Genomic DNA, 72,089 nt, shown 5'->3' with positions numbered 1-72,089 from the left:
ACCCACCATGAACAGTAAATTAGTTTCATTCCGAAGCGACAGCAATAAAAAAAAAAAACGCTGGAACAGTGGGCTCAGCAATACAACTGGGACATAAACTGTGCATCTGTCAATGTCTTCTCTGGAGGCGCGGAATGACATCGAAGCCTTGCGAGACCTAATTCGATCAGTAATCAAGGAAGAACTCAGGAACTTGCAAGCAGCTCAGACCACAACTACACTGTCCGACGTCGACGTACTGCGAGACGAACTGAGGCACCTCATACGAGAGCCGGAGCGTGAGCGACAGCCAACTCGATGCATACCAACGTACTCCGAGGTACTCAGGCAACCCGTGGTGCACAGCAATGCAGCAGTTGCGAAGGTGGCGCCTTGCCCGCCTTTAGCAGGCAGTGTGGCTCATCCGCTGGAACCAACGGCTTGTGTTTCCATTGCGGAGAAGCGGGTCACCTGCATAGGTTCTGCCCTTGCCGACAGGCTGGATTACGGAGCTGTCCCTGCTATGCACCGTACCCTCGAAATGGTGAACGACCCACAGCGATTGAAGAATACACACCAGAGCCTACTCGCTTCTCGCCAGCATCAGCAAAGGTCACCGTCAGCCAAGCGCTACCAATCAGCCAGCTCACGTGCATCTCCAAGACTGCCAGGACGTCGTTCCCCACAACCACCCGGGAAACTGAAGCAAGCGACCTGTGGAGGTGAGGCCGCTGAACACCACAGTTACGAAGATCTTCCATCATGGTTTTAGGGTGACGACGCTATATTTCTAGTAAATCGGTGCAGCAGCGAAAAGATTACTTCAGATTTGTGATTGAAGATAGACGGATACGACCTGAATGCTTTAGTCGACACCGGCGCTGTCTCTTCCGTAATAAGCTACTAGATGGCGAAAAAAGTGAAAAAATTGTAACGCAACAGCGTGGATTGCAGATACGCACGACAGGTGGTCACATTATTACGCCCTTAGTAGATGCAGTTCAAGGCTCGAAATAAGAAGGTTTACTTACGTTGCCGACTTCATTATACAACCCGAATGTTCAAGACAACTCATATTAGGAATGGATTTTCTAGAAGCTAACGGCGCCATAATCTACCTGCGTAGGTCCAGTGTAAACACTCGACCGAAGAAACTCTGCCTGTGGATGAATCGGAGGAGCGACGCCTTACTGCTGTGCGCGTTGTTGAGAATAACGTAACTGTGCCGCCACGTTGCAGTTGCAGTATAATAGTGCTTGTAGAGAATGAGGCATTTTTATGACTGTGAAGGTATAGCAGATGGAATCGTAGGACTGTTTTTGCACAAAGGAATTTCATTGCTCGAGGTCTTGTTCACTTAGCCAATGGCCGTGCAGATGTCCTACGGACAAATTTCGGGAATGAATTTCAACACATCGCCCATGGTACGGCTATCACCTATTTCCACGAGTTCTGTATGGCGACTGAACTGTGAAGCATAACGACAACGTCAACTTCTCTACGAGGGGCCTGCAACGTCTACACATCAATAACCGCCAAGCAGAACTTTCCGGATAGTCAAAATAACAGATATATACCCTTGTAAAGGAATTTTTTTACTGCTTCTCCACGGCCTCAAAGGTGCGGTGCACGTCTATTGCAAAGCATAGACTTATTGCAGAAGACGCCACGAGACCTATATGCCAGCACCCATATCGAGTGTCACAAAAGGAAAGAGAAATTATCAATAAGCAAGTGGAGGAGTTGCTGTCACAAGGTCATCCAGCCTTCCAACACTCCATCGACGTCCCCCGTAGTGCTCGTTGAGAAGAAAGATAACAGGCTTTGATTCTGTGCCGACTACCGGAAATTGAACAGTGTGACTAAACGAGATGTATACCATCTGCCACGTATCGACGATACACTAGATCTGCTGCGATGTGGAAAGTTTTTCTCCTCCTTGGATCTAAAGAGTGGATATTGGCAAAAAGAGGTGGCTGATTGGAACCGTGAAAAGACAGTAGTCGTAACACCAGATGGCCTCTACGAATTTCAATCGCTTCCATTCCGCCTGTGTTCTCCATCAGCGACGTTCCAGCGAATGATGGACACTGTCCTCGTGGCATTGAAATTGCAGTCACGCTTAGCGTATTTGGATGATGTGGTCGTACTCTCCGCAACATTTGACCAACATCTAGAGCGACTGCGCATATTATTGGAAGCCATCCGCTCCGCAGACTCCACAATTAAACCAGGAAAATGCCACTTCGGCTTTGAAGAGCTGTGATTCCTTGGACATGTCATTAGTTGTGAAGGCGTTCGCCCAGATCCCGCAAAGACAGCCGCTGTTGCGAGGTTCCCGGCACCCAGACACATAGAGTCAGTGCGTCGGTTTTTGGGTTTATGTGCATACCATAGGCGATTTGTGGAAAGCTTTTCAATGATTGCTGAACCCCTTACAAAACTAACAAGAGACCACGCGCCCTTCATATGGGAAAGCGAACAACAGGACGCCTTTGACTAATTAAGAAAACGCCCCTTTTGATGCCCTTTTGATGAGACAGTCGACACTAAAGTTCATACGGATGCCAGCAATAACGGCCTCGGTGCCATCCTAGTCCAGGGGAAAATGGTCAAGAGAAAGTGTTAGGCTATGCCAGCCGCAAACTCTCGAAAGTTGAGGCTAACTCCACATCTATATCCACATGTGGATATGGATATATACCATGTATATATATATATATATATATATATATATATATATATATATATATATATAAGTATGAGAGGTGGCACTTCGAGGAAACTTCATTTATTACGTCGACGTTTCGGTCAGAGCCTGACCTTTCTCAAGACGAAATGTTTGTGCATATTTCCGTGTTTATATTGACATCAAATGAGAGGGGAAGGAGGTGAGAGAGAGAAGGAGCAGGAGGGAAAGGTTTGCTTAGGGCCTATCAGGAGCGAGGAGTAACACGCCGCCGCCGACAGCGGAGTGCTTCGCGACAGAGCTTATACTTATGCGTCGGCTATTACTCATTGGTAATACTCGTCGCTCTATTCTGTCCCGGAGACCAAGAGCCGGCTCAAGTTGAAAACAGCCGGTGTGCGATTCAAACCGGCTGATTGAAAAAAAAGGTGGGGGGGGGGTTTAAAGTGGGTGTCGGTGAGCACTGTTGACGCGGCGTATTGTCCTTTTGGGCCACGCCGAAAGAGTCTTCTTGCCGAGCCTGCTCGTTTGTCTAATAAACGACGCCCGCTTCCAGAGCGAGAACGAACACGTTGAGTTACATTAACGACTTCCGTCAAGGAACCACTGAAGGAGGGAAAAAAAGGGTAGGGGCAACAAGGAAGGAAGAGGGAGGGCGGGGTTTCCGCTTAGAGTGATCGATTGCTGCTCTCTCTAAGAGCTGCAAATACAAAGCAGGGGAAGGTAAAAGACGGCACACATGAAAGGGTGAAAAACACTGCAGGCACGATCCCCGAAGGCATTGGCTTACGCATGCATCTTTGCTGCGTATTATTGTTGGGTTGATGTTAGTTTCATTTAAAGTACTATTTGCACTTTAAAGATTTCAAAACAGGAGAAAGTGCCTCAGATCAGACTGGCCGACGTTTCGATAAGGGACCTATTTTTGTCAAAGGCGCCTTGTCATCCCTGGCGTGCTAGTTTTATGGGGTTAGTGATGACGTCATGTCCAGCGGCGGCGCGTCTGTTGCTGTTGGTAATTTCTGCCTGGAAAGAGAGAAACTCGAAAGCAGAGGAGTGTAGCCCTTGCGACATTTTAATAGAGTTTGTAAACACGTTCGGGTCTGCCATGTCAGAGTTAAAGGTAGCTGCAAAGAAAGAAAGAAAAAAAAAGGGAGGGGGGTACAACCAAGCGAGAGGGCGAGTGCAGCCATCACAAAGAGCTGCAGAAGGTGGTGAGGAAGGTAACTACAGGCGGGGAGAAAAACCGGGCGGCTTACGTTTAAATTTCCGCCAAGGAGCTGCAGAAGGTGGTGGGGAAGGCAGCTACAGACGACAAAAAAAAAGTACTCGGGCGGCGTACGTTTAAAATGCCGCCTGCCTACATTAAGTGATATTGAAAGGGTTGCCTGAAAAGCAAGCTCCTGCTTAATGGGTGAAGTAATTGGCTGGCATATGCATCCAGTGTCGTCGGTGGCTTCCAAAATTGGGCGCCCGTCAACTAAGAGGGCAAAAAAAGAAGAAAAAAAAAGTTGAAAGGAACGAGGGGCGGCCGGGGGGGAACAATCGGAATAAGACTCGTAGAACTTCCTGAGAAAGCGAGGGCTGTGACAATGCTGGCCAGAAGCGGCCTTTGGAGCGCGGAAAGGGGGAAGGAAACCGTGGTTCGGATTCACTAGAAAATGAAAACATCTTAAGAGAATAATATCTACACGTATGTGCACATTTATACATGCAAGGTTAAGAGATATTAAAAAAGAATATTGATAGTGTATTATGGGAGCTGGTCGGGATTTTATTTTGCGAATAGGTTAAGGTTTTTGAAAGCTGAGCGTACTTCATGTCTCTTAATATTATAGGAATCATGCTATGGCTTTTAACGATTCCAAATTACCACGAGCTAGATTTATTCCTGATGGGTGTAGGGATTGAAATTTGTGTATCAAATACGATTCCATGTATTTCCTCTCACGTGGTGACCGGAAGTTTGTTTGTAGAATGTAAAGTTTGGCTTGATCGAAATTGTGGTGTTGTTGATTGAAGTGGCTGGCTACTGCTTTTGGTAAGTTGTGCTTTGTGCCTGCGCGGTGGCCGTTCAGTCTTACATGAATTGGTTGTCCAGTTTCGCCTATGTACTGTTTTTTACAGGTGGCACACTCAATGCAGTAGATCAGGTTGTTTGAGGTGCACGTGAAGTTCGATGTTACCTTGTGAAGGTAATCGGATGCTGTGCTTTTTACGTTGGTGGCTGGCTGTATATGTTTGCACGTAGAACATCTTGGACGCCCACAGGGTCCAGACGTTGGTGTAGTTTTTGTTGCGAGTTTTGCATGTACGAGCATATCTCTAAAATTGGCGTTGCGTCTGTAGGCAACCTTAGGCGGTTCGGGGAAGATTTTTTTGTTTCTGGTTGGTTGTTAGAATCGGATAGCATTTTGCGAGGATGTTGTTTATGTTCGGAAGTGCGTTGGAAAATTTTGTAGTGAGAAGGGGACATTCCGAAGACATTCCCGTCATTTGTACAGGACACCCCACACGTACTGCGAATAATAGAAGAGATTAATAGTAAAGGCACACTACCACAAAACGCCATCCTCGTCACACTAGACGTTACCGCTTAATACACGAATATCCCGATCCCAGAGGGCCTAACCTCAATAAAGCAAACTTTAAATCAACATAATGTACAGCATTCTACTGAAGTATATTTATCATTACTCGAACTAGTACTATCACACAACTATTTTGAATTTGAAGAAAATTACTACCTTCAAATACAAGGAACAAGCATGGGCACCCCATTCGCACCCACCTATGCAAACATATTCATGGGAATTCTGGAAACAGACTTCCTGGCTCGCTGCGCAGACAAACCCCACACATACCTTCGGTACATTGATGACATACTTATAATATGGGGTCACGGCAGGGACAATCTAGCTAAATTTACATCATTCCTAAACTCCTTTCATCCAACGATAAAGTTCACGTCCGAGACTTCAGCTGAGAGCATCAACTTTCTTGACACAACCATATATCTTGAGAATGGTATATTAAAGACTATGCTGTATAAGAAACCATTTGACAAGCAACAATACCAAGATTATACTAGCCATCACAAAAAAACATTGTAAACAGGGTATTTTCAGGAGCCAAGCAACAAGGTTACGTCGCATATGCGTAGAGGATCAGGATTACGTAAACAGACTTACTACCCTAAAAGAAACACTAGCAAACAGAAGCCATCCAAACGCGTTCCTTCATAAGGCTTACACGGACGCACTAAAACTAGATCGCACTGAGACACTCAAACCACGCCCTAAAACCACAACAACAACAACAACAACGCCTCTTCTCACTACAAAATTTTCCAACGCACTTCCGAACATAAACAACATCCTCGCAAAATACTATCCGATTCTAACAACCAACCAGAAACTTAAAAAAATCTTCCCCGAACCGCCTAAGGTTGCCTACAGACGCAACGCCAATTTTAAAGATATGCTCGTACATGCAAAACTCGCAACAAAAACTACACCAACGTCTGGACCCTGTGGGCGTCCAAGATGTTCTACGTGCAAACATATACAGCCAGCCACCAACGTAAAAAGCACAGCATCCGATTACCTTCACAAGGTAACATTGAACTTCACGTGCACCTCAAACAACCTGATCTACTGCATTGAGTGTGCCACCTGTAAAAAACAGTACATAGGCGAAACTGGACAACCAATTCATGTAAGACTGAACGGCCACCGCGCAGACACAAAGCACAACTTACCAAAAGCAGTAGCCAGCCACTTCAATCAACAAGGCCACAATTTCGATCAAGCCAAACTTTACATTCTACAAACAAACTTCCGGTCACCACGTGAGAGGAAATACATGGAATCGTATTTGATACACAAATTTCAATCCCTACACCCATCAGGAATAAATCTAGCTCGTGGTAATTTGGAATCGTTAAAAGCCATAGCATGATTCCTATACTATTAAGAGACATGAAGTACGCTCAGCTTTCAAAAACCTTAACCTATTCGCAAAATAAAATGCCGACGAGCTCCCATAATACACTATCAATATTCTTTTTTAATATCTCTTAACCTTGCATGTATAAATGTGCACATACGTGTAGATATTATTCTCTTAAGATGTTTTCATTTTCTAGTGAATCCGAACCACGGTTTCCTTCCCCCTTTCCGCGCTCCAAAGGCCGCTTCTGGCCAGCATTGTCACAGCCCTCGCTTTCTCAGGAAGTTCTACGAGTCTTATTCCGATTGTTCCCCCCCGGCCGCCCCTCGTTCCTTTCAACTTTTTTTTTCTTCTTTTTTTCCCCTCTTAGTTGACGGGCGCCCAATTTTTGGAAGCCACCGACGACACTGGATGCATATGCCAGCCAATTACTTCACCCATTAAGCAGGAGCTTGCTTTTCAGGCAACCCTTTCAATATCACCTAAAGTAGGCAGGCGGCATTTTAAACGTACGCCGCCCGAGTGCTTTTTTTTTGTCGTCTGTAGCTGCCGTCCCAACCACCTTCTGCAGCTCCTTGGCGGACATTTAAACGTAAGCCGCCCGGTTTTTCTCCCCGCCTGTAGTTTCCTTCCTCACCACCTTCTGCAGCTCTTTGTGATGGCTGCACTCGCCCTCTCGCTTGGTTGTACCCCCCCCCCCTCTTTTTTTTGTTTCTTTGCAGCTACCTTTAACTCTGACATGGCAGACCCGAACGTGTTTGCAAACTCTCTTGAAATGTCGCAAGGGCTACACTCCTCTGCTTTCGAGTTTGTCTCTTTCGAGGCAGAAATTGCCAACAGCAACAGACGCGCCGCCGCTGGACATGACGTCATCACTAACCCCATAAAACTAACACGCCAGGGATGACAAGGCGCCTTTGACAAAGATACGTCCCCTATCGAAACGTCGGCCAGCCTGATCTCAGGCACTTTCTCCTGTTTTGAAATCTATAACGTGTATCCATCCTTCGGCTCCTTTCTTGATCTTGGACTATTTGCACTTTAAGGCACGTAAGACAGGAAGAGCACCCGGATGTTCTTTTATTCCAGGTTCAACGGCGTTGAATTTGTGTATTAAGTACGCTTCACGCTGTTCACGTTCTCTCTGAGAACGGAAAGTTCCTTGGAGTAGTGTTACTTTAATGGAATCGAAACTGTGACCTTCTGACTTAATATGTTTAAAAAGGGGAAGGTTCGGTAGTGTGTTCACGTGCGAGCGGTGGTTGTTGAATCTGATTCGAAAAGGTGTATCAGTTTGTCCAACGTATTGTTTAGCGCAGATTCCGTTCTTTTTGTTTTAGAGTGTACTACATTGTCGCTAACATTTTTTCGGGCGTCTGTATACCACCCGCGGAGGGATAGTGAAGAGCTTCTTGCGGCGGTCGCTTTGTTCAATAATATTGAAATGCTTTTTTAGAATTTTGTTAACATTCGGCGCGTTACTAGTGAATGTAAGAATTAGGTTGCTCCGTGCCCCTTTACTTTCTTTGTTCTGACTGTGTAGGATTTGGTGGCGGTGCCACCAAATCCTACACAGTGCCACCTCTCATACTTGTACGGCAGCCAAAGGCAACCACTCCTTCAACTATATATATATATATATATATATATATATATATATATATATATATATATATATATATATATATGCCCCACCACGATTCCCCACGTCCGATTGTGTACAGCGCCTTCTATTACACTGTTCGGGAGATACTGCCGGTCACGCCTGACGCAGGACAAGGCTAGACTAAGAGGAGCTTCGCCCCTGAAAAGTCCAGGCCTGCGCTGAAACCGCAGCACAGTCACAGCGAAAGCTGGAAGAGCGGCGTTTCTAGAGCCCGCTGTAAGCTCTCTTGAGGCAACTAATATAAGTACACTAGCAAGGTACCCACTACGCCATAAATCACATTTTTTGTGAACCTGGGAAGCACCTACTAAGCCAATAATCGTCATTCTTCGGGGAAGCGAGGCACCAGCTACACATTTGTAAGGCATTATGTGCACTTTGTTGAAGCGATGACTGATGACGATGAAAAATTATGGCTCAGCACTTTGTAATGCGTTGAAAGCTTTAAACGGCCCACCAGTTATGTAATTTGCCTTGGGTGACGCCCGGTCGCTATTGCCCTCTCCCGTCATGCTGTATAACATACGTTGACGTGGGAGAGAGAGAGGGGGGGAAGAACTTTACTGAGACCCCGAGGAAATGGACCGTGCGCTTATGGGCTTCCTTGGCAACCAATACAAGTGCACTTGCTATGAACCCCCTACGCTAGAAAACATTGTATTTTTTGAAAAGTAGGTAAGCAGGCACTGCGCCATTTTTGGTCATTATACGGAGAGGCGTGGCACCTGCTAAACGCATGTAAGGCGTTATGCGCACTTGTTGATGATGTGCCTGATGACGATGAAGAATTATGGCGGAGCCCTTTGTAATGGGTTGGAAGCATTCAACAGTCTACTCGTTGCGCAATTCGCATTCTGTGACACCTGGTTACCGAGTTCACGTTGTGTGACGCTTGGTGCTTATATTACTCTTCTACCACGCTATATTGCATATGTTATTGTGGTTCCTTCCCGACATGAAGCCCGTACAGGACATTTTTGCAAAGCAGTTTCAAGCACCGGCATGCCTCAGTGATGCATTCACAATAATCGCATAAGCACTGCACAAACATTCAAAGGCTTCCATGCATATATACTGTGCAAGTCCAGAGAAACAGGAAAAGTTCTTCAAAACTTGTCACACGTGGAGGCTGGTAAGGATGAACACCTCATCAAGATGGGGTGCCAGTCTGGTCTGTTGTCAAGTTCTTCGTAAATGTCCTTTAGATGGAGGGCCATACGCATGGAATGCAATGCATCACTACGTCATAGCGTTTGTGATAATCTCAAATACGCATTATAATAAATACCATGAAAGAAAAAGGAAAAAAAAGCACCGGCATGGCTCAGAGGTTGAATACTGGGCTCCCACGCACAAGGCCCAGGATCGAACCTCGTTCCATTCGGTTTTTTTTCTTATTTCGTTTTGTTTTCTTATTTCCAGCGATAGTGGTTACGGACACCGGCGGCGGCGGACAATACGGAACCAAAAACGGCCGCTCAAATGATCTCATAACAGCTTTCGCTATTAAAGGGTATCTCGCAGTCATCTGGGAAATAAGCAAGTTTCGACCCTACCTTTATGATAGACAGTTCGCAGCAGTCAGTGACCACCATGCGCTATGCTGATTGGCAAATCTCAAGGAACGATCAGGAAGACTACCAAAATGGAGCCTAAAACTGCAGGAGTATGACATTACTGTAGTATGCAAATTCCGGAGAAAACAGAGATGCAGACTGCCTGTCACGCGCACCAGTCGATCCAAGTGTGTCTGAAAAGATGAGTTCTCATTCCTAGGGGTTGTCAACGCATCAGGAATTGCCCAACAACAACGATAGAAACCGGATTTGCTACCGCTTGTACAACGCCTGCAAGGAATCGGCACTCAAGTGCCGCACATATTTTCCAGAGGGCTCCCTTCGTTCTGTCTTCGAGGAAGTGTCCTTTACAAGAGGAACTTAGAGCACAACGGCGAAAAGTTCCCACTAGTCGTACCTACATGTATGGGAGAAGAAATTCTGCACGCATGCCACGACGAGCCGACATCTGGACATATGGGTGCGAGCCGTACATTCGCCAGGATTCGTCTGAAGTACTACAGGTCTAAGTTGTTCGCATTAGTGCAGTGCAACATCTAAACCTATCGCGAATCTGAAAGGCGCAAAACTCCTTTCGTAAAGCCAGCAGGCCTCTTCAGCCAATAGACCCTCCGGATGCCACATTCCAACAAGTCGGTATGAACCTTCTAGGACCTTTAGATGCTCCTACAAACATCCGGTGATGTCGAACTCAACCCAGGCCCCCACTCAGACTCAGACTCCGATACGCAATCCAGCAGCAAACATTTGAGAAAGATCGTTAAAGAGCAGGCCAAAACAAACAAAACAATAAAAGATGTGGTCGAAAACGTTAGGAGGTAGAACCAATTGTTGATAGTATGGAGAACAGACTAACTGCAATTGGAAACGAAATGTCACTGTTAAAAAACTCGAGGAAAAGATAGCTGTGCTGGAACACATTCGCGTCGACACGGCAAAAGAAATTCATGAACTAACTATGAAGCTTGATGACCTAGAGAAAAGGAATCGACGCAATAACTTTGTCATTTACGGTGTCCCGGAGGAGCTCGAGGAGGACGTGAAATCACTTGAACACACCGTGACACATAATATATTTAAGGATATATTTGGCGTTGAACTAACATCCCTTGAACGCATACACAGAGTAGGCATCCGAAACGTTGACCGAAATCGTCCAGTAATTATCCGGCTCTTTGATTTCTCTGAAAAATCTAGTGCTTTCTTGCTGCTCCAAACACAAAGGCACTTGTTTTGCTATTTCCGAGGATTTTTCGAAAAGAGTGAGAGAAATGAGGGCTCGGTTATGGCAGTCTTCCGCAAGCGACAGAGCAAAAGGTGCGAATGTTAAGTTGACATTCGACAAACTAAAGGTTACCGGAAAAATATTTACTTGGGACCCGATAAAAACCCAAGGATAGAACTAAAGCAAAACGCCCGTTCCTTTCGGATGGTCCGCACCACTTCATTCACGCGCGGAGGGCACAATAAAAATAACACGAACTGACAGCACACGGAAAATCAGAGTTCTTTTTCTGAATGTTCGGAGCGTTGTCAATAAATTCAATCAACTAGAACAGTTATTCATGTTGCATCAACCTCACATTTTAGTAATAACTGAAGCGTGGCTGCATGCGGGAGTGCAGGATTCTGAAATAGTTCCCCCTTCGTACAGACAGCTTCGTAGAGGCAGGTAATCAAGAGGAGGAGGGGTGCAGTAATAAATAAAAATAATATGCCATGCTTTGGGTTAGACGAAATTCCGGACCACGAAAGTTTATGGTGCAGAATCACGTACTGTGACAAGAACATAATTTTAGGGGGCGTGCACAGAGCCCCGAATGCCGAGCCAGAATATCTTGAAAAGATGCACGAATAACTTTCGAGGCACGCAAATGCAAGATCTAAAATTATCGTAGTGGGGGATTTCAAATTACCTGGAATAAACTGGAATAATCTTTCGCATGACGGACGAGAAGCACGAAGCTCGGATTTACTATTCTGTACAGCGTTGAGTTTTTCATTGGATCAAGTGATTACTGAAGATACCCGAATAACAGCATCTGCATCGTCGCTTCTTGACTTAATGTTTGTGAGTAGTTCGCTACACGGATGCACAGTGTTCATAGAAAACGGTATTTCTAATCACAAAGCGATCATCCTAGCCTGTCGCCTATCAACAGCCAGAAAATACAAAAAACCATTGACCATATATGTAACAAACTACGCGCACGCAGATCATCCTGCCGTGTTCAGCTTCCTGAAGACAAATTTTGCGGCCTTCAACGAAATGAAAGACGGGAACGAACTATGGTCATTTTTAAGCGCATTGTTTGCTTTTGCGAAGGTAACTTTATTCCGCGAAACGAAAATGCGTATAAACCGAGAATATCCTTGGGTTATTCGAGAAATAATACACTTGCAAAGAAAAATAAACCATCGAGGCGAAAAAAGGTGGAAGCGCTGACACCTACAACCTTATCTCAACTTTGCAACAGCAGGTTACGGATGTTAAATCGCGCTTCCACGATGTAACTTTACCTTTCTTAAGACGCAGAGCCTTCTGAAGTTTTGGCGACACTTGGCTGATAAACGCGAAAATATTTCACAAATAAAAACGCCCGATCACATTATTTCCGAACCAGAAGGTATTGCGCAGGAACTAAACTTGTTTTTTCGATCTGTTTTCACCAAATCCGCTTCCAATGCCCAGCTGGAATCATATGATCTGAGACTGCCCATGCCGCAATTGACCATATAAGAAGAAGGTATCTTTTCTCTTCTAGAAAAACTGAATTTGAAGAAATCCTCAGGTCCCGACAATAGCACTAATTCATTTCTAAACCGATATGCCCTATGCGTAGCTAAATACCTACATAAAATATTTGTCACGTATCTTTGTTCAGCAACATTACCAGACGATTGGCGCAGCGATAATATAATTCATATCCACAAATCAGGTGCAAAATTTGAACTTAATAATTATCGTCCAGTCTCACTAACGAGCACTTGTTGCAAATTAATGAAACATATAATCTTTAAAGCCACAATACTTCACTTAGAAAACAACAAACTACTTTACAGCCGATGACATGGATTTAGATAACGCCTTTCAACTGTAACAAAACTCGCCGAACTAACAGATGAAATTGCTAGTGCAATTAATGATGGAGGCCAAATAAATTCTATTTTTTAGGCCTTTCGAAGTCGTTCGGCATTGCTCCGCCTGAAGATTTACTTCCAAACTACTCGCATTTGGAATAGACAGGGAAATAGTTTCCTGGATCTCCAGTCTTCTAACAAATCGAACACAAAGAGTGAACTTTGCGAACATTTTTCACAGCAACTTGAAGTTTACTCAGGGGTTCCCGAAGAGTCCGTCCTTGCTCTCATTTTATTTCTCATGTACATCAGTGATATCCAATTCAAGGTTCATCGAACGGTCCCAATGCGGCTGTTCGCCGCTGACTGTGTAGTATATACAGTAGCCCGACATCAAAATGATCGAATCCAACTGAACAATTCACTACAGTCAATCTGTTTATGGTGTAATACATGGGACATGAGACGTAATGCGTCAAAATCCAAGGGCATCACATTCACCAACAAGAAAGTTCCCATGGATTTCACATACACTCTTGGTGACACTGGACACGAAAAATACCATCAGGTATAATACTTGGGCCTTATCCTCATGTCAAATCTTAACTGGGAACCTCATATCTCCTCCACCACCAAATGTGAAATTAAAGGCCTATTAAACGCTCGTCAGTACATCATTAGAGTATGCTGACTTAATCTGGAGCTCTTACCAAAAACAACTAACCGATAAAATTGAGCTCATACAAAAACTAGCGGCTAGATTCATATATTCTGTTCATTCTAGACAATCCAGCGTCTCTGAACTCTTACCGAAAGCAAAACTTGAACCACTTTCAAAACGAAGAACAGTTTCAAAGCCTAAATTGATTTATCTTCTGTGCAATGAACATTTCAAAATTCCAAAGTCACGTTATTTGCGTCATCCTTTCCCTCATACATGAAGAACTAACCACAGTAAAACAATTCGTCAACCTACACAAACATTCACTCTTTCTCTCAGGCATTTCTTGGTGGAATAGACTGCCTGATAGTGTTCTGCTTTGTAATACTGTGGAAGCCTTTGCTTCTAAAGTACAAGCCATCGATTTCTGTTTATGATTGTTTTTGTTGGATGTTGCATTCTGTAACCACTCCTGCAAGGGCCGAGTGAGCCTGAAATATTTTCAAATGAAAAAAAAAGATATCTAAAAGGTTTCGGTGCGTAGGAATCGCCAACAGAGGATTTGAAGACCGTGTTGTTGATGCAGTGTCACCTCCGGGAGCTTCGTGGACTAGTTTCTTGAGGTCGAGGGTCCAGGCCATGTAGAGGATGTTGATCGACCAACAAGCGGCGATATAGATCGACGGCCTTGGGTGATGGTGATCGGCTGAACCTTCTGCTTGGAACGTTGACGCCAGTAGCCTGAAGATTAGAGCTAGCTTTCAGTTGGGCGATAAATGTTTGTTTTGAGTCTAAATGGTGCCAAGAAAGTTATGCTCAGAGCTCAATGATAGACGTTCGCGCTTCATCTCAATACTGGGGTCTGGTAATATTGCTCTCTTCCTTGACACAGGTACTTCGTGATGATTTACCTTCAATCAACTCAAGACGGACTACATTACTTGATTTACAACCATGTTGAAATCCAAAGTTTGACGGTAACCCGTCTGGCCGGGGAAGTACATAGTGTAAACGGGAAACGATACACCGACCAAAAAAACAACGCAGTTTACTTGACGTTTCGGCCCCCCATACTGGAGCCTTGTTCACAATAAAAGCAATAAGGATGGCACAGCGTATTTCAGTACGGCTAAGTACGTGACGCAAGCAGCGATAGTACATTGTCGTAAGCGTCCTATCACTGCTGTTCAGCGCGTGCACAGTCTGTATATGCACTGATGCCAGGTGTAGGTGTGATGCAAGCTCCTTTTCTTTGGCCAGGACACGCGAACTTTACCAGTCAGTTTGGTGACCTCTAGATTCCACGTGCTCAGCGAGGGCAGTCGAGGCAACGTGCCGTTTTCTGGCGTCATATTTGTGCTGTTTGACTCTTCTCTTGAAGTCACCGCTTTCACCGATGTACTGCTTCTGAAAAGCATGACAGCCTATGGCATAAACAACACCCGGGAAATTTTCGCTCGGCAACTTGTCATCGAGAGACATCGAGCGTCGGGCGTTCGCTTCGTTCACCCCTTCTCCAAAGATCTTTATGCGATATGTTTATGATTGTTTCTGCCTAATTCCCAAAGATGCCCTCACTGCTTTCCCTGCTCCCCTGAACAGCGTTGAAAAGGCGATTCAGTTTACTGTCGAGCAAGAAGTCCCCAGCTGCCTGCCATTTATTCATGTTCTCGTGGAACGGGCTAGTACTAGTCTGACCTTCAACGTGTACAGAAAGTCGACACATGGAAGACACTATTTACATTTCGACTCAGTGCATCCGCATTCACACAAACGTTCTGTTTCCGCTATCCTGTTCCAGCGAGCCCAAACCATTTGTACAATTCAAGAGGACCACAAGCGTGACAGTCAGAACATCATCCGAGAATAAAAAATGTGCGGATATCCCCCCGCTCTTCTTGTCCACTGTGGAGAAGCAACTATCACGACCACGCAGGCAGTGTTCAACGCCATTTCTTAAAAAGCGAATGGCCATCGCGTATGTACCCAGAACAAGTGAGACCATCGCCCGCATCATGCGCAGGTACGACGTCGAAATAGCTCGTGTTCCAGCTCGGAAGGTAAGGAACACCCTAGTCAATGTAAAAGACAAGTTGGTGAGCGAAAAGGTCCCGTGTGTTGTTCACGCCATAGGCTGCCATGATTGTGAGAAGCAGTACGCCGGTGAGAGCGGTGACGTCAAGAAGAGAGTCAAACAACATGAATATGACGTAAAAAACGGCACGTTGCCACGAATGCCCTCGCTGAGCACGTGGACTCTACATGCCACCAAATTTAATTGACTGGTCAAGTGCACGTGTTCTGGCCAAAGAAACGAAGCTTGCATCACGTCTACATCTGTATTATCTGGATATACAGATTACTGCTCACACGCTCAACAGAAGTGATGGGATGCAACCGACAATGAACAATCGCTGCTAACGTCACGTACTTAGTCGTACTTAAATACGCTGTGCCATCCTTATGGTTTTTATAGTGAACAAGGCTCCAGTATGGGGGGCCGAAACGTCAAGTAAACTGTGTTCCTTTTGAGATGTGAAGCATCTTATAGCGGAGTTCAATCCGGTGGCGATGGTGTGCGGCATGACCACCCTTACTGCGCATGCGCAATCCCTCTCCACACACCTTCTCTCTACTACCCTCTCCCATCCCCCTTTCCCCTCTATCCTTCCATCTCTCCCACCCCCTCCTCTCTTCCCTCTCTAATTTCTCCCTCTCCCTTCCCTTCTCCCCTTTCCATCTCCACTTCACCCTCTCACATCCCCCTCTCCACTTCCCCTCCACTCCCCCTCTGAAACGCGGGCTCGACATGCCAAAACGCGGCTTCGCATCACCTTATGGTCCCCTTTAGCGGGAGATGGCGTGATATTGGTCGGTATATCTTTTCGTGTTTACATTAAAGCCAAGTTGCACATCATCCAAGTAGATAGAGTAAAACAGTGCGTGGGGTATCACAGTGCGGGAGATGTTCATTGCTGTGATAAAGAGAGTACAGATCAGCACACCTTCATGTGGCACACCTGCCTCCTCCGTGAATGACCGTGGCAGCGCATCACCAACTCTTGCGCGAAATGTCGTGTCGGACTGACAACTTTCAATCATGTTTAGCAAGTTGCCGTGAACACCGATGCCGGAAAGATCATGAATAATGCCGAAACATCACGTGGTGCCGTATGCCTTCTCCGTGTTTAAGAACACTGGCAAGTATGATTGTGTATAAACGCATTCCATATGATCGCCTCTATGCGAACAAAGTGATCTGTGTTGGATTTACCTTCCGTGAAACCTCATTGAAAGTGATATAAAAAGAGTGTTGCTTTCTGGGTATTCAATAAAGCGCCGGTTTAGATTTTTTAGAGTTTGCAGAGACAACTCATCAATACTATGGGCCTGCAAACATTTGCCAAGGAAGGGTTGTTTCCTTCATTGAGGATAGGGATAACAATAGCTGATATCCAAGCAGGCGGGATAAGGCCAGAAGACCATATCACGTTGTAAAGAGAAAGCCGTTTTTTTCCGGATGTCTGGGTGCAAATGTTTCTACATTTCATACACTATGACGTCAGAGCCGGGGCAGGTGTTTTACAACAGTTAAGGAATGTCTCAAGCTCTGCAAAGGACGAATAGTCGCTTGTAGGCTTCGGTATTTGAACATTTGCTTTCTATTGGCAGTTGTTCTAATCGTATTTTATGTTCGAAATGTTTTGAAGTAGCTCGACAAACTAGATATGTGTTCAAAATGTGCGCCCAGGAAATTTTCCTGGTCTTCTAATCTCTCCTCTTCAGTGTTTACCAATGGTAGCCTGTATGGTTGGCGGCCTCGTGTTCTGTTAACTCTATTCCGCACATCTGCCACATCTGTATAGCAATTGATGCTTGGTATAAAGGTTTCCTGCTCTCTCCTCTAGCCGGTCGGTGTGTCCTCTTTCCTTGGGACTTGGGATATGTTTAAAGTTGATTTAGTTTTCTGCAGTAGGAAAATCGCGAAGCAAACCCCATGCTTTGTATTGCTTCTTACGAGCGTTCCGGCGCTCGTTTTTCCATCTCGATACACGGCGCTTGCAGGATGATCCATTCGCTTCAGGGATACACCTAGATGCGGCGGCAGTAAGAATGGCGTTGAATTATTCAACAGCACCGTCTATACTTAAAGCACGTATGTCAGCTCATTTTACAGAGCTTCATTTTGGAACTGCTCTCGGTTGGCTGAGTCAACCTTCCATCGAGGAGCCCGAGGAGGACGTTCATTTGATTGCTGTGATCTTTGACAAGCTATATTTTTGACCATATAATCGCTACTACACCAGAACATTCCATCGCGGACTTTAGGGAAGGCACTATATTTTCGAAGCAAGTTTGCGTGTTTATAATTTAGGCGGGTTTCTTCTACACACAGCACTTTTTGAGCGTGCTTATTGATAAGTTCCTGAATGTCATCGAGGTTTCTCGGAAGACCTCTCATGTTTCACTCCATGTTTTGTGTTTTCATGTTGGAAATAAGACAGTGCTGTGTGTACGGATAGGAAAAGCTAGGTACTCATGTAGCAGGACCATCTTCCGGCCCGTTACTGCTTTTTTGGCTTTCTTGGCGCGATCCTGAGAGTCGCACCAGTCCTTCAGCCCAGGAGGTGCCGGACTTGTATCCATTACCTCATGGGAGGCACTGGATGCCCGCAGGCGCGGGCCTTTCGTTCGTGTTGGAGACCTCACCTGGCGAGGCGAAATCTTGAGGCCCGATGACGCGGAGTTCCGAGGCTCTGTGGCTGAGTGGGTGGAGCAGCCTTAGCTACTGCCACCACAGGGATGGCTGCCACAGCCAGCGGCTCACCCGGCACGGTGGTCTAGTGGTTATGGTACTCAACTGCTGGCCCGCAGGTCACGGGATCAAATCGCGGCGGCGGCGGCATTTTCTATAGACGTGAATATGCTTGAGGCCGGTGCACTTGGATTTAGAAGCACTTAAAGAACACCAGACGGTCTAAATTTGCGGAGCCCTTCACTATGGTGTATCTTATTATCAAAGTGTGGTGTTGGGATGTTAAACCCCAACAATTATCATAATCAGACGGTCTAAACTTCCGGAGCCCTTCGCTATGGCGTCTCTTATAAACAAATTGTGGTGTTGGGATGTTCAACCCCAACAATTATAAAATTATAAATTATTACAGTCAATGGCTTCCTGCTAGCGGTTTGTTTACGTGGCAGAGGCTGGTGCTGTGCTGCCCCCTTGCGCGCATCATGAGCATATGTATTAGCGTGGAATGGCGAGTGCACCTTTTGCGAGCTTCTTTGAAAGATATATTCTTGCGGACTTTCGGACTGATCATTTCTTTTTTTTACTTTTCCAGTTAGGACATGATCGGGAGTTTGCAGGGTGTGCACCGTCACAGTTCACAGCAACGTGCAGCATCGCATTTATCAGAAGTGTGGTCTTCAGCTCCACATTTGGCGCACGTAGGTGGGCCATGGTAACTCCGAGAGCCTAGCCAAATTTCTGACATTGAAAAGATCAGCGAGAGTTTGGGATGTAAGGTCTGAAAGGTGTCTTTGTGTGCCCAGTTTTTATGGTTCCTTGCAAGTCGCTAGAAAAGATGGTTAGTATTAGGAGTTTTGCTGGAATTTTTTTTATATTCTCGTCGAATGCCGATGCGCTGTACATTGGCCACATTGTGGTAAATAAGGCGTAATTCAGACACTACTCCGCGTTCTGTGTTCACAGAGCGATGTGGCGAAGCAGTGGCGGGCGTTTGTCCGAATGCTACAAGCTTGTTCAGTCTGATGCACTAATCACTATCACGGATCTCTCGGAGGAGGTCCCCACTCACCATGTTTGTTACTTTACAGCCCGGGACAAGGGCGTCAGTTAAGCCTTTTGCGACAATAAAGGGAGAGGAGTTCTGGCTGATTTGTCGGGTGTTTAACGGTGAACTAATTGAAATCAATGGAGAGTCTTTTTTGGTTTGGATAAATGCTCAGGATTTCATCTGTACACACCCTCTTCTCAGGGCGCTGATCAAGGAGTCGGGGAAACGCAGGATTTCCCATAGCAGCTTAATGTACTTCGGCAGCAATAGCGGCCACCCACCGCGGAGCCCAATTAGGGGATGCTGCAGTTCTTGCGATGAAAGTGCTGCAGGCTTCAGCCATACATAACCACTATAAAAAATATGTTATGCCTAAGGTAGGGCACATACACATGGTAATCCTTGCCGCCATGAAAAACAAGTAAACTGAAGAGAGGAAAAGACAAGGATTAAAATTGAGACAGAAGGACGAATATGAGGGAAACGAGAGACAGGAAGAGCCGAGTGCCAATTTATCCTGGGTGGGTCAGCCAAGAGGTTCCGTCTACGTTAAGCCGGGGCCAAAGGTTTGTGTTGCCTCTACCAGGTGGTCTTAAAGGTCCAAGCACCCTGTGTCGACTCGACCCCCAGGATCACCTTTTCCACGGACGCGGCTAAGCGGCACACGGCGAAGCGTGAGAGGCGGTCTACACTCCTCTCCCCCCCGTAGGCTCGGGTCCATGTGACGCCCCTCACCGAATGGCTTTCGAACGCGTTAGCGATGTCAATTCAATCGCCGAAACAGCTCGAAATTCTTGATGCTTCTATTTCGCCATCGATTCCTGTTTCCTTCGGATATTCCTAAAGTTCTCACAACCTTGAACCTTAAGTTTGATATCTGCAGTAGAACTTTCTTTAGACTATGGTAGTCTAGCGAATCAGCAGCAGTTATCATATTGATAATAGTAAAACCGTGCCCTGTTATACACATGCTTACGGCAAGACCCCATACTTACGGAGAGAACCTCAAATCCCTGTAGACCCGCGTGCAAATCACGTTTCTTCAACAAAGGAAGGCGCTCCTGTAGATTGAGGGCTGAGGAAGTGCTAAGCACAGGCAAAACATCAGTCGTTGCTTCTGTCACTGAGCTCTTTCTTGAAGTTCTAGCTTTAGCTGCACTCTCACACTTTTGTCGTTGGCTTCTTTGGTAGCATCTCGTTCTGCAGCTCTGTCATCCCTTAGCTTTCCCTGTCGGGCCTCTTGACGCTCTGCGCCTGACAACTCTAAGTGGAGACCCGAGCGGTGATTTTTCATAAGTACCATGGTGCAGCCGGAACGTGTGTCTGCACACGAGCAAAACTTCCTTCTTTCGCTGGTTTAACGAGTGGATCTTGGCAGGCTCGTTAGCCTATGGTGGTATTGGGTTCAATATAGCTCCAGAGTGACTCAAGCCGAACGTCAATGCACAAATACACGTCGCCCTTGTATTGAACACTCCATCCATGGGCAAAACACAGACACGCTACGGAATTACCATCAAATACTAGGCTAAATGAACAGAGCGAACGCTCGGCCTACAGTTCAGTCATCGATGTCGTCGCCTGCCGCATTGTCGTTGTTGCTGGGTCTGAACCTTGCAGTGATGAAGTCGGTGTGGTAGCAGCGTTCTCAGACTGCAAAAGCAGCAGGGTAGCCGCGAAGAGCTCAGGTGGCTCTGTGCCACGGTCAGTGAACAGGGGATTCTGCGCACCCAGCCTCCTGGCGACAGGGGTTTCGCCCTGTCGGAGCGAGAGAAAAGACATGCGCAGGAACCCGGCACCAGCTTTTCTGGTGCGACTGTCCAGCTATATAACTAGCTCGAACACACCGTGGCAACTATCCAGAAACAGTCGTGCAGCAGACGGGCTGAAACATCCACTCAGGTGGTTGAAATGTTGACGTGGGTCATTTATTGCACGTATTGACTGGACACCCAGGGAGGTAGCTCTGACAAGAAACGCCTATCAACCTCGCACACTACCGATGGCATGAGTAATGCTCCCTGGAGACCGTCCATCACGAACCACCACTACTCTCAGTCTGTTGCATTCACCTTCGCCACCACACTGCATATCCACGCACAAATCACTTCCACTTCTGGTCCGCATGGCACAATATGGTGATGTCATTACTTTATGTGCCGTCCAGCGCATCTCATATTTTTACAGACTGCTCAAGAACAATGCTAGAGTACCATAAAAAGCCAATGGGCATGTATTGTTAGCCCTGCAGAGAAACTTTCAATTTACTTGTCGGGTGCAGAATTCAGTTTCATTGGAGATGATCGGCCGCTAACGTCGCATCAATATACGCCCAAAAAGGATGACAGATTGTTACATTGGAGCATCACCATCCAGTCACACTCGTTTAGGGTTAAACATATCAAATGATAACTGCACACAGATGCACTGGTGAGAGGAGAGCTTTCTCTCCCTTGGCGGCGCTTATATCTGGTGCTTGCAAAGGTTTCACTGTCTGGGCACGCCAAAGCTCCTCTATCGGGACTCATGGCGTCTGCGACGCTTCCTGCTCCTAATAGCGCAAAAAAGAGTGTGTACTACCAGTCACATTGCCTCTCGTTGATTGACGGGGCTATCAAATCGAGAGCTCGAGTAACGAGTTTCCTGGAGACTGAGTCTCACCTGTGGTAAAGGCGGCCAATGCCGGCCCAACATTCATCGCCAAGTAATCTAGATTATCTCAGCATATCGGAGCTATCTCTGTTTTGCGTCCGGTGAAACTGCTAAAATTCTTGAAACTGCTGTGAAACTGCTAAAAGTGCTGAAAGTGTTCCAATCTGCAGTTTTCTGAAGAGTTTGTCTAAGTGTCTGCTGCCCGCTCGTCTGAAAACTTCCTCTTTTTCGCCCTTCTTGGTGCCGTTTTATGGGGATGGCTGTTGCGTTTATACTATTGTGATTTCTGCCCCTACCGTCATGGAGATGCTTAAAAAAAGAAAACTTACCACGCCGTGTGAGAATTCCTTTGTACATCTTCTTTCCGGTGTGCATGCCATATTGAAGCATGTTCTTTGCCCAGTGGCGTATTCCTGGGTAGTCATGGAATCCAGACATCCAAACGTAACACGGCCACCTTGCGGCACAGCGGCACCATTTATAGTAGCATATCTGCCTACCACTCCTAGACGAATAACCTCACAGAGTGCTTCAATAAAATTAACGCCAATATGTTGGCCATGTATGCCGACGTTATGGAGTCCTCCACTACAGCATGCCTCATAGCCATAACGGGGTTCTGTGAAGTAAAATCTCAGCAAATAATTAACTCTAAACTATACGTTTATCCCAGATGGCGTTACCAACTCTCAGCGGGCGGTGCCTTGCGCGACCTGAAATCACCGATTAGCGCGCCTAAACATTTCTATGCACGCTCACGAACTGTGATATCTTATTTCGAAAAAAAACATTCTTAATATTTATGTATGAATTGTTCCGAGTATGTTTTTTTTCAGCATTCGGGCGATGCAGCTTTAGAGGGACACTGCTACGCATGCATATTCGTTTGCATTGATGCGATCGGGTTTCACCCACAAAAACTGTCGCACCACTGCGTGCATACAACACAACAATGTTTGAGAAATTATCCGATTCTTTTAGATTGTTCTCGTGAGATTGCGCACGCGATACGAGTAGTTAGTTATTTTGAAGCTAACGCAATCCTGAGCAATTGTGCTTGTGTTTTCGATCATTCTCACTTCTCACGTTCTCTTTACACACTTGACAGTGACTGCGCATGATTTCGTGGGCATAATTTTGCACAGAAAGAGTTTCATCCTCGAACTGCCACCTTTTCAATGTAATATTGGCCGCGCCGCACTATGCTTTCTCAGAACTCGTGTTAAGGATTCATAATGCTCCTGAATCGTCTGGCTACTCGTTGGACAGTAATGGAGTTTGTTACTATTGCATTCATTCTCTTTGCTATGTAGACGCAACTGTGGCCTTCTTCAGATGAGATTGATTTGTGCAGTTTATGCTTTTTTATGCTTCTGATCTCCCCACATGTCCATTAGTTCAGTTGCCTGTGGCTTATGTTTATCCTCTTGGCTATTTTAGTATGCGCGAATGCAAGTATACACTTCAAAAGGCGCGCTAGTGTGCAGTTCATGCGTGAAGATTCGATAATACTGCCGGAATGTGGAAAGAACAGGAGAAGGGACTACGGTGCGACGGGGAAAGCCAGGTCTGTATTCGGGGATAATAATAGCAGATAATCTACGTCGCCTTGCTTGGAGAAATTGTGGTTGCTGGTCATGTTCCCGGTTCCCTTTCCCTCTACCATCTCGCCAGGATTTGTTAGCGGCCATATTATTTTAGTATAGGTTACTACAATATTGCTTGTTTGGATGCATTATGATAATGATGACTCCGTGGTACTGCTTAACATCAGTGGAATATGCTTTTACATACATTTGGACACATATTTGTTTATTATACAATAATGAAAATCGATATAAAATAACCACCCTGTTTCTGCAGCAATGATTACTTCGCTTATGGATGGCACGAGTCAACATCAAGGACGTAGTTTTCCCTCTTGCAGTCTGGATACCGACAATTATGATTTTGTCCGCATAGATATAAATTATAATAAAGGCCTTTAATCCGGTCGATATCAACGGCACGGATAGCGCGGAAACGCTTGCTTTTAGGGAAAAGAGTGGTATTTTTTACATCCATAGATTTTGTATTGTCTCGTGAATAATCCGACAGGTTATAGTGCATCACGGTATCGAAGCTGTACGGTGGATATGCCGTGTGACTTGGGGGAAAGCCTCTTTCTATTTTGAAATTAACCTTTTTTTCTGAAAGCAAACAAAAGAAGAACATTAGGTTAGAATTCGGTAAAAACGTTTCGCGTTAACATAAATCTCATTCGAAGAAATATATACGCAAGCATAACAGCGGATTGGCTGTTATGCTTGCGGCTAAAGTCATTACATCACGGGAAAACAGGCAGCAAATAATCAGCAATAATACTGACCTATGTCGTCAGGTCCGCTGTTCAAGCACAACTATGTGCCATTACCAGAATATTTGCTTCGGTGAAATTTTCCTGTCTCGAATCAAAAAGTCACAGTGTCGTTTTAGTGCGAAGCAACACTTTGTAATGTTGTACGAAGTAAAGCTAGCAGCTGATTCTTTTGGATCCGATGACGTGTTACGAATCCACACGATGGTTTAGAGGAATACAGCCGCTCGAAGGACGAAAGCGGTTTTCGTGCTGGCACTTTAAACTCGAAGTAAGCGTTGTGAGCCGAGCAAGTTTACGAGCAATCTCCTGACGCCAGCCGAGGTAGCGCGCTAAGGGTGGCGCCCTTCGAGCGACGCACTCATCCTCCCACCCCCGCCTCCCTTCTCGCTGTGTCCCTTCATAATTCTTACGAAATGCGGGTGGGGCGTTTCCTCTAGTCGTAATGAGCAATCTAAGGCAGGCCTCGCCTGAGGGATGACGTTATCTCATGCGCCCTTCCTGCGATGGAGACTGCCGCCTCGTTTCAGCCACGCTTCATCGGCGTTTTTGGCGAGCGTCCAGGAGTTTTCTCGTGGGCAGAACATGCGATGCGCTGCGCCATGTCATCAATTGGAGATTTACACAAAGAATTACGGCGGCGAAAACCGGTGGAGTGTCCTTATAAGTGTGGTCGCAACAAAAAGGCCTTCTACATCACTCCTTAGCAGGTACTTTTACGGTCACTTCTTTCTGTATTTTTATGTAGCCGGCCTGTTACGCATGTGGCTAGCCACCCACTCCTCTGAGCAGATCGCTTCGGAATGATTATGATTTTTTACGATTAAATTACGCGCGTTTGACAAGGCTGTGCAGACAACGTAGTCGGTGATAGTCGGTTATATTGTCGGTTATATTGCGGAACTAGCGCGGCAACGACGATAACGCATAAATAGTCGGTGCCACATATACAAATACCGACGCGGCTTATCTGCTCGTCTGTTTTATTGACAACCGATGACAGTACGCGCCAGTTTCTTTGCAACCTCAGTGTCATTGCTTCCCTGGGCACAAGTTCACGCAATGAAGTGCTTCATCTTCAGCGGCTGAAGTATTGCTTCCTTCATTGTCACGACAATTCACGCAACAGTATATTCAGTCCTCCACAACCCTACTGTCGTACACTATCTGGCCGATATGGGAACCGGGTGCCTCGTGCGAGCCCATTCGCAAAAGCAGAAAGAAGATAGTTGTGTCAAACGTGCATGACAACGTTACATCTGATGGAGGGGCTCTTTTGCTCATGCTCAGGACGCCCACGTGAAGCCGTGTTAATGTGGCCTAACCAGTGACGATCATCGAGCTAGCCATAAACAGCAAGAGTTTCTGCCCGACTTCGTACTCTTACCCGATAACTATGAGCCACGGCGAAGCATCCATAGGCGCGATCCATAGGCGCGATAGTTGTGGTACATCGCGGAAAGCCACCAACCTTCCCCGCATCATCAATCGAAGACCCCAAAAGCTGGGTAGAAGGATACTGTGGCGTCTCCATTTTTAGTCAGTGTGGGAGTGAAGACAAGCTACGGAGTGCTTACTTCACCTCTAGGACATTGTTTTACGACACAGCGCCAACACTGAAAATGTGGGACATTTTTTTCACGAGGTTTCTCTCACATTTTCTAGCGTCCTCCGCAAAGAGAGGGCCACAGCTCTGTTGGGAACTTGCTTGAAGCATCTAAAATAGTTCACGACACGTGGCCCTTGTCAGCAAAGAGATGACGGCACACTGTTTTTCCAAGCACATCTTGAAATACTAGAGATGAATACTTGCTTCCTGATGCAAGGAGTAAAGCAAAAAATTCGGCAGATCCCACGGGTAGTGGGAATCGGTTTCATGCGAAGCAGTCAGCTAGTGCTTTTATGCTGTATTTTATGGCTTTGAGCCAAGCGTGACGAGGTGGATCGACGTGTTTTTGTAAGTGAAGTAGCTGTGTGCTCATTGTGGGCTTTCTAGGCACGTCTGCAACACTGGCGTTTAAATGTATTTTATGGTGCGACGTAACGTCAGCTCTCCCGTTAGAGCACATACGTCAGTATTATCGAAACTAAGTGCACTTTATGGTGTAATCATGTGAATGCCACTCGTAACCTTCGTTAATGTATTGCACCGAGGTTCAGCAATGCTTAAATATAGCTTGCGGAATCAAGGGAATACAAATGTAATGTTTATTGGACTGCTATAAAAGCGGAGATAACACTGGAACCACCGACGTTAATCTGATATGACACCTGTATCGTAGGAGCACATATGTAGTGTGTATTGCTTTCTTTTAAAATTAGATAGCCAGCACCACAACCACAACTGACCTTGCACCGCCATTACGGCTGCATAGGCTGTTTTTCAAAACCAGTTCATAGACCTGGCATTGCTCTGTGGTAGAATACCTGATTGCGACGCAAAATGCTTGGGTTCGATTTCTGCTGGGATCCTTATTTCTATTCTCTATGTTCGTCGGGTCAACGCTGCCGATGTAGGTTTTTTCTTAACGATCTCGGGTATAAGTTACCAATGTCTGTACTTTCCGTTCCTGGGTAGATATAAACTGTCACTCACCTGTGGCGCGTACCCGTACACCACGGCTCGCGGATGACGGGTATGTGCCACACGTGTCTGGAGGAAAAGGTTTGATGACGTACGCGACATGATTTTCACATTATTCATGTCATGACCAGACAGTCAGATTTGTCAAACCCTCTTACCCTGCCTTGCCAATTCTGGTTTACACCAAGTAAAGGAGGCGAACATGAGAGCACCCAGACGTAGGCGGCTAGATAGATAGATAGATAGATAGATAGATAGATAGATAGATGGAAAGGCTCCAAGTACCAAAGGTTCGCTAAGAAATCATTCGCATTTAAAACTATGCCATAATTATTCCTTTCGCGAATCAGCGAAGGGCCCACTACACATCAGTAAAGCAAACCGCGAAGCAACGCAGCTGTTCACTTTGTTTATGCTTTTGCTTATGATTAGGGTTTAGCATGTCTGGGCGTTTTGCAATGGGTGCTACTTTGGAACACCCACTCGTTTAAAACAACAAACTAGAATGGTTTGACACCTGGCGTGATTCTACGCTTCTGCCACACAATGTTACATGCCTTAAGGACCCAAATAGGGTGAATGATATTGAAAAAAATGAATTTGGTTTTATGCTTGTTTGGAATGATAAGACCTTCCTTAACAATCTCGAGTGGCCCACAAATTTATGCGGGTTTTGATTGAACCAAAAGGACCAAGTTTTCGAAACCAACTGACGAGCAGCCAAGCCCCCTTTTCTCAGACTGCGCACAATCTGAGCTTTGCGTCTCAAGTAAAGTTTCGAAAAATTGCAGCTTGTATTTTCTGTCAGCTTAGCAGGATTACGAAACGTATTCCGGCTACTTAAAGGCCCATAGTGCAAGTTTCTTTTTTTGAACATGCGTGGTTACCGAATTCACTTGCCTTGTCTGTGTGAGACCGACGTGCGCAATTATTTTCAGTATAGTTAGGCCTTTATTGAGTTTGTTGCGGCGGCAAAATATATTCTCACGTTGAGAAATCAAGGAAACTGTTTAGATACCACAGTGCAATTGGAAATCGACACGCTTCTGCTACTAACAGAAACGAGACCGGGAGCACTCGTGCGAGCACTTCAGCAAGTAAGCTTGTCCTCACTCCGCGTCGCCGCAAGGACAAAATGTTACATGTGAGAGTGGCTACGCTTTGACTTATGTGGATCTTCAACAAACTGTGATTACGAGTAACTTTGTTTGAACATATTGCGCAGGAACACAAATGGATCGTGTTCCTTGAAATGTTAACCACCAGAACTACCACCTTTGAAACCGTTCTATATTACGTAAAAGACCTGCATGGCGCGAGTAAATTTTCTCAACGTCGTTTGGGATAACACCGAAGCGCAACACTGCGATATGGTTGGGTGAGAACAACCGCCATTGACAGTATTTCGCCAAGAGAGACACAGAATATATGACGAAACAAGCCAGGAAACCAAGAAAACCAGAAAAGAAGGGAAAAGCTGACTCGGCTGATGACTGTGGGGAACCCTCGATAATCGCCAGATTATCACCCTCGCTCATGTTAGCACCGGCGGTGACAAGACACAGCAGTGAGGGCCACTGCGCATGCGCCCGGATGCAGACAAGCTTCATAACCGGGCATGGCGAGCGGTCAAGGGAGAGTTGCCGGCGAACTGTTGAGAGGTACGCGTGTGTGCGTGGCGTGTGATCCGCCGGGGCCACGGTTAACGGGACCGGCGCGGAAGTTGTGCGTTGAACTTGGTCGTCAGCTCGTTATTGTGTTTGCCCTTGCCGCCTTAACGTTAAAGATTTTACTAATAAATGTTTTATTGCGATAGCAATTATATGGACAGTCTCGGCTGGAAAATGTCCGTCCCCGTCGCCGTCATTCACCGTATATGTATAAGTATGTATATATATAGAAAGGCGACAAAGAAAAATAATTAAGAAATTCTTTCCGACGCGCGGAATCGAACGGGCGACCTCTCGCTTTGCAACCCGCCGCGTTAGACGTTAGGCCACGACAGCACCGTCTCTCAGCCTGCTAACGGCGAGCTATTTATATATACCATGTAATTCAGCATGCTTTCTTAGTGGCCACATTGATGGCGCGACGTGTGCGCGTGTTGCGCGCTTTAATGATCGTCGCCCCGCCCCTGCGACCGCCGTTGCTGTTCGCTCTACAGGGCGTCGTCGCTTTCGTGCGCTTATCTCAAGGAATGAAGGGGCGGCCGGTGAGGTGCTTCGCTTCGCTCGCTGCAGCGGCCGCGTTTGCGAAAGGAGCGCGCTGTTCGAACAGAAATAAGTAACAACTGTGACAATTAGTTCGCGCTCGTCTTGTGTGTACCTCTTCGTTTGTTTCGTGCGTCCTGCTTTATGTTTGAGCAGTGCGCTTCAAGTGTCGAGCTGTGACGCATTAGTTCGCGCTCGTCCTGTGTGCGTTCTTTTCGTGCGTCCTTTGGGCTCGACCGACGAGCTGGCAATTTCGAGCTGCTTTCCGTTCTTCGCGTTACATTACAATTTATTGCTATCGCAATCATTGCTTCGCCGTTGCAGCGAAACTGTGACTTTTTTAGTGAACCGGCGAGTGTCCCTTCTCTGGAGTAGACGGTGGACGCCACAACTGGCGCCCAACGTGAAATGCGTCCCGTCGACTGCCAACAAGAATGGAGGTCGCACTTTCAATACAGCTAGAGACCATGGAGAGCCACGACGTAGCCTCCGCAGTGTTGTGCGCGGCGAGGGGACACTATCTTGTAGCGAGGGGCATGGCAATGCCGACCGTCGGCGGTGGAAGACGACTGGTGCCAATGTTTGGGCAGCTGGGCACACCGGCACAGGCAAACAAAGAGCCCGAGGCCGGGACGCTCAACGAGGAGGAAGAGCGCGAGGCCGAGTGACACCAGGAGTGCGGCAAGGCTGAAGCTGCACACGGAGGCAGCGGTGAAGGGGCCGGCCGCGACGCTGAGGCCGACGGAAACAAAGCAGAGGGAGATTCAGCGACTCAATGGAACGAGGACGCCACAGACGAGATGGAGTCGCCGTTGGTCATGCAGGCCGACTACAACGTCGAACGGAGCTCGGGCCTGGCCGCGACGATGGAGGAGGACGAAGCCGCCGCGACGGAGAGTGAGGAGATGCCGACACCAGCTGCAGGCGCCGGCAACAAGGCAATCGCAACAGGAACCGCTGCAGCTGTGGCGCAGGCCAAGAAGGATGCTGACGAGGGAACAGTGCCATGGCGAAGGGGGCCGCTGCGCTTGCGAAAAGGGCTGCTGCCACCACTACTAGTGCGACTCCCAACGCAGCCGGTGACGAGGAACCCATGCGCAACCTGTGGAGCAGCGGACTGGCCGACACCAACGGAGCTGCCGACCTGAAGAGCTGTTCAGCAAGCACGGCAAGGTGGTGTCTGCCCAATTCGGCACTATGGTCAAGACGTCCAGCGCACCCAGCTTCGGCTTCCGCAAAATGAGCACCTCCGAGGAAGCGGACAACTACATCCAACGCTGGCACCGCACCGAACTGAGCGCAAAGATGCTCTTTGTCGAGCGCACGAAGCACAAGCCCATTGGTGCCCGGGCAAGCCTCAGGCTAAGATGGAGACCTGGAGTTCTGTGTGGGCAACCGCCAAAACCAAGGCCGTCGTTAAGAGAGGCGGTGAAGCGACGCCTTCTTTGGAGAGGGAGAATACGTGGGGAACCCTCGATAATCGCCATATTACCACCCTCGCTCATGTTAGCACCGGCGGTTACAAGACAGAGCAGCGAGGGCCACTTCGCATGCGCCCGGATGCAGACAAGCTTTATAACCGGGCACGGCGAGCGGTCAAGAGAAAGTTGCCGGCGCACTGTCGAGAGGTACGCGTGTGTACGCGGCGTGTGGTTCGCCGGGGCCAGGGTTAGCGGGACCGGCGCGGAAGTTGAGCGTCGAACTTGGTCATGAGCTCGTTATTGTGTTTTGCTTCTGCATCCTTAACGTTAAAGTTTTTACTAATAAATGTTTTGTAGTGAACCGGCGGGTGTCCCTTCTCTGGGGTAGACGGCGGACCCCACATGACTATATGGCAAGTTGCTACTAAATAATTTGTTTAGCGCATTTTCTTCTTGAACAAGACATGTTATAAACTTGTTTTTCCTCCTGAATTCATATTATCTCCAACTCAATATTTTTGTTACATCTGCCCAATTATCAAAGTAACTTGAGAAAACAGAAGACTTCCTGTTAACTAGAATAAACGAAACATCAATGCGAAGCTACTGAACTGCAATTGGGTGCGTTTGTGAAATAGTTCTCGTTTTGTGGTCGTTTTATATAAAAATTATGACAAAAACTACCTGATTTGCTCAAAGGATTGCAAAAAAGCCAACACTTGAAGTACAATCGCAATTCTAGTTTTCTTGCAAGAAGATACGCCGACAAATAACATGAAAGGAACCCGAACATTTTAAGTACAGTACTTCCTGAGAAAATGGATCTTAAAAGAAACCTTAAAGTACATCGGAGGTACAGGGCCTAGCCTGTGCCCGTAGGAGTCTCCTTCCTATGCAAGAAAATTCATATAGTGTTTTTTCTGGAGCATTTTCAAGAAATAGCATAGCTCTGTGGCAGAACACCTGGTCGCCACGCAGACGACAGGGCGTTGGTTCTCCCTCAAACCGAACACTTTTATGATTTATTTTATTTGCATCATTCAAAAGATTATGGTCAGTGACAAGATGATGATTTTTCGCTCTCAGCGAATGACGAGTCACCGACTCCGAGGCTGACAGCGCAATTTCAGCGAAATGAGCTCTTTGACGCTATCGCGTTATTACGCGATCAAAAGCGTCCATCCTTTCGTTGCGATCGATCCCTCGGTATCCCGGCACCAGAGTAGCCGATGGTGGTGAGTCGGTTTGGGTCCTGGTAGTGTCAGCGCGATGGCCGATGGGCGTCTGGTCAAAAAGAGCCAAGAGGCCGCCTGGGATTTACATGGAATGATTAACGAATCCTTTACCCTCCTCAAACCTTACGGCCAAGGCTATTACCGTTGCCTCTACATTTGTGGGGGACGTCATGCGCAGCGAGGCAATCGGCAGCAGCCTCATGTCATTGTTGACCACAGCAATTACGTATCTCGTCCACCCGTGACTAACGGCATCGACGTAAGCGACATTCGAAGCTGACCCTAACGCCTTTCGGATCCTTTTTATTTTCACATTAGTTGCTCACCGGGAAGGTCGTGATGCATATTTTTTGGCGGTTAGCAGGCACAATTCAAATTTCCCTGCGGACCTCTAGAGCTATGTTGACCAGCTCCTTACCAATGTGCCAGGGATGGGGCGAGACTTCTACCCTAGTATTGCCCTGCCTCCTGCCGTTTCACTTACACGATTCCTATGATAGATGAGTACCGCCGCACTAAGCTCAGCAAATATAGATAATTGAGGCGTTCCCAATAACGAGGGCTGGTAGTCGGTGCTTAAGCGTGCCATCATTAGATATAAATGAGAGAGAACTGATGCTTTTGAAAGATAGCCTGTACACGTGTCAAGTTTAGGTTAAGTGCTGCCTCTTTTGCTTCTTACTCGTATTGATCCCGTAAAGGACACGTGTTCTTGATGTCATCTCGGGTCAATAAAATTTCTGCCGCCTGTTAGGGCTCTCCTTTTAAAGTTTTTAAAGGGTTACAATAAACTTGCTATAGCGCTAACTACATTGGTAATTGTCCTACCGAATGTGAGCCGGCGATGCTTCAATCTAAATATAGCAAGTGTTAGTTTTATCTGAAGTCGTTGCTCGTGCGAGTTGCGATTTTTCGCGTCGTGTTTTCTCTCTTTTGTTGCCGTTGCGCTGTTCACCCTCGATAATGCATGTTTGTGCAACAGTTATTTTATCAACAGGAGAGTCGCTCATTGACAGGTGCGGTTGTATTTCCGGAATGACTGTTGCTCACACCTTAGAAACAAAAGCATTGTGAACATCCGGGGAGTCATAATTGCTTTATTGCACGTGCGTGAAAAAATGATCACTGTGTTATTGGAATCACAGGCGAAGCACTTTCCTGGCCAGACATTTTTGCGCCAAGCGTACGAGACGCACAACAGACATATTAACATATCCTGCCCAGTAGTCAAGAAGCGTTCGTAAGAGCTTTCTGATGAAAACTTTGCAGACTTCCATGGCGTGGTCGTCCGCCCCGCAAGTCTACTTTCACCACTTCCATGGTTATAGAGAACAGCTGGTCACCTTTCAGACATCTCGTGAAAAAATATCCGGCAGAAATACGATATGATGTTGACAAGCCTCTTATTACAAAACATAGTAATCGGTTTGCCACATGGGGTACATGGGTTTGCCACATGGGGTTCTGCGCCCTGATCGTCAACGATCAGGCACCAGAACGCTTCTTGCTCTACAGTGAGACCCTTGAATTCGATGCACAGCCGCTCCTTTAACAACGAAGTGACGCCGATTCCACCTGTTAAATGGCCTACATATTTCTGGAGCGTTGAGCGACAAGAGGGCTGAAATATATTTCTGGATCTTGCATGCTCATAACTTTTGTTGAAGCATGCCTTCCAAATTACACATTCCCATAGAATCACGTCACTGTAGTGGGGCTTCTTCGTCGAAAAACTGCGGACTTGGTTTCTAACGAACTCGGCAGTTTGTGTTATTGTCAGTGTTAGTTTCATAAAACTGCGCACGCTCCTCAGCCTCATCCACTTCTTCTTGAAGGGTCTGCAGTGCTCCTTTCATACGAGCGATCTTCGCTTGGAAGCAGAGCGTTTTTTTAGATTATTCTGTCAGTTTAACAAGGTCGAATGTTGTTTGACGTGATGGATCAGAAAATGATGCCATTTCCACACACGTTTCATTCCCTAGTTCAAAGTTGCTGGGCGTCGTGGCTTCAGTGCTGTCACTTGACGAGCCGTTTTGGCTAATTACAAAGCGGCTATTTTGAAGCAGCATTGACCGTGCACTCGGCACGCGACTGCGCATTATCGGCTTCTATTTCGGAGCGTGGCCGCTTCTTCTTTGGAGCAGGCGTGCTCCTCGTGCTTCAGTATCTTGGATAACCGGGGAACACTGTCGGCACAACCATTGGCAAAAGTATCCTCAGCTTCTCCGTCTTCCTGTGGTCCTGCTCTGGAAAATGCAAGGCGCACACCAGGGACCTGGCATTAGGCTGCCATACTGTTCCCTTCCCGCCGGGTCCTTCACGGGAAATGTTTCGCAGCCATGCTGCGCTGCGTTCTGCGTCACTGAGAAACTCGTGGTAGCGTATTTGCGGGTCCTTCGATGCATTCGTGGAATACAATGGCACACAGCAGTTACGCGGAATTTGGCCTAATGCATAAAATATCACACATGCGCAAACTGTCTTGAGTGAAACTCAGTGCGAGCATATTCATGTGGAGAAAAACAACCACTACCTCGACCTACCCGCTGAACACGCGCTCCTTCCCGCCCGCGCGTCGCAAAGAGTCCTCCCCACAGCCGTAGATGGGGAGAGTGTGGCGAATGGGCGGGGCAGTGACCTCGCGGCGCGGCGATGACGGCGTTCACGTCACAGCCACGCCTCCGCTCTGCCGCCGTCCGCCATAAATAGTCTTTCCGCGTGGCGAGCGCACGGCTGAGGTTATGCACGCGCTGTTAATTCGTGAAATCTAGCGCTGCCAAACAAATTGCGAAAGCGACATGGTGCAAGCGCATTGTTATACAAGTTTAATGAAGAATATAGAGCGAATTAAATTATAGGTGTCCAAATCATCGAGAAACTGACTTCTAGAGTTGTGTACGCTGATTCGAGTCCACGACGTTCTACGATGCGCGCTGTGCTTTTAGAGCGCAGTTCTTAGGCACCCCTTCCTGCGTTGTTCGGCATCGCCGTAGGCGTCATCGGCGTAACCGATAAAGCGAACGCACAGTGTGTCGATATCACAAGTCGCTGGCCTCTAACATCGCTTTCTTCCTCCGTCACGGGCGCTCGCCCTTCGGTCGGAACTCGTGCCCATGCAGGTCTGGCGTGTGCGCTGCGACTGTCTCGCATTTCGTGACGGGGATGTCGATGTCAGCGTTTCGCTTGGTTCGCGACGCCTGCAATGCACAGAGTGGTGTGCGTAGCACTCGAGCACTGGCAGTTTCTGTGGCAATATATAACGAATGTTAGAATGCGGATAGCCAGAAGTGTTGACGTCACCTCAACTTGTTGAAAGTTGACGTCACATCAACTCAAAGCTGCGCTGAGAATTGGCATGAGGGTGTATCGTAATCATCGGTGACTTTTTGTGCTATGGAGACCTGTGGGTTTGCTTCTATTTTGGTTTGTTTTCTTCATTATTTTTTTTAATCTTAGGTTCAATAATAACAACGCTTGGTAATGTTTCTGACGCTGAAGATATTTAGTACGGTTCGGCTGGGGCTTCTATGCGTAGTGATCTCGTGACACGTTTTTCGACCGTGCGTTGATGCTCGCTCCGAAGTTGGAGTTGAACTGTTGAGTGTACTGTATATATAACATTGATTTCTTTATTTGCTTCGGGAGCGGAGTAACGGCGAGTGCGCAAGATCACTACAGTCAGAAATCGGATCTGCCATGCTAGCGCTTTCAACAATATGATGGTGTTCATGCAAGTAGAATTCTCTCTGTTGAATGTCCTGGTCATTAAAACATTGCTTGTAGGGCGAACACCTCAGATGCCTCATGAAACGCGCGAATTGACCGGAGTCGCGAGGCTTCGGCGCTAACACGAGTGAGGCAAAAATCATGTGATGACGTCACCAGGACGTCGTAGATACCTCAAATTTGTGACGTGTCGACGACGTAATGCTGACGTCTGATTACGTTACGTCATTTGATATTGTCATCACATGACATCGGTGCTTTGCACAGCCTCTGTGATCGGCCCAACAGTCACGGAGGCAATGCAAGACCCGAGGACGTGCAGAAAGCTTGCAATGACTCCGATCTTGAAACGCTAGAGCGTGCATAAGCAAGCGGCTAGGAGTCCCCTGCACTAAAACTTTCTAATAAGAGAAACAAACTCACAGGGTCCCTTATGCACTTGCCTAAGACCACTGGAAGGCGATAGCCGTCTTCCTTTTCTTCAGTCGATGTATTGTTCCTCGCCCCCCCCCCCCCCCGAAAGCTTTGTGGACCTAACATCGTTTTGCACTGCCTCCAAGATGGGAGGCACTGCAAGCTTTCTACACCTCATCTGGCTTTGCACTGTCTCCGTGATCGGTGGGCCGATCACGAAGGCAGTGCAAATCGGCGAAGTCATGTGATTCGACACGTGAGTCGCGTGAAGTCACGTTATTCGACGTCATCATGACGTCACAAGCTTTGGTCGTATGGTGACTTCATTACGTATTGATTTTTCACATCCATCGTGTTGACGCCGCCGACGCGGGACGCCGACGCCGCGGACGTCGGAGGTAAATTTTCGCGTTTGCTGAGGCATCTAAGGTTTTCGCCAGAGCAGATGGAGGGCCCCTAGAAAAATGAAAACAATACTTCGTTCCCCTGGTCTGTGATAGCGGACATCCTGTTGGTTTACTTTAGAAAATCGTTTTTCTGCTCAATTTCTTCAGGCTCTATACTTCCTAATCGCGAAATTTCATTGAGCACATGAGGGCCCCTTGCTATACCAGAAGAGCTTCCTGCAGGAGCACAGTCATCGTGCACTATATGTGCAGGACTAAAAAGCGCAAGGCACATTCGCATAGCACATAGGCGAGATTAATTTACTTACGCGATTTAAGTTTGAAACTGGTAGCATGTGCACAAGCGGCAACACAGCGGTAAATGACACCATAGGCTGACAGCCACAGAAACGCAGACCACATAGCGTACAGCACATGCCAGATAACCGCCGCAGCTGATGCGCGGGGGCACTAACCTGCGATATCGAAATAAATCTACCCCTCAGAACATCACGCTAACATCCCAAGCTTTCTGGAACATCGCGCGTTCTGGAATGCTAGCATCACGGTAGCATCCCAGAACGCGCGATAAATTACGTAAACGCAACACATCAGGCTTGACACTTATAGCGTGATCGCTGCAAAATTTCAGTCTGCCCAAGCGTTCGAAACGCAAACCATAAAACTCCTTTTTTCAGCGTGACAAAATTATTTTTAAAGTTTGCGCCCCTGATAGGGCCCCACTGCAGAACGAATAATCAGTTTTTAATAATGGTGCGCTGTTCACAATACCAGCAATAATCAAGCGAAATATTCAAGTACGTATCTCGCATAACACGGAGCAGTGGGTCGGGGTCCATTTGCTCCGTCTGATGTTTCTAATCCAAAGGCGTCGTCGCTTCTTTTCCTTGGAAAGCTTAAAAATGCGCAAAACCTACGCGCTGCTGTTAGAGCAGCCAACAGCGCAACAACAGCCCATCGCACGCAACAAATTCACGCATGAATGCGAGGAGCGGTCGCCATGATTAAGCGCGCGAGACCATACGCGGCTTCACACAAGCGCTTCGCAACCTACGCGCGCTCCTCAGGAATCGTGTAAATGCGGCGCGCCGTTGCGTATCCGCCAGACTCTGCGCTTCGCTGCCGCCCGCCGCCGCCGACGAGGAGAGAGGGTTGACGTCACGAGGAGAGGGCGGCGCTGGGGCGGGGCGCGGAGAGCGGCGAGGTAAAAGAATCGCCAAACTCTCCTAGCGAAATGCGGCGACAACTGTCAACTCCGCTTCCCCGCTCTCGCCCATTGCCTGCGCTGCGACGCGGTAGGCCTCACCGTGTGTTTTGCATCGAGCGGCCGTGATATCACAGTGGTTTGTGCCGATGAATAGTTGGAAGTTGGCGCCTTGCGCAAGGGTTTCTCTATTTGATGTCACTTTATCTGTGTTTGGCGTTCTCTAATAGGATGGAAATGCTTTTCTTTAAAGCAAGTTATCTGCATTGGCTGTTCCATGGCGTCAATTCTATGTGATCTTTTTCTTTCACGTGTAAACAGCACGCTAAACGCGGATATGGAAGGTACAAATGTAGATAAACTATTCAGATATGTTATTTATTTACTTATTCACAACACCCCCACAGGCTCCAGGAGGAGCCTGTGGGGGTGTGTGGGGTGGGGGATTATACAGTGTATAAGATCACATAAGTGGAAGCATTAAAACGACACTTGCTATGCTACATGAATCTATAAAATAACATTACATAGGTGTTAGCGAGAGCACACGTGACATACAACTAATAAACAGAATGCAGAGATACCCATTTCTAAAGGTAAACCACTTGACTAGAAGAAATTTTACAATAGTTAGCGAATAGCATGTATATGATTTAATGGAAGGTAGAAGCCACTAGTCATGAAAAAAGTGGTGGTTTCTTCATGACGAAACAATATAGGGTCATGAATGATGCCAACGTTATCGGGAAGACCATTCCATAAATGAAGTGCAACTGGCAATGCTGATGAGTTGAATGCATTAGTGCGTCCGAAAATGATTTTGAATGAACGGCTATTGTACCAACCGCAAAACGTTCGGGTCGGTCCTGAAAGAGAGGGGGTGGTTACGTGTTTACCGGATGCTATTTTGTGAAATAACGAGATCAAAGCGATCTTTTGGGGGTAATCTAATGAAGGCAATGACAGCGAAGGTTTAATGTGAGTGATGCTGGAATGTCGGCTGTAATTTGTATTATTGAAGCGCGCGGCGCGGTTTTGAACACGTTTAAGGACGTTGATTAGGTAGGCCTGATGAGGTGACCACATCGATGAGGCAAATTCAAGTTGGAGACGAACGAATGCTAGATATGCGAGTGATTTAGTCGATGTTGGAGCGTCGTTAAGGTTACGTTTAAGGTAGCCGAGAGTGCTTAATGCCCGCCGAGGTATTTATAAGATGATGTGCGTGTTACATGAGAGTTATAAGGGTATAGATAAAGAGGTAGAACAATTTCTTGCGAGTAAAGGTTGTTAACTTACATATAACGGTATTAAGTGCTATTTGCCAACCTGAGCGCCAATTAGTTATGAGATCTAGGTCTTTTTGGAGAGGAAGATGATCTCATGATGATGTTACCTTAGGATAGAATACGGAATCGTCTACGAAGAGTCGTATATTAGAGGAGATATGAGATGGCAAGTCATTAGTGTAAATTAAAAATAACAAGGGACCCAAGAGACTGCCGTTGGTGACTTATGTTCAAATAATTTACATGGGCCACTTGTTAGAGAGATGGGGCGATAATTACTAACGTTACATTTCATTCCCAATTTGAATATATCTATGATTTTGGCAATTTCGCATTGATTTGGTATTTCGCCTGTTGATAATGATTGTATGAAGATGAGCGAAGTATGGTACTAAAAAATGTAACGGTCTGTTTAAGAAATTTATTATTAATACCGTCAACTCCTGCACATGTTGATATTTTTAGATTTTTAATGAGCGCTGAAATTCCGGCAGTAGTATTAACTACGGGATCCATGTGACTGTAATCAACTTCTCCCAAAAATTGAATGTTGGAATGGTCTTCCTTAGTAAAAACAATGGCAAAATAATTATTGAACAAGGTAGCACAATTGTTGGGGTTAACGTTTATCCCATCGTCATCCGCCAGTGAAATGTCTTCAACGGTGTTAGTAGGAGAGATTGATTTCCAAAACTCTCTAGAGTTAGTTATAATAAGCTATTGAAGGTCACAAGACATAAATTTGCATTTAGCGTTGCGTAGAGCGCGACAGTAGGCTTTTTCCGCAGCCTGATGTTTGGCCCGAGACTGAGGTGTGCCCCTGAGCGTAGCAGCCTTAAAGACCTGTTTTGTTTGTTTTTCATTGTGGTGTGTAACGATATGTGAAACCATGGTATAGATGAGACAACTCTAAGCGAGATACGCGGCATGTGCACATGAACCAACTCAGTTAGTTTACGCTAAAAAAAGAGACCAATTTAATGTGACAGAGCGAGAGGCGAACGACGGAACTAAAGTGTTAGAAAAGTTTTCAAGGCCATGGTTAATAGCTTCAAAGTTGGTTTTGTTGTAGTTCAAAATGTGTTTCTGTACTATGTTACACGAGGAGACAGGTGTCTCGAACGCAGCGGACAGAAGCATGTGGTCACTAAACCCAGAGTTGTAGGATAGAGTCGTTACATTATCAGGAGCAGATGTAAATATCAAATGTAGAATGTTCTGTTGACGTGTGGCTTCTTAACAAGCTGCGTAAGTGAGTAGTCGAGAGTCCGGTCAATGAAATTGCGAGTGCTACTTGAGCATGACGTTAAGTCAGTCCAGTCAGCTTCGGCAAAAATTGAAATCACCGAGAAAATTTATTATAGCATTCGGGAACTTCTGTCGGATAGAGGCAATGTTGATATTAGGATAGGAGACAAATGAATCACACGTGTCTGGCGGCCTGTATAACACCCCGAAGAGCGACTTAGAAGTAGGAGGTGCAATGCAGATCCATAGAATATTCAACGGACTACTGACGTCAACAAGGAAACTAGCAATGTGCCTTTTTACAGCGATGAGCACGCCACCGCCTCTTTTATATCGCGGTCTTTCCGGTATATGACATACTCGTCGGTGTCATTTAACACTTCTGAGTTTGTAATATGCTCATGAAGCCAGGTTTCAGTTATCAATAGAATGTCACAGCCACTGTTATCTAAATAGGAGCATATTTCGATAGGCTTGGAATCAGAATTCGTATGTTAGCAAATGACATATATAGTTTTATTGCTACTGCAGGACGTGACACAATGGGTTGGACGGGTGATGGTTTATTAGAGCTCCGTGTTAGTTATCGGGTTAAAGGTCTTGCTGTATCCGTACACGTACACCGAATTGTTGATTCGCATTCTGTCAACAGTAAGCTTGCATGTGGCATTTTCAGATTTCGCAAATTCCAGCAGCTTTCTTCTAGCGACACGTGTTTGAAGCGAAAAGTCTTCCCGTATAGCGCATTTGGTGCCTCTAAGCTTAAAACCTTTTTCTATCACGCTCTATTTATCTTTGAAAAAAAAACTTGACAATGATAGGTCTGCACGTTTCGTCTTGGTATCAACCGAGACCGTGGTCTGGTTCGATTCGGAATGACTGCAACGTGACCCAAGGCGCGTCGAGCACAATTCGAGGACATGGCCTTCGGACGAAGACCATGTTCCTGTAGGTTTCTCGGGAATTCCGAAAAGCAGCAAATTTCAACACCGAAGTCTGTTTTCAGTATCATCACAACGATTCCCAATGGATTTCAACTGGTCGGTAAAGTTATGCGCGGTATCAGCTGATATCAACGATGTAGCAGCAGGCTTAGCTTTTAAGGCAATAGCGTCGATTTCTATGGCGAGAGCTCTGCACCAAAGCTGCTTCAGTTCCACGTCAACGGAATCTTGCCGGTGCTTAAGGGACTGCAAGTCCTTCATAATGTTGTCTTGACCGGCTTCGATTCGTTGAACAGTTTCTGAAAATTTTGCTAGCGTACTGTTAGTGTCAGGCCCAGGGTTAGTTTCGACATCGCTCGAGATGATAAGGAGTCGGCTACATAAATATGACACAGACAATATTTGCATCGGTCAAAAACACAACACCAATGAATGGGGCACGGTACCACTGAAATATTTCTATTCGAGCTCTTGACATACCAGCAGCGATCCAAATAACAAACCTGGAAGAGCGAACAGGGTGAGTGTTTCATCCCAGCAGTGGTATCGAGCCCCGGTGAGTCCCTCTTGAGAAGCCTCTTATGTAGCCTCCAGCCAGTGGCGCTGGCCGTGTCATTTCCAGCAGATGTTGCCGATTGCCACGTTGGTGTCCTGGAATGGTTTATTAGCCACGGCGCTTGCGCCCAGTCGTCTGATCCATCGAAGCAATGCCGGTTATGAGGCGCATCGTCCCCACAGAATGCCAAAGACGCGCTGACAAGCAGGTCAACCTGGAAGAACAAACAGTGTGAGTGCTTCATTTCAAAAGTGGTATCGAGCCCCGCTGTAGACGTCGACTCTATATTCAAGTACATTTCATAATTCTTCAAACGCACTTGATATTTTCACGAAGTTCCTACAACCGCTCGAAATGCACGAAATGCCACAAATCTATACCTTGCGTTTACTTGACGTAAGAATGTTCCTCTAGGGAGACCATATCTGCTGGTCGTACGAACCTCGAGCCGATAGGCCATTTATGCTACTTTCGTCGGGCATTTCAAAATGAACACTAATGATAATGTAACAGTATGGAGAGCTGGGCGAGTTGGTTTGAGGACATTCTTGGAAACGTTTCAGCGCGCACACAAAAGCGCATGCGCTCTTGAGCTACCCTGGGTTATATATTTCGTGTACTTCCTTCAATAAACTTAGTTGTGAGTTCGCGCCCGTTTGTCTTCTCGCCTTTCGTTTTCGTCTTTTGTGTGCGCGCCAAAATGTTTCCAAGAATAACACTAATGAATGTGCTTCGTCGGTCATGTCCTCAAAATTATTTTAAGTTGCTTGGCACAAGGTAACCGCGTGAAAAAGACGGGATTTCTGCAGTGCCTTTCATATCTGTGGTCGAAGGTCTGCTTCACAGTGTCAAATACACTTGTGAGGGTGAGCAGCATGTTTTACGAGAAATCAAAGGAGTCAAGCAGAAATACGCCCTCTACCGTACGTTAACAACATGTGGCATAGGCTGAAAATGATAGGGAATAATTCCAACGTAAGAATCGTCTATGCCGCGCCAAACAAGCTCTATAGCCTCTGAAATGCAACCTAATTCGCTTCTAAGAAACTGAGATGCCCAAACGACACAGAAAAAGCTGTGTTCAATGTAAGACTAACGCCTGAGAAGAGGTTTATTGGCGGTGCCTTCCTGTCGTAACGCTATGAAAAAAAACAGCCAGTTGGGGCAGAGCACCATCCGGAAAGATGCCAGCGTCGAGCCGCACCAGGCGAGCGTTAGCCATACTGCTGCCTGGCGACGCGTCTTCTTCACAATTCGCCCCCGCCGAAAAAGAGCCATCCTGGCGACATAGGAGTCTGGAGGCAGATGGCTATGGTATGGCTTGAGACGGGCCACGTGGACGAGGTCACGTCCACGCCGGCACATGTCGTCAGATGGAGAAACCAGCTCATTGAGAAAATTCAACGTGAATGATTGCTCCAAAACGCGGTAGGGCCCCTCGTACTTTGGGACGAGTTTTGAGGAAAACCCAGGGGTTTGTTAAGGAACAGCCAGCCATACAAGAGATCCAGAGGAATAGCTGGGACTTCGAAGTGAGTAGACGCTGTTTTCCTTAAGGCGCTGCTGTTCTCGGGATGTAAAGGTGCGCGCGAGTTGGAGGCACTCTCCCACTTGTCGGGCAGCTTGGGTCACAGGTAGGCATTTGGAAGCGTCCGTACGATATGGAAGGAAAGTGTCGTTGGTGTGCGAAGGTTGAGACTGGAGTTGCTTTTTTATTATTTTTTAATGAGCTTTAGTTGAAAAAAACTCGCTTTTTTCACTATTATTTTCTTTTATTGCGCTGCCCATAGGAAAACAACTTCCGCAGAAATGTTGAAAAGACTCTTCTATATTTCGCACTGTTTTGAAGTTTCTTTGTGAAATAGAAGAGACGGCAAAACACGCGAAACTTAGCAAACATCTTTGTTTGGGCCGTGTTTGCCATTTTCCACATTGTTTTTTTTTTCCTTTTGAGGAATGCACACTAATGCGTATTAGCAGCAGCCGAAAAAATTTTACACGCAACATGCACAGCTGACCGTTAAGTTCGGCCGTTAAATCCGAAAATATTGCAGTCAGGAAAAACAGCACGTCCACACCGCCACCTGCACATATTTTTTTTTTTTTGGCGCGCTGGGAGCATTCTTATTGGAAATAGAATTTTCGGTTCGCTGCACTTTCAGCGTGCCCACATATCATATAAAAAACCAAGAGGAAATAAATCTATCTATCGGACATGCATGTTTGATCTCTCATGGACTCACTCTAATTAGCACTTGCTGTATGCTGGCAATCTTAGTTCTACTTCTCTGAAGCGTTAGTAGCCACCTTTTGCAAAACTGGAATGCTCTGCAGGTGGCAGATCTTAACAAAAAATACATATGTTAACAAATAAATAAAAAAAACAAAACACGCTAAACACAATTTGACACTAACTTTGAGCTCCAAGGAAAACTTTCTCTACCCTTTTTATACATTGGAAATGTTATAGCCATAGCTTTCATTGCCACTGCTGTACAGCCTAATTTTGGAACACTTTCTGCCTCACCCCACCTTATCCCGGGTAGTAATGATCCTAACGCGAGAACTACGCACTGGCACACGCAAACAGTTAGGAACTAAAAGTAAGAAGTGGCTTTGCTGGTCATCTCTGGTTGGGATAGCACGGCCACACATATTTTTTGCACAGTGCAGGATGAAGGTCCCTTCAGATGACTGCTATATTCCAGTGTACCATGCATTTATTTACTTCGTCACCTGCTCAACCTGGCTATGTTTTTATTACCATGGTGTCCATGCTGTTTCTCTAGCTCTCGACCAATTTTCGGTGGTACCATAACGCGGACTGCTTAGGAACATGTTATTCTTTTCGTGCCACTTAGCAGATTGCATAAATTCACCATGCAGTGTACCACTGCTCCTATGTCTCCAACTTAAGATCATTATTTTCTGTTTCAATGCTAACTGTGCAGCGATTAGCTTTATCTCGGGGACCTGTATAAGCAGCTCCGCCAAAAATTATCGCAATTAAGTCATATGTAATATTTCATTTTACAGTTACAATGCACAATAACAACAGCAGAACGTATTTTTATGGAAGGCAGAGCTTCAAACAGACACATTACCTCAGAGCATATTCTTTTTAATGCATTTTGTGCGATTCTTCCTGGCCCATTGATTCGCTGACGGGGCTACGGTAACAAGATGCCCAACAGCGAAACCGATCAACGCAGCTGGTGCTGAGAATTTAATTTATTTTAACACAAGGTTCTTACTAGTGTCAAATAGGATGATCTTACCTGCTATAATATTTGCCCAAAATATTCGTATATAGTTATCTCGGTCTTTTCTAGATTGCTCATGATAAATACCAAGGCCGTGCATCAATTGATGCAGTATAATTGATTTACTACTATCCAGTTTTAGTCCAACAAAGGTGTATTTAAAAAGCCCACTTTTGAGGTGCACTCGGCCTATTTTTGCAAATGCGCTGAAAGAAATTTATGCGTAAAAGTTACTATGGTGCACAGAATATAGCTGCAATGTGTTGCGCAGTGAGCTAACTTGCTCTCCGCGTAGATGTTTCATATTATGTGCATACGGTTTACGACTGGCCTCTTGCAAGTTTAATGTCCCCAAACCTTGCACCTTGAATAAATGGACTGCACATCTATATCTCGAATTAGTGGTACAGAAATGTCTTTCTCTGGCATTTGTTGCATACGCATAGATAATATTTGTATGTCTATGTCGAACAGTCCCCTACCCGTGTGTTTACAATGCCTTTTTTTCTTTATTCATGTCTATCCTGTTCCATTGTCCATCTTGACGCAAGCATGTATGATATATACAGGGTTTGTCCGAAATGTAATGTCAATGCTGAAATTGTAAAGCGTCTATACCTCACAAGAGGTAAGGACCACTTAATATTGGCGGAAGGGGACGTTAGCTTATGCACATGCGGTCACACTGTTGTATGCTACCACCTGTACAGCAAGGAGAGACTGTTCAGTAAAACTTGTTTTCATTTCCCGTGCAAGCCACAGTGCAGCGCTTGCTGGAACAAAGTTTGTCATCAAATTTTGTGTGAAGACAAGTCCGAAGTGGAAACATTTTCTATGATAAGGACCTTTGGTGAAAATTGTTAGTCATAACGTCAAGTGTATCGGCGGCATAAGGTAATTTTAGAAGGTCATAAAGATCTAAGCGATGGGCGGCCGTCAACGACCATCACCGATAGCAACACGCCAGTTCACACCTCTTTTGTCTGGACCCGCTTCCTTGTCGATTCAAAGGTGCCAAGGATTCCCCAGCTGCCCTACATTCGCGCCATGACTCCTCTAGACTTCCTTTTGTTTCCGCACTTGAAGGCTCCGATGAAGTGACGCCATTTCAATACAGTTGACAAATTCCAAGGGGCTTGCACCAATGCTTTAAAGCACATCGCGGAGGAGACCTACCGTGACGCTTTCGATGCATGGAAATCTTAGTGAAAGCGATTTATCGTCGTAGGAGAATCCTATTTTCAAACCTTTAAATCTGGTAATACTGATCTTATCAATGCATATTATTAATAGACTGATTGACAATACTTTCGGAAATACCCTTATAAAGACGTTTATTAGCAGGCACTCGGCGACGATACACGACAGCGACAGTCAAGGCGGGGCCAACTCTCAGCAAGAGCTGCGTTCTCTCCGAAAAGAGCCGAAGAGGGCGACACACTAGACGGTGCTCGAGAGGACGACACATTAGTGAGTTCGAATGCTTCGCTGCAATTACTCCGGGTACGAAAAGGGAGCCGACTGACGACCTAGCAACTTGTCACATGGTAGGGCTTCTGGCGCTCCACGTTGACAATGTCGCGCCCTCGACGGCGCATGTCCGAAGATGGTTCGATGGGTTCGATCAGGTACTTGACCGGGGATGTGCGTTCGACGACACGGTAGGGGCCTTCGTATTTGGGCAGTAGTTTGGAAGAGAGGCCAGTCGCAGTGGTAGAGACCGAGAGCCATCAGAGCGCTCCAAGGAGGAACGTGGGCGCAGAAGTGATGGTGTCAACGCGAATGCTCTTCTGCCGCTCTTGGTTATCCGTAGTGAAGGTCATGGAGAGCTCACGACACTCCTCGGCAATTCTGGCTGTGGCAGAGATAGGCGCACATTCAGATCAATCCGGCTTGTAAGGAAAGATTGTGTCGATTGTGTGCGACGGGTGCCTGCCTTACAATAAGAAAAAGGTTGAGAAACCCGTAGTGCTCCGAGGGGCGGTATTGTAGGCGTACATGACGAAGGGCAAAATGTTATCCCAATTTGTGTGGTCGGCGGCGACGTACATCGAGAGCATGTCGCCGAGCGTGCGGTTAAAGTGTTCTGTGAGGCCATTCTTCTGCGGGTGGTAAGCAGTAGTTGTGCGGTGAACAACTTTGCATTCTTTAAGAATGGCTTCGACGACTTTCAGCAAGAAGACACGGCCTCGATCACTGAGCAGATCCTGGGGTGGACCGTGGCGCAGCATGAATCGGTCGAGCAAGAAGGAGGCCACATCGCGCGCTGTAGCCGCAGGGAGGGCGGCAGTTTCAGCGTATAGCGTGAGGTGGTCTACAGCGACGATGGCGCAGCGGTTACCAGCGGACGTCTGAGGAAGTGGCCCATACAAATCGACGCCAACGCGCCCAAACGGTCTGTCAGGGCAAGGTAGAGGCTGCAGACCTGCCAGCGACAAGTGCATTGAAGTTTTGCGGCGCTGACGATCCATGCAGGAGCGAACGAACCTCTGCACGTATCGGTACATGCCTCGCCAAAAGTACCCTTCGCGAATACGGTGGTAGGTTTTTGATACCCTAGAGTGTGCGCACCCTGGATCAGTGTGGAACGACTCGCATATGTGAGAACACAGACTGCGGGGTGTTACTAGTAGCCACTGGCGGCCGTCGCCATCGTAATTGCGTCAGTGGAGGAGGTCATCGCGAACGCCGAAATGGTGGTCGTGACAACGCAACGCGCGAGAGGATGGTGTGGCCGATGGATCAGTCCGCAAGTCTATCAGTGAGGCAATCTATTGATCCTTGCGCTGTTCGGTAGCGATGGTGTGAATGTAGAGGGAAGAAACGGCAAAGTGAGACACTGAGCTGTGGGCATTGTCGTCGGGCAAGGGAGAGTGAGACAGGGCGTCGGCGTCAGCATCCTGACGTCCGTTGCGATACAGCACGCGGATGCCGTAGTCTGGCAGGCGAAGCGCCCACCAGGCGAGACGGCCTGAGGGATCCTTCAGTGACGACAACCAGCACAGTGCATGATGGTCGGAGACGATATCAAATGGGCGACTACACAAAAATTTCGGCAGATCCCACGCACTGTGGGAATAGATGTAATGCGAAGCAGCCAGCAAGGAGCTGCATACATCGCCTTCTTAGTCTGTGAGTCAAAGGAAATCATTCATGCCATGGAATCTAGTCCACCATATATCGCATGTTTGCCATGCACGCGTGCGTGCACAATCTTGTGTACACCATGCCAATGAAACGCATATTCTGGTATATAAACGCATGACCTGTCGTTTATGTTCATCACGCACTCGTGCCACGCCATACCAATTTTGGTATATATCACGTTAACAAAACGGCCGGAAGCGCACCATGACAGTGGCATGTAAATCATACCGTACATGTCATGCATAACATGATTCGCATGTTAAGACCTCTCATTTGTGTTCGTCATACAGTCACATCGGGCAATACCAATTGTGGTGTATATCAAAGGAGCAAAATGGCCGCGAGTGCACCATGAGTAGAGCATGTATATCATGCCATACATGAAATGAATATTATGGTTTTTCATGTTACCACCTGTCACTAATGTTCATCATACAGTCACATCGCGCAATACCAGTTTTGGTGTATATCAAGATATCGAAACGGCCGCGAATGCACCATGAGCGTGGCATGTAAGTCATGACATACATGGCATGCATGTCATAGTTTTCATGTTACCACCTGTTATCCATGTTCTTCATACAGTCACATCGCGCACTACCAATTTTGGTGCATATCAATCTAGGGAAACGGCCACGAGTGCGCAATGAGCATGGCATGTAAATCATGACGTACATTTCATGCATGTCATGATTATCATGTTACCACCTTTCATTTACGTTGGTCATACAGTGGCGTCGCGCAATACCAATTTTGGTGTATACCAAGCTAGCGAAACGGCCGGGAATGCACAATGAGCGCGGCATGTAAATCATGACATACATAACCTGCGTGTCATGATTTCCATGTTACCATCTCTTATTTACGTTCGTCATGCAGTCGCGTCGCGCAATGACAATTTTGGTGTGTCAAGCAAGCGAAACGGCACGAGTGCGTCATGAGCATGACGTATAAATCATGTCGTGCATGTCATGGATGTCATGATTTTCATGTTACCACGTCTCATTTACCGCCGTCGTACAGCCGCTTCGTGCAATAGCAATTTTGGTGTACATCGAGCTAGCGAAGCGGCCGCGAATGCAGCATGAGCGTGGCAAATAAATCATGACATACATGACATGCATGTCATGGTTTTCATCTTACCAACTGTCATTCATGTTCTTCGTACAGGCACATCGCGCAATAAGAATTTTGGTGTATATCAATCTACTGAAACTGCCGCTAGCGCATCATGAGCGTGGCATGTAAATCAGGTCGTACATGACTTGCATGTCATGATTTTCATGTTACCACGTCTTACTTACGTTCGTCATACAGTCGTGTCCCGTAACACCAATTTTGGTGTATATCACGCAAGCGAAACGGACGAGAATGCACCATGAGCGTAGCATGTAAATCATGACATACATGTCATGGATGTCATGGTTTTCGTGCTACCACCTGTTATTCATGTTCTTCATAATGTCACATCGCACAATACCAATTTTGGTGTATATCAATCTAGCGAAACGGCCGCGAGTGCGCCATGAGCGTGGCATGTAAATCATGTCATACATGACATGCATATCATGATATTCATGTTACCACGTGTCGGTTATGTTCGTCATACAGAAATGTCTCGTCATACCAGTTTTCGTATGTATCACTTCATTTAAACGGCCGCGAGCGCCCCGAGACCATGTCATGTAAATCATGCTGCACATGACATGCGCGACATGATTTGCATGTTAGGACCTGTCATTATGTTCGTCATGAGCTCTTGTCACGCCGTACCAATTTTGGTATATATGAAATTAACGGAACGGCCGCAAGAGCCCAAAGGCCGTGGAATGTAAATCATGCTGTTCATGACATGCGTTTCATGATTTTCATGATATGACATGTCGTTTATGTTCGTGATAAGGCCATGTTATGACACACCGATTTTGGTATACATCCGATTAACGGAACGGCCAGGGAGCCCAAGGCCATGGAATGTAAATCATGCCGTTCATGACATGCGTGTCATGTTTTTCGTGATATGACCTGTCATTTATGTTCGTAATGAAGCCATGTTATGACACACCAATTTTGGTATACATCCGATTAACGAAACGGCCAGGAGAGCACAAAGTCGTAGGCGGCTAGATAGATAGATAGATAGATAGATAGATAGATAGATAGATAGATAGATAGATAGATAGATAGATAGATAGATAGATAGATAGATAGATAGATAGATAGATACGCTCAAAGTCGCAGAAGTTCGCTAAGGAATGCTTCGCAATTAATAAGGTTGGAACTTCGTAAGGGCCCAGATGGTTGCCAGGCATTCTTTCTCCGTAACGGTATAGTTGGTCTCAGCTTTAGTAAGCGTACGACTTGCATATGCCACGACTTATTCCGGGAACCCGGGTTTGCGCTTCGCAAGGACAGCGTCGAGGCCACCACCGCTGGCGTCCGTGTGTACCTCTGCGGGGGCCGTAGGGTCGTAGTGGCGTAGTATGGGAGGAGACGTAAACAAACGACGGAGCTTTGCGAAAGCGTCGTCGCACTTTGACGACCGCGAATTGAGGGCCCGTTGCTGAAAAAGGAGCTTCGTTAGTGCGATATGATAGTCGCGAAGTTGAGGATGAAGCGCCGAAAGTAGGAGCATAGTCCTACGAAATTGCCCAGTTATTTTACCCACGTAGGTTTGGGGAACTCTGTCACGGCCCGAAGCTTGGCTGGACTGGGAGAATTCTGTACTTGGACATGACGTAGCCCAGTATTGTCAACTGCCGTGCTGCAAATCGGCACTTCTTTAGCTTCAGTTGTAGCCCGGCGTCGCTGAAAGGCGTCAACACATGCCACAGGCTTTGAAGATGCGTGGAGATATCCGGGGCGAAAACGACGACGTCGTCGAGGTAGCACAGGCACGTGTGCCATTTCAAGTTGTGCTGAACGGTATTCATCATGCGCTAAAAGGTCGCGGGCGCATTACACAGCCCACACGGCATGACGTTGAATTCGTACAAGCCATCGGGTGTGACAAAGGCTGTCTTCCGTCGAGCCTCATCAGTCGAGCATCATCAGCCAGTACCCTGAGCGCAAATCGAGCGATGAAAAGAATTCTGCTCCTTGCAGGCTGTCAATGGCGTCGCCTATTCGAGGTAGGGGATAAACGCCCTTACGGGTGATCTTATTCAGTCGTCGGTAGTCTACACAGAACCGTACAGAGCTGTCCTTCGCAACGAGAACGACAGGAGAGGCCCACGGACTGCTTGACGATCAAATAACGTCGCGGCGTAGCATGTCTTCGACTTGTTCGTTAATTACACGACGCTCTGATGGAGATACGCGATATGGACGTTGCTGCAGTGGTGGCTGGACGCCAGTGTCGATGCGATGCGTGACAGTAGACGTGCGGCCGAGAGAAGTTTGCGCGACATCGAAAGAGAAACGAAATTCTTCCAATAGCCATGGAAGCTGGGAACGCTCGAACGACGTAAGGTTGTCAGCAATCGAGGAACGAAGTATATGAGCGAATGACAAATCAGATGTGGAAACAGCACTGAGCGTACAGGAGCTGGCGCAGTGCGTGTTACCCGGTGCGTCCATAACTTGTGCGTCTTCGATGGTTTCCGCTCCGCTGAGACATTCCCCTCGCACCAACGTAACAATGAAGGGGGTGGGTTGTTCACAAAAATATCCGTGTCGCCCTGACTGACTTCCGCGCTCGCAAATGGCACCAGCAAGCCTTTCCTAGTGAAAAAGCGGTCACATGGAGAAAGGAGTTTAACGGTGTCACAGAGACGGTGCAATAGACTGACACAGCCCTTAAAGAATTTGCAGTAAATGTGCTGTCGTCTTTGACGAATACCTTGGTCGCAGCCGATGAGCTATCTGCCGGCGTTAAATCTGAGAATGGAGAGAGCTCTATTTCGGCTGGTGCGGAATCAATTACGGCGTTGTGGCAGGCAAGAATATCCCATCCGAGGATGACATCGTGAGAGCAAGAAAAAATATGAATTCGACGGTGTACAGAGTGTCCTCGATGATGACACGGGCTGTGCATAGCGCCGTCGGGTCAATACTTTGGGCGCTGACTATACGGAGGGAGAGCCCGGAAAGTGGCGTCGTCGCTTTACGTAGCAGACGGCTTAGTTTAGCGTTCTTAACGAATACTGCGGCTCCAGTGTCGATCAGGGCAGATGCGCGAACACCGTCCACAAAAACGTCCACGTTCGATAGGCTTCGCTGAGGGCTTTCGAAGTTCGATAGCGTCGCAGGCCTTGCCTCGTGGACTGCAACGACTAGTTTTCCTGGTCGCGTGGGACCGGACGTGGCCGCATCGGTGACAGCGAGCGGCGTCGTGGTGACGGTGAAGGGCGGGTAGATGGAGCGCGGCAAGACGTCGGCGACAGAGGCGTAGGTGGGTCGTTATATGGGCGGTTCGACTGGCTGGTGGCAGGCGACGCGACTCTACGCGGCTGCACGCGATTTCAATAGCGCGCCACGTGGCCGGCGTAACCGCATGCGAAGCATACGGGGCGGTTGTCAGGTGTGCGCCATCGGTTCGCTGGGGCAGGGCCCGCCCATGGTGCAGGACGGGATTGACAGGGCGGCAACTGATATGACTACATAGTGGGCTGTAGTCGTGGACTGTGCGTGACGTCAGCGTAGGTTTCCGGTACATCCGCTTCGAAAGAGTTAGGTCGAGCGGAGGCTTCGGCGTAGCCGTAGGGATTGCTGGGGGCGTTCTTGCGACAACTTGGGCGTAACTCAAGGTTGCAGGTACCTGTTGAGCGTACTGAGAGCGAGCAAAGTCCAGCAGGGAGATGTTGCGCGCTATTTCCTCGCGCACGAATAACTTCATCTCTGCGGGCAACGCGGAGGGGTAAGATATGGTCGACAAGCCAGCGAGCTCGCCGTCGCGTGATGGAGAGCGCGGGCCATCGATCGCTGCTGGCGCAGCTCCTCATAGCTTTGGCTGAGCGTTGTGACCTTTGCCACTGTGCTGGGGTTAATGGCGAGCAGCATAATGAAGGCGTCGTCGTCGATGCCTTTAATGATGTGCCTGATTTTGTCAGATTCAGACATGGTGGCGTCGGCTTTCTTACAGAAATCGAGGACGTGTTCAACGTAACTGGTGAATGATTCACCGGCCTGCTGAGCGCGTTCACGTAAGCGCTGTTTGGCCTGCAGCTTACGAAAGGCAGAGAGGCCAAACACGTTGATAATGTCAGTCTTAAATCTGATGCGTCGTAAAATCTGATGCGTGGTTGTTGTAGCACAAGCCCGCCACACCCGCGACGCAGAAAACCAGGTTAGTCAATTTTCCTGCCTCGTCCCATTTATTGGGGACACTCACGCGCTCGTAAATCGCGAGCCAGGGCTCCACGTCGGTACTATCTGCGCCAGTGAAAACTGGAGGGTCGCGGTAACGAGGGACACCTGGAGATGAGGTCGGTGTTGGCGGGGGTGTTTGCTGGGAGACCTCCTGAGGCATGGTAGGCGGCAGGGTACGCGTCGAAAGGCAGGGGCATCGAATGAGGGCCGAAGTTCTTGTGAAGGCCCAGCACTCTCCACCAAATATAGAGACGTTTATTAACGGGCACTCGGCGACGATACACGACAGCGACAGTCAAGGCGGGGTGCATTCTCAGCAAGGTGTGTGACCGGGCTAGTTGGTATTCCATAGTGACGTCAACAGCGCGTATGCTACACAAAGACGAAGAACGAAGACAGCGCTAGTCGTCGTCGGTTCTTCGTCTTTGTTTAGCATACGCGCTATTCTCGTCACTATGGATTCTCAGCACGAGCTGCGTTCTCTCCGAAAAGAGCCGAAGAGGGCGACCCACTAGAAGGTGCTCGAGAGGACGACCCATTGCTGAGTTCGAACGCTTCGCTACACCTTGTATCTGCGTGAAGGTTACCCCTTTGATGATATGCCTTGCAATGGGCTGATGTTTTGATAAATGTTTTACTCATTACAACTTGCTGCATGCACAAAAATATTGCCACGCGCGGTTCCTTCTTATTTTTATGCAACTAGAGCGTTGCGCGCGTAGCCGCTGCCTTGCACAAGTCGCGCCCTAATGTCTAGGAATATTTCAGAGTATTGAACCTTGTTATAGTCTTGAGCGCACAAACGCGAACAGTTGAGATTATTCTGGAACTACGGCGGCCACCAGCAATAAGGCTCGAATGTTCGATGCCACATTTGTAAACGCCGATACGCCTTACTGCAGATCAGAGAATTTCATTTCATTTATTTCATGTTACCCTCAAGACCGAAGTATCACAGAGGGGAGTGTTTAACAATGCACACAAAAGTGAAAAAAATAAAACAAAAGAAAGCAGCCAAAGCGGCTAGTTAATGCAAATAATAACTGGTTGGTCATTTAAGCCCGGAAGTGATAATGTCCGAAATGGCCGAGGGAAGCATTGAGTGGACCTTGATAGCAACAAACGTACCGGGAGGATGGTTCCATTCTTGAATGGTCCTAGGAATAAATTATTCGTGACAGCTATACTGTTATGGCAGTACATAATTCCAACCTAACGGACATGATCAATGCGAGATGAAATCTAAGATGGGGATCATATATGATTATCACGCAGGTAGGAGTTGAGCGAATGTAATATAGAATAAAGCAAGGCGAGTACACATACGGCGGGATGAGAGGGAGGAAGTAGTAAGGAGTCTTTCATGGATGTTACGCTTGATGTTAGGCTGTAATTGCAATAAATGAAGCGCGCGGCATTATTTTGGATTAGTTCAAGCGACTGAGTATGGATTGCGCAGTGCGGCAGAGAAATTTCGCCGAATATAACCTAAAATGCGGTTAGTATTGCTAATTAGGTTGAAAATGTGAGAGAGAGAGAAAGAGAAGAGGAAAGGCAGGGAGGTAAACGAGACGAACTTCCGGTTTGCTGCCCTGTACTGCGGATAAGGGAATGGGGAATAGAAAGAGGCAGATAATGGAGAGTAATGACCAAAAAAGTGTTGAGGTTATGTAGGCACCAAGGTATCTGTAGAATGCTACGGCTTCTAGGGGAATGTCATTAAAAGTTTGGCTGAGGAGTATTGCTATGAATTACACGTATTGTTTTACATTTAGTCACGTATACTTGCATTAACCATACGTGACACCAGTCGTCCAGAGACTTGTTATCGTCTTCCAGAGACTTGTTATCATTGTTATCTGAGATTTCATATTAGATAACGCAGTCATCTGCGAAAAGATAAATGTTAGAAGACACAGCGTTTCGTAAGTTGTTAGTGTAGTTGAGCAAGAGAAGAGCGCCTAAAACTAATGCCGGTGGCACATCAGAGTCTACCAGGTTAAATGAGGATGTATGACCATTTGATTCAACGTGCTGTTGACTTATTCACTCCCGACGCTGTGTTTGCGGCTATCAGTGTAAGCGTGTATCGCTCGTAGGTGACTACCGGGCACAGGTTCGCCCAAATAAAAAGCTTAGTCTTGAAGAAGCCGACTGCTGGCTTCGTCCACGTCGCGATCCCCTGCCATCTAGTAGAGGTGCTGTTCGTTCATGTTCCGGACACCCCCGTCAAGCCGTGAACCCAGCTCCATTACTAAAGAAGACACCGACACAATCAGCCACAGTCGATCGAATCGCAGACTGACAGGACTACCCACCATTTGGATTTCTACCAGACAAACCAAAAGCCACGGTGACGAGGACAACGGGAACGACAGCCGCCGTGTCCCCTGCAGCTGTCGTGATGCAGCCACCCACAGAGCAGCCGACCTTCCATGGATTGCGAAGTGGACGACCAGTCGCCTGTGTTAAGTGTCCTTTTCTCGTGTCCCCGTTCATTCAGCGCTATTATGTTTCGTCGTTATTTGTGCTTGTTTTTTAGTTGAAGAAAATTAGACTTGTTGTCAGCTTACTCAGACTACATTCGGACACCTCACTGGGTACCTAGCGCTCATGTAGGGCGCAGTGCGAAATACGTGCTAATAAACGTTTCATTGCGTTTGTCAGCGTTTCGAAATATTCCGATGGTTACACAGCATTCTTTAACTGAGCTTATTTCCTCTTTACAGCACTGTACTAGGTTTAGTTAGGAGAAAATGTCGCACTGCATGTGCGAAATGTCAGGAAATAAAGTACATTTCAAGATATTGTCACGTGGTCGTGACGTCGACGAAGACAGCAGTCGGCCTTTGCAGGGTGAAACTGTTTATTTGGCCGAACTTGTGGCCGGGAAATGAGAACTAGAACTACAGCAATACACGCTGTAAAATGATTGCGGCGAACAGGGCGTCGTCCGTCGATCAACTGATAAGTGGTGAAGCGCGTCGGCATTTATACAGGTGCTATCGAACTTTCCAGTGATATCGCTGCTCGTGGCGCATGTTCTAGAATAAGCTCGAGCGTTCGCGTCTTGCGCGCAATCTTAACAACACGATCTACTAATCTCGTGAAGCTTCTCGAACACTGAGGCGCGGTTCGCGCTGAGCGTCGCTGTTAGTCTTTGTGGGCGAAAACGGAATACAACAAAAGTGATAATAAGGAACGCACGTGGCAATGCCCCCCTCTGAGAAAGCATCGTCCCGATGCTTAAAACCGAACATGGGGGGGGGTTATGGTCAATGCATGCAACAATAAATAGCAAAAAAAAAGAAAGTACAATAAACAATAATCGCAAGCAAGAAAGTACAATAATAAAGGAAAAGTACAGCCTTCAGATCAATAACGCGCGTAATACGGCTTGAGGCGCACGACATGGACGACTTCAGGTCGTGCACGGCGCCGCTGAGAGTTCGTAATGCCGTCAGGGACAACCTCGTAGTCGAGTGCGCCGAGGCGTCAAAGTACCCTGTACGGTCCGAAGTACCGTCGAAGAAGCTTCTCACTAAGTCCCCGTCGGAGTATTGGCGTCCATACCCACACACGGTCACCGGGTTGGTATTCCATGTGGCGTCGTCGAAGGTTGTAGCGGCGGCTGTCAGTCGTCTGCTGGTTCTTCATCCTTAGGCGAGCGAGCTGTCGTGCTTCTTCGGCGCGCTGTAGGTAGGTGGTCACGTCGATGTTTTCCTCGTCGGTCACGTTTGGTAACATGGCGTCGAGCGTCGTTGCCGGGCTCCGTCCGTAGACCAACTTGTATGGCGTCATCTGCGTCGTTTCCTGTACGGCCGTGTTGTACGCGAAGGTCACGTACGGAAGGATGGCATCCCACGTCTTGTGTTCGACGTCGACGTACATGGCCAGCATGTCGGCGATGGTCTTATTTAGACGCTCGGTGAGGCCGTTGGTCTGTGGGTGGTACGCGGTGGTCCGGCGTTGGCTTGTGTGGCTGTACTCCAAGATCGCCTGAGTTAGGTCAGCCGTAAACGCCGTACCTCTGTCGGTGATGAGAACCTCTGGGGCGCCGTGTCGAAGGACGATGCTCTCAACGAAGAACTTGGCTACCTCAGCGGCACTGCCTTTGAGCAGGGATTTTGTTTCGGCGTAGCGGGTGAGGTAGTCGGTGGCCACGACGATCCATTTATTTCCGCAAGTCGACGTTGGGAACTTGCGTTTGGCCTTGCGACGTTGGGAACTTGCGACGTTGGGAACGGCCCCAGGAGGTCCATCCCGATCTGCTGGAATGGTCGCCGAGGAGGCTCGATCGGCTGAAGGAAGCCGGCTGGTCTTGTGGGCGGTGTCTTTCGTCGCTAACAGTCTCGGCACGTCCTTACGTAGTGAGCGAAGTCGGCGGCAAGGCGCGGCCAGTAGTACTTTTCCTGTACTCGTGCGAGCGTGCGGGAAAGTCCGAGGTGTCCAGCCGTCGGGTCGTCGTGCAGGGCATGCAGAATTTCTGGTCGCAGTCCTGAAGGTACAACGACAAGGTAGCTGGCTCGGGCAGGAGAGAAGTTCTTTACGAGGACGTTGTTTTTCAAGGCAAATGATGCCAACCCTCGCCTGAATACTTTTGGGACAACGATGGTCCTGCCCTCCAGGTATTCAACTAGAATTCAGCTCCGGGTCGGCTCGCTGTTGTTCGGCGAAGTCGTCGGTACTTATGGCTCCCAAGAAGCTGTCATCATCGTGGTCGTCGGGCGGTGGTGGGTCGACGGGGGCACGAGACAAGCCGTCGGCGTCGGAGTGTTTCTTTCCGGACTTGTAAACGACAGTAATGTCGAATTCTTGAAGTCGTAGGCTCCACCGTGCGAGCCGACCTGAAGGGTCCTTCAAGTTAGCTAGCCAACACAATGCGTGGTGGTCGCTCACAACTTTGAAGGGCCTGCCGTAGAGGTAGGGGCGAAACTTGGATGTAGCCCAGATGATCGCTAGGCACTCCTTTTCCGTTGTGGAATAGTTCGCTTCTGCCTTTGATAGCGACCGGATAGCATAACTGATGACCCTTTCCTGCCCGGCAGTCTTCTGCACAAGGACCGCGCCGAGTTCTACGCTGCTTGCGTCGGTGTGGATTTCCGTATCGGCGTATTGATCGAAATGAGCTAGTATCGGGGAATCTGAAGGCGTTGTTTCAGTTGTTCAAATGCTTCGATTTGCGCCGTTTCCCACTTGAATGGCACGTCGGTCTTCGTGAGGTGAGTTAGCGGCTCGGCGATTCGTGAAAATTCCTTGACGAAGCGCCTGTAGTAGGCGCACAAGCCGAGAAAACGGCGCACGGATTTGGTGTCGCTGGGTGGCGGGAAGGCAGCGATGGCAGCTGTTTTCCGCGGGTCTGGGCGAACACCATCCCTGCTGATAACGTGACCCAAAAACAAGAGCTCCTCGTACGCGAAGCGGCACTTTTCAGGCTTCAAAGTGAGGCCGGAGGTCTTGATTGTTTCAAGTACAGCTTTAAGGCGCCGGAGGTGTTCGTCGAAGCTTGAGGCAAACACAACGACGTCGTCCAAGTACACGAGGCACGTCTGCCACTTCAAGCCAGCCAGCACTGTGTCCATAACACGTTGGAATGTCGCAGGTGCCGAACAAAGACCGAAGGGCATGACCTTGAACTCGAAGAGGCCGTCTGGTGTTTTAAAGGCCGTCTTTTCTCGGTCTCTCTCGTCGACTTCGATTTGCCAGTAGCCGGTCTTGAGGTCCATCGACGAAAAGTACTTCGCGTTGTGGAGTCGATCCAGGGCGTCGTCTATCCGTGGTAGAGGGTACACGTCCTTCTTCGTGATTTTGTTCAGGCGACTATAATCGACGCAGAAGCGTAGGGTTCCATCCTTCTTCCTCACTAACACTACGGGAGACGCCCACGGACTCTTGGACGGCTGGATGATGTCGTCGCGTAGCATTTCGTCGACTTGCTTCTTAACGGCGTTCCTTTCTCGAGTCGAAACCCGGTAGGGACTCTGACGGAGTGGTCGAGCATTTTCTTGCGTTATGATACGGTGTTTAGCAAGGGGCGTTTGCCGGACCCGTGATGACGACGAGAAACAGTCCTTGTATTTCTTCAGAAGGCATCGGAGCTGTTGGTGTTGGCGGGCGGGAAGGCTTGGATTTACGTCGAAGGATGGCTCAGGCATTGCGGTTGTCGTTGTAGCTTCGTCAGAATCTGAAAAGGCAAACGCATCGCTGACAGCCAAGATTTCTTCCATGTACGCAATCGTCGTGCCCCTGCTCAGGTGTCTGTATTCTTGGCTGAAATTCGTTAGCATCACGCTTCCTTTCCCTTCATGCAGCCGAGCAATGCCTTTTGCGACGCAAATGTCACGGTCTAGCAGCAAACCCTGATCGCTCTCGATGACACCTTCGATGCATTCAGCCGTTTCGGTGCCGACGGGAATTATGATGCTGGATCTAGGAGGAATGGTGACTTGATCCTCGAGCACGTTCAGGGTATGTTGGCATGGGTTCGTATCCGGCGGTGTCGCTTTCTCCGACGATAGGGTTATCGACTTGGTTCTTAAGTCGATGACGGCGCCGTGGTCACTTAGGAAATCCATTCCGAGTATCACATCCCTGGAACGGTTTTGTAGGATTACAAAGCTCGCAGGATAAGTCCGGTTGTTGATAGTGACTCTCGCTGTGCAGACACCACTCGGCGTTATTAGATGGCCTCCAGCGGTCCGGATCTCGGGGCCTTCCCAAGCAGTCCTAACTTTCTTCAACTTTGCTGCGAACGGCCCACTGATGACGGAATAGTCGGCTCCAGTATCGACGAGAGCGGTGACGTTGTGGCCGTCGATCAGAACGTCGAGGTCGCTAGTCCGCCGTCTTGCGTTGCGGTTACGTCGCGGCGTCGGGTCACGGCTACGTCGGTTTGCACCGCTGCTTCTGCGTTGCGTCGTCAGGTCTGCTTCCGGTCGCAAAGTGTCGTCTTCAGGACGTCGACGCCGTTCGGCGTGCGGCGGGGGCTCGGAACTTCGTCGCGGTGTCGTCGTCGACGGCGGAGGATCTTCAGCATTTCGTCGTTCAGCAACCGCACCTCCACCGGTTGCTGCCCTTAGTTTTCCGGATATGGGCTTGGCGACCGGCCACGGTTTGGGCGAGTGTACTGCCGGCGGTGCGGTGACATGTAGCGGCCGGGCGACGGTGAGCGGGAAGGTCGTCGTTCTTGCCACTGTGTGCCTGTGAGGTAGTCGTCGATGTCGCGAGGCCGTTCGCCTGGCTGCGGGCGCGGCGCGTTGACGGGGAATCCGCGGAGCCCCATCTGACGGTACTGGCAGCGGCGGTACGTGTGGCCGGCCTCCCCGCAGTGGTAGCAGAGCGGGCGGTTGTCGGGGGCACGCCAGACATCGGTCTTCCTCGGCGCGTAGCGCGGGGCATAGCGCTGGGCGACAGGAGGACGGTAGGGTGTCGGTGGTGGTGTCGGCGGTGGCGTCTGGCGGCGGAACTGCTGCGGCGACGCGGCGTCTTGACGTGGACGAGGAGCGGGGGCGTTGCGTCGGGCTGCAGCAGCGTAGCTCATTGCTTGTGGCTCAGGCTGCGCTGGTTCAGGTGTTCCCAGAAATTGCTGAATTTCCTGGCGTACGACGTCGGCGATCGGGTCCACTTGAGGCTGGGAGGAGGGCAACAATTTACGCAGCTCCTCCCGCACGATAGTTCTGATGGTGTCACGCAGGTCATCAGATTGTAGCGCGTGAACCTCCCCGAAGGTCGTCGTAGGAATGCGGCGGTTGTACTGTCTCGTACGCATTTCCAGCGTCTTCTCGATCGCCGTTGCTTCCGTCAGGAATTCTTGGACGGTCTTGGGTGGGTTACGCATCAGTCCAGCGAAGAGTTCTTGCTTGACCCCTCGCATGAGGAAGCGGACTTTCTTTTCCTCGAGCATGTCGGGGTCAGCGTGGCGGAAGAGTCGGTTCATTTCTTCCGTGAAGATGGGCACGTTTTCGTTCGGATGTTGCGCCCGTGTCTCCAACAAGGCCGCGGCCCTTTCTTTTCGGACGACGCTCGTGAACGTCGCCAAAAAATTGCCGCGAAAGAGGTCCCAAGTACGGAGTGAGGACTCCCGATTCTCCTACCAGGTCCTTGCTGCGTCTTCCAAGTAAAAGTACACGTGGCGCAGGTTGTCGTCGGAGGTCCAGTTGTTAAATGTCGAGACCCTTTCAAACGTCTCCAGCCAGGTTTCCGGATCTTAGAATGACGACCCGCGGAAGGTTGGCGGCTCCTTGGGCTGCCGGAGTAGGATTGGCGCAGGCTGAACGGGGTCGGTCATCGTCGCTGCTGTCGGTGTTGGGACTCGGGGCTGCCTGGTTTGTTCGGGAAGGAGCCCATGCTCTGGCTGTAGTCCCTTCTGCCTGCGGCTTGTTCGACGATCCGGGTTTTCTTTGCCGTCGTCCTCCTCGCGGCTCGGGCTTGGGTCAGCGATTCGCGGGGGCGTCCGGATCATGGAAGAAGCAGCACCTCCACCAGATGTCACGTGGTCGTGACGTCGACGAAGACAGCAGTCGGCCTTTGCAGGGTAAAACCGTTTATTTGGCCGAACTTGTGGCCGGAAAATGAGAACTAGAACTACAGCAATACACGCTGTACAATGATTGCGGCGAACAGGGCGTCGCCCGTCGATCAACTGATAAGTGGTGAAGCGCGTCGGCATTTATACAGGCGCTATCGAACTTTCCAGCGATATCGCTGCTTGTGGCGCATGTTCTAGAACAAGCTCGAGCGTTCGCGTCTTGCGCGCAATCTTAACAACACGATCTACTAATCTCGTGAAGCTTCTCGACCCCTGAGGCGCGGTTCGCGCTGAGCGTCGCTGGCAGTCTTTGTGGGCGAAAACGGAATACAACAAAAGTGATAAGAAGGAACGCACGTGGCAATATAGAAAATGTCGCATGCCCATTAGTGTCTCGTCCATTTTAATGTTTGTCTGTTTTTAGAGTGTAGCAATTATTTGAAGCCCTTTTACTACCCCCGCCGCCTGTATGCCCCGCTGATATAAAGGTATATTGCAATGTTACTCGATGCAATTTCAAATAAATTTTGGGTCTCTAAACAACTACAAGCCCTTAAACAAGAGTATAACCAAAAAATAAACAGCGTTAGGCGTGTTTTCCTTGAGATGCAAGAGAATAAAATAGCACCGATTTAAAAATGAGTTTTCTCACAGTAATTTATAGCAAACTGTTTTTTTTAACGTTTGTTGTGAGCACTGATCCCCCTCATACGCTTGTAGGGTGGCTTGCGTTCATTTTGCTTTGGCCGATGAGGAAAAATGCTCGGTGCAGCATATGGTTTCAGTTTTAGGGGCGAAGCTCCTTAAGGCGGCACCCGTTCGTCCCTCGTAGTGGTCGTAGTAGTGAGTAACAAGTCTTACGCTTTGACCTCCAAGGTGGTGCCGGTGGGAGATTTCTCCTGTGCGTTGTTGAACAATAAAAAATTCGCAGCGTGCGCGTTAACTAAAAGCCGAATTCTTCTGTCTCTCATTCCCCATTAGCAGCCATTGGCATGTTCCAGTAGGAAACGTTAGTAGAAGTAGAAGTGTAAGTGTTAGCTAAAAGCCGACTTCTTCTGTCTCTCATTGCCATTAGCAGCCATTGTTTACCTCCAAGGTAGTGCCTGGTGAGATTTCTCCTGTGCGTGATTAAACAATAAAAATTTTGTTCAAAACGCCGTTGATTGATGAAATAAACCAACGAAAGACGCCAGATGTTTTGTAAAAGCAGAACGAAAGAACGCCAGATGTTTTTCTTAAAGTGTAGTAGTAGTAGGGTAGTAGTTGCATGTAGCCACCTCGCCCGATCGTCAACGGGCGAGGTGGACCGGCAACGGCGCGAGGACCCTGCCGTACGAGAGTTAAATCACACTAAAAGACATACTTTGCGGGCGATACACTCTAGTGAGCTTTCAACTTTTCGTCTTAGTGTACATGATAAAGAAATTATTTCTACGAAAAACGCAAGGCACACCTTGAGCAATATGTTTGGTTTTGGGACGCTAAATGGAACCATGAGGCGATGCGAAGCCGGAGCACTTGCATGATCGCGTTCCGTTGGCTTTCGTTGGGCATGCTACCGACCTGGCGTCGTGGAACGCGCGTCCTGTCTTCCCTCTAGCCTTGCCTTTAATTCGCACAGGGCGAGCGGGGAATGCGGTTGCTCTTGGCGCTCTTTCGCTCGGGAGTGGACTTCTTCCTTGCATTTCGCCGATCACAAGTGATAATGAAGGGACCACGTAAACCAACAGTACAATGAAAGTTTGATGTTTAATATATACACGATGTTTCACACTCTTTATATTATGTACTGGGCGCATTTCACGGAAGAGTTTCACGGTTTACAGATGATTCCCTCCGTAGCTTCGCCCCACTCATCATCATTCACCCCGTGGATATGCTGTGATTTTTTCAACCAGGTGTTTCGCAGTGCTATTTACTCCATCTCGTTTAAAGCATTGTAGACACTATGCGGAATGCTCCAACGATGAAGCCTACATGGACTTCGCTTATAGCAGTGCGGCAGAACATGGCAAGGTGTGGCAAAAAAATGTAACCCAAAGTAGTCTTCTTGTGAGCTTTTAGTGCTGAAGCCACCCATGTGACATGAACAATCGCCGCTGTATTGCGGTCCGGAATTATTTACTGTGGGAAATCTGGGACGTGAATGGACAACGATTACTGCGCATAATGCCGAAACAATAATAGCATTGCTGAGAAAATGTTCATGCATATGCGCGAACAAAAAAGCACACCGGCCAGGCGAAGGGCGGCTTCAAGTAATAAATACTGCAAAATCACTTATTTTGCATAGGCGGATGTTTTTTAGATGAGCACAAATTCTCGCGCCCGAATTTGTTCAGGTATGCCATCGTTCAACAGATAATGTCCGCACGAGGAACGAGAACAAAAAGCTTTTTTCTGTCCTGCTCACGGTGAGATAACCGAAGGCCGGCATGCAAGCAGTTCTCGCTTGAAGCATTCACTTTAAACAAGAAATTCCTTCAACCGCTCAAGAATCAGGTACATAGGCACTTCCAGTTTGCAACAACATGGCGAGAGGCACGTGAAATACGTGAAATACTAAAATGGTCCAACTCCCACGCTCGAAAACACAGAAAACGTACCTTACACCGACCGGCACAGCACTGCCGCCGTTGGAACCTTAGGGCGGGGCGCGAAGGTAGAACGGTCACGTTTCGCCAACCATCCTATCGCAGAGCGTGGCGGCTGGATCAAAACATTTTGCTACTTTTCAAAGTAGAGGGGCTTTAGCCAACCCAACATCCGGAAAACAACCGTTAGCAGCGGTGAAAGGGGACGCGCTGCCCACCATACGCCGCCGCGCTGACATGGCACAAGCGGTTGGTGAATGCCAAACGGGGAGAGCCGTCAGGGAAAAGGGGAGTGAAGATAAAAGGAAATAAAAATGAGACATGCACGCGGCTTTCGTTTTGTTTGTAATTTAAATATTAGGTGCTCACCGACTTGGGAGAAATTGACCCCACGCGATTACAGCTGGCCAATACGAGGCAGCCCTCCTTTATATACTTTTGTGGCGGGACTATCTGCTCCTGTGGTACTCTTTCAAGCCATGCCGAAATAAAAGAGACCCAGCAGCGTGTTTACTCAACAGTACTCACTAAACTCACCCTGCTAAAGAATAAAAGGAGAGACTGTTTTCTGCGAATCGTGCGGGAGAAAGGAGAATTACATGGCTATGGTCAACTGTTGGCGCCTTTGTGGCATAATGCAATAACATTTATTTCGCTTTCCTGTCCTAGATAAGGTCGCGCACCTCCTTGTTTTGAAATCATTTGCAGTTATGTAGAAATTTATTGTACCGACGTTTACGACGTTCGGGGCCTAAAACGTGTTTCATTTCCTATTTTGGCGCATAAAATGTGCTTTTTTATTGCCTCAAAATATGGGCTCTAGTCATCATGTCCGTCGGCGTTCAGAAATCCACAGACCTTGAAGGCGTCGTTGAAGGCGACCAGCACCAGTCGATTAACAGCGAAAGTTGCACAACGAGAGGAATAGCCGAGCTGGGTGAAGGGAAAGCAACGGTGATGCTCACAAATTTCTGCAATGAGCACAAGCACGTGAACAAAGGTACACCGGTGGCCTACATCGAAGAAATTGTGAAAGCCACCAATGCTTTCGCCCTCACCCAATCTTCCGAGCTCACTCCGACGAACCAAGCTCCTCAACCAGCCTTAACGTCACTCGTAGCCTTCCGAAGCATAAAGAACAGCTCTAAACCTTGCTCTTTCAATACAACATGTGGATTCCGTCATCGTCAAGAATTCCGGAGACCCCAGTCACAACACAACGCATCATTACAGAAGAAAGTGCCAGACCATTCCCTGAGAGCCCTTACAGAGTTTTGACGCGAGAACGCTAGGCAGTAAATAAACACTTCGGCGAAATGCTTCGCGACGACATCATCCAGCCATTCAAGAGTTTGCGGGCGTCAACCGTGGTGTGACTGAAGAAGAAGGACCGTACCTTACATTTCTGCGTCGATTATCGTCGCCTGAACAAAATCACAAAGGAGGACGTTTATCACCCCCTCCCCCGCGTATAGACGACGCCCTGGATCGAGAGAGAGAGAGCATAAACTTTATTGAAAATTAGAGTACGTGGCTAATCCCGGATGGAGCCCTCTTGTAGAGCCCCACTGGCCACGGCGGCTCGCCGGGCCTGGTCTAGGGTCACCAGTTGGCTCCCCAGTGCCAGCTCGGAAAGCCGTGCCTCCCAAGACCACGTTGTGAGTATTTGTAGTGAGCGCACCAGCCTAGATACTGCATTGGCTGGCCGCTCGGTACATTGGTAAGTGATGTGTGTAAGTGTGGCTGTGTGGTCACTACACCAGGGGCATACCGCTGTTGTGTATACCTGTGGAAAAACTGCGTGTAGTTTTGATATGTGGGGATATGTGTTCGTTTGGAGGCGGCGCCAATCCCGGGCTTGTTGGCTGCTTAAGTTGTGATGTGGAGGGGCGTACTGGCGTCTTGTAAGGCGTTGGTTTTCCAATATCTGCCTGATTGTTACACTTTGTTCTTCATGGTGCCCTGTGAGATGTCCGGAGGAGAGTCCTGCGTCTCGGCCAGTAAGTCCGCCAGCTACGCAGTTTGCCTCCTCGTTCCCCCTCAGGCCGTCATGCCGTGGGCACCAAGTGACGCCATGTGCCTTCATCAACGTAGGCCCCAAAATATCAGTGACGCATCTTGAAAGTGTGCCTCTAAGGCATAAGCGACATGCAGCTTGCGAGTCTGCCAAAATATATGCTGGGCGCCCCCTTCTTTCGGCTTCTCTAATTGCCAAGGCTATGGCTGCTGCCTCTGCGGTGGCACTTGATCTGGTGAGTAGGGACGCGCAGGCCACGACTTTGCTTTGGTTAGTCACTGCCAATGCATATGCTTGTTTTCTGGGGCCTTGTGGCGGCGCGGGATAAAGACTGGCGTCGGTAAAGTAGGCGTCTGGATCGCTACTTCTCTGCAGGAGTTTTCGGGCTCGCGCTTGACGGCGCTTTTTGTTGTACAGCGGGTGCATGTTTTTTGGAACTGGTTCCACGATGATTTGTTCACGTATTTGCTTGGGTACAATGACCGTCTCATCGCCACAATATTGAGGGGTGAGAGGGTATCCCAGCCTCTGTAGCAGTTTTCTTCCCTGGTGCGTTGTGGTGAGTCGTTCTCGCTGTGCGATTAACGTGGCGGCTGCCAATTCTTCATGCGTATTATGCATGCCGAGTTCCACGAGTTTTTCTGTGCTTGTGCTGTTCGGAAGTCGCAGTGCTGCTTTGTATGCAACTCTGATGAGCCTCTCAATCTGCTATATTTCGGGCTTGCGTGTTGCCTGAAAGGGAAGAGCGAACGTGACTCGGCTGAGAACGAAGGCATGTACAAGGCGTACTGTGTCGGCCTTTGTCATCCCATCGTTACTTCGTGCAATTCTAGCTATAAGGGATGCGATACTCTTTACGGTATGTGTGAGTTTGCCTATTGCAGTCTTTGCGCTGTTGTTTTCTTGCACGTGCATGCCTAGTATTCGAGCTACTGGGGTCCTGTTGATGATCTGTCCGGCAATTTCCAGCTGCAGCATGGGTTGGACTGAGTGCGTGGGGGTCTTATTTGCAAATATTCCGATTTGTTAGGTGCGCATGACATGCCTGCTGCAGTGAGGTAGCCTTGAATCATGTGTATAGCGGTTTGCAGTACATCTTGTCGTTCTCCATAAGAGCCCTTTGTTGCCCATAGCGTAATATCGTCCGCGTAAAAGGCACAGCCCAGGTTTGGTACAGTCTCCAGCTGGAGGACTAGTTTCGGTAGACCGATATTGAATAAAAATGGAGACAACATGGAGCCCTGAGGTGTGCCTTTCAGTGGGAGGTCGTATGGTGATGATTTGGTACCAGCCATGCCAATCTGCGCCTTGCGATTTCCAAGAAAATCAGAGGCATAGTTGAATGCGTTGTCCACATCCTATGGCGGCAAGACCGTCTAGTATGGTAGAGTGCGCAATATTATCAAATGCTTTTTCGATGTCGAGTGTAAGGAGTAGATTGTTGAGACTACCTGGCGCTGGGTTAAGCACTTCCTCTTTGAGCAATAAAAAGATATCCTGGGTAGACACTCCTCGCCTAAATACGTACATAGATGTTGGTAGAAGCCCCCGTTCTTCGGTGTATTGGTCAAGGCGAGTGAGTATAACTTTTTCGAAGAGCTTGCCAACGCATGACGTTAATGAAATGGGTCATAGCTGATCAAGGCTTCGCCGTTTACCTGGTTTAGGTATGAGTACAACCTGTGCCAGTGTCCATTCTGCAGGTATCTTCCCACACGGTGTCCAGACTTCCTGATTGAAGTGGTCCGTGATGGCTTGTAATGCTTCATTGCTGAGGTTCCGTATCATGGCATTTGTAATGCCATCCAATCCTGGCGCTGTATTTCTTTTGAAGCTTTGCGCCGCTGCATAAACCTCTGCAAAGGTTATGGGTGCGTCGAGCTCAGTGTTGGGTTCTCCATTGTATTCTTGACTTGGTGTTGGGCTAACGTTCCGCTTGCGTTCTCCTGTGTAGCGTTGTTTCAGCTCTTCTATTAACTGATCCGGATCACCTCCACAGCGTGAAGTACATTTCGTCGATTGGCCTCAAGAACGGCTACTGGCAAATCGAAGTCCACGAGAAAGACCGCGAGCAGACTGCCTTTATTGCACCAAACGCCCTCTTCGAATTCAAGGTCATGCCCTTGGGTCTTCGCTCGGCATCTGCGACTTTCCGGTGCTCATTACCATCATTAATCATCATGCTGTTTAAGCGCCCTTGACTCAGTGGCGAATCTCCCAAGTTTGTTCACATTTTTATCATCATCTTCATCATGTTTAACCACCGTTGTTCTACTGACCTTTCGCTCAAGTTCGTTCGCATTATTATAGGCATCATTATCTCGTTTTACCCAACATTGAATCCCTGATCATTCTCCAAAGTTCGTTCTCAATATTACGGTCATCATGTTTACCGATGATTGATTCACTGGTCACCATCCCAACTTTCTTCTCGTTATTTTCATCATCGGCAACCCACCGTTGATTAACTATCAATTTACTCAAGTTCATTTTCGTTACCTACCAACCACGGAGTTCTTTAAGCTCAGACAAGCTCCGTTAGTCTCAAACAGAAATCATCATTGTCATGATGTGTCAGGTGCTCTCTTCGTCCTCTTCTTCAATGTCTGCTTTGCTCCCACAAGACGTGCGCTGATTTTCCGGCGTGGGATGCAACAAGTGTGACGGACAAGACAGCGAGAAAAGTGACACAGTGTGATAAGAGAATGGATGTGGGCTCAGGATCCGTATGAATTGACACGGCAGTCAGGTGTTTTTTTCACACAACATAGACTATATTACAACACATAAGTTAAAACGCTCTACAAACAAGACAACACTGCTATTCACGCTGCTATGTATAAGTCCTATGCGCCTAGACACACATGCACTGTCCTACTCGCCGGTACGTAGTCGTTGCGGTGACAGTTGTCGTCGTAGACGCGCCTCAAGATGACTTGACCAGGCCGTGACGGAGTAGGCGTAGAACTGTAGGCCGGCAGTACACCAGGCCACTACAGTACAGCTCAGTCGCCGCGCACGAACTGCGGGAACCTCGTGTCACCTGGACAGCAGGCGGTTGCCCCCTCTCCTACAAAGCCACGAACACCGAGGCCACAGGTCCTCACGTTCGGTACAGCACTCAGGTCTGCACAGCTTCAGGACGCCCGATCGAGGGAAGCAGCTCACAGCGGGACATCATGCCGACCAGGTCCACATTGCTGCAGGGCACCCGGTCGAGGGATGCTGCTCACAGTGGGACATCAGGCTAACCAGGTCCGCATGGCTGCAGGACGCCTGGTCGAAGAACGTCGCGACCCGAACCACCGATCAACCAGCTGCCGTTCGATCGTGTCCCGCTCCGGATGCTGGAGCCGCCCTGTGCACTCGCTCTTCCTTTTCGTCTTTTCCCCGTCGGAGGCACATAGCGAAGCGCAGAACTGCTGTTTTCTCTACACTTAGTCGCAGCCACAATCCACATCATCACAGACAGAATGAAAAACATAGGAACTCTTGGAAAACATCTGGCGTTTTAGGGGCGAAGCTCCTTAAAGCGGCACCCGTTCGTCCCCGTCGTAGTACGTAACCAGTCTTAACGCTAGTACCAGATCTTGACCTCCAAGGTGGTGCCGGTGGGAGATTTCTCCTGTGCGTTGTTGAACAATAAAAAATTCGCAGCGTGCGCGTTAACTAAAAGCCGAATTCTTCTGTCTCTCATTCCCCATTAGCAGCCATTGGCATGTTCCAGTAGGAAACGTTAGTAGAAGTGTAAGTGTTAGCTAAAAGCCGACTTCTTCTGTCTCTCATTTCCATTAGCAGCCATTGTTTACCTCCAAGGTAGTGCCTGGCGAGATTTTTCTTGTGCGTGATTAAACAATAAAAATTTTGTTCAAAACTCCGTTGATTGATGAAATAAACCAACGAAAGACGCCAGATGTTTTCTAAAAGCAAAACGAAAAGACGTCAGATGCTCCTAAAGCAAAACGAAAAGACGCCAGCTACTTAACGAAAGACGCCAGATGTTTTCTAAAACAATGGTTTTTTAAACAATGGAAATTCACAGCGTACATGTACAATTAAAGTGAGCTGCAAGTCGTCATAACTCTCATCGAACCTTTCGTATAAACGCGCCCGATCTCACGACGGTGATGATGTACAGGGCAGAATTCACGGAAGATTCACGGTTTACCGATGAACCTCCGCAGCTTCGCCCACTCATCATCATTCACTCCGTGGATATGCTGTGATTTTTTCCTGAGGGCTGGGATTCGAGATTCGTGTTAGGAGCATGGACATTTCTTGTAGTAATGCGAACGAGTGAATGTGTGTGCCAAGGGATGAGAGTCGATGTTCGTTCAACTCAGAGGTATACTTGCAGTAAGACAGATAACTGGGCAAGTTGGTATGTATCCATATTTAAACTTTTTTAGCGCGCACAAAAGAAAAGGACAAGAAAGAGACACACCAGCGCTAACTCTCAACTGTTGAGAGTTAGCGCTCGTGTGTCTCTTTCTTGTCCTTGTCTTTTGTGCGCGCTAAAAAAGTTTAAATATAGGTATACTTATTTAAGCACGTAGTTCTTTAGGGGTCCGGCTTGTCGTCCATTTACAGGTCTCATGTGGTGTGATCACGCTCACAATGTAGTAGTCAATACGGGCCTAGAACAAGGCTAGCATTGCTGCAAGCCGGGTTAAAATAAAGACATATAAACTATGCAACTAACGTAAACAACAAAGAAGTCGTCGCAACATTAACATCAAAATGCCAAAAAGACATAGGAAACATGAGTCTCACTCCCGTGCTACACCACAGATTGCGCCACCGTCTACCCAAAAGCCCGATTGCTCCACCGAACGACGTCTACCGTCGCATTCACCACTCCATATTTACAGGGAAAACAACCTCGCGGAACTCGCTGCAGATGACACCTATCTTCACTGTTGTGAAACCGACAAAGCAGAGCAACCGATAAAGCAAGCAGAGCCCGCATATCACACACCGAAATAGGGAATCTCCTGCCAAGATTCTACTTGTGCCGCGAGAACACTGCATGCTTACTTCAAAGATTAGCGGCATTGACGATTTGGTAAACAGAGCTGTGAGAACCTTAAAGGGGCCGTGTAACAGTTTTCCCGACCTCATTGTTTTACATCTTGTACGTACGGGTTGCGTAGACCGAAGGCTGAAGAGATTAGTGCAGCAATAACGGCAGCGATAGGGGCGCGCTGTCCGAAGTTATTCAGCCTAGCACATTAGAAATACAATGAAACGGACGCCTACCCTGAAGTTTATTTTCACGGGGTCGCCTGACCACGTTTCACTCGCCCTGTGACGTTTGATGGCGCCCCAGTGAAATGAGCTGAAAGATCCTACGTACGGGAAGCTTGGATGCAATGTTGCCCGTTCTTTTCAACGTGATGATGACGCCATTGCGATAGTAACAAAACAATGTGGTGCATGAAGAGTGAACTGCACGTGCAAAACAAGGCAGATCGCGAACGCCTCTGTCATGTTTTGTAGTTTCAGTCATATTTCTTGCTGAGACGGCGTCGATATCAACGCTCTTACAATTTTCCCCTTCAGCTTCTTCATACAACG

Source organism: Rhipicephalus sanguineus, chromosome 9 (assembly GCF_013339695.2).
Source record: "Rhipicephalus sanguineus isolate Rsan-2018 chromosome 9, BIME_Rsan_1.4, whole genome shotgun sequence".
Classification (NCBI taxonomy): domain Eukaryota; kingdom Metazoa; phylum Arthropoda; class Arachnida; order Ixodida; family Ixodidae; genus Rhipicephalus; species Rhipicephalus sanguineus.
Note: the sequence above shows the minus strand (reverse complement) of the source record.